A 62,411-nucleotide genomic window follows, 5' to 3' on the forward strand; every position below is an offset into this window, starting at 1 on the left:
AAAGCTTTCTAAAAGTATGAAATTATTGTTTTGACTTTTCAAAAGAAGGCTGCATTTTCATACTTAAGTTTAATATTTAATTCTTACTCATAGTCTAACTCCTCTTTCACCACTTAGAAAACTAAGAGTCAAGTGTCGTAAAAGATGAGTGAATTGACCACACTCATAATCAGCAAGTAGAAGAAATGATACAACTCTCTTAAACTTCTGACTTCTAGTGTTTGAAAGAAAAGCCATATCTCAAAGGCAAGTTATGTTTTTGAAATAGTGTGGAGGAAATGGTAGTATGGAATAGAATTTAACACCAATTATGTCTTAAACAATTTTGACTCGCTTTTCTCCTTCATAAATTTACCATTCTGCAAAGCTCTGTTGATTCTTTCCTGAAACATAGAATTCAAAAAAAAGCAAACATAGAACTGTGTCGTATGGTGATGGTGATGATAAAGCCAAACATATATTCAATGATCACAATGTAATTTATAAATTGTATCTTTATATATCATCTCACTGATTCTCACAAAATATATGTGGATTAGGACAATAAGATTGTACCTATATTACTGACAATATTGAAATTTAGGTAATCTGAAACACTTTCTACAAAAATACTTATGAATTCTAGATGCATTCTCTGAAATAAACAAATGACCTCATGGTATTTGAAGTAGTGGAAACCTTGGGAGAAGAAAGTTGATGGCAAGTGATTACAGGTCATGAAAATGATCGGAAGTGCTTGGCCATTGGGAAGTCTGAGCAAAAGTCTGAGGTAGAATTGGATCTCTTCGATCTGGGACCCTCAGTGAAGGTATGGACTAGAAGAGGGTACTTAGGAGCACAAGAAAAAGGCCAAAACATTTATCCTCACTGGCCTAGCCTATGCATGGAAAAATTGCTTCTTCTTGGAAACTAGAATCATGGGATTGCCTACATCTGGGTTTGGAGTTTGAATTTATACTCTCTGCATAGGCAAGAGAGCTTTAACCTGAAACAAATCAATGTAAGCTGTTGGGAACACACATATTGAAATTTTGCAGTCATTTGGAAAAGCAAAAACAAAAACTTTTCTGAATAGTCATGTCCTTAAAACTGGCCATGGGGCCGGCCCCATGGCCAAGTGGTTAAGTTTGTGTGCTCCTCTTTGGCAGCCCAGTGTTTCCCCAGTTTGGGTTTTGCTGGTTCCGATCCTGGGTGTGGACCTAACACCGTTCATCAGCCCGTGCTGAGGTGGTGTCCCACATAGCACAATTAGAAGGACCTGCAACTAGAATATATAACTATGTACTTGGAATGGGGGCTTTGGGGAGAAGAAGAAAAAACACAAAACAAAACAAAAAGAAAACTTGCCACAGAAGATTTAGACACATGAAGTTCTGCTGAACTTGATTTTACAATCAAATTCACAAAACACCTGAGGAGCCTATCCACAATGAATGAAAGTCAGTAGACAGAATAAATAGTAGGCTAAAGCCCCACTCCCCTCTTGAATCAGCAATAAATCTATTAGATAGATACTATGATGCAAATATCTTCAAAATGACTAAATACACAAAGCAAATAAAAAGGAGAAAACATTACTATCATAAAAGAAAAGCAGGTGATTTCTGCTCCTGGGAAGAGGAGTAGACATAATTTTCCATATTCCTCTTGCTAAATATAATTACAATCAGTAGAATATATATATATGTATATATATATATATATATGTGTGTGTGTGTGTGTGTGTGTGTCTATATATATATATATATATATATATTATAACACTCTGAGAGTTGGAGAGAAGAAGGTAGACTGGATGGGGTCCCAAGGAATGACGCAACATGACTGAACATGCCAACAACTCAGAAACACTAGTGAGAGCAGACAAGAAAAATCCCCAACAAAAGCCTATTCTCTCCAGCCAAAGGACCAGGAAAGGGGCAGCCTGGCAAGACAGAAAACTTTTAGACAACTTCTCTACTTCAGCCAAACACCACAAAAAAAAATCTTTGGTCCCACCTCACCCACACCAGCAAAGGCCAAGTGGGTAGCTGAGACTCCTATCCCTGGCGAAGGTGTAACAAGGCACTCCAATGCCTCCACACCCCTGAGTTGGTGTCAGAGAAGCCAAGTAGGGAGGCGGAAATTCCATCTTTTTTAGATCATAATCAGCACCTCCTCCCATGGTGTAAGTGGAGAGCAGTAACAAGGTTCTCCTATCCCTCCCAGTCAGGGAAGTATCACTGGAGGTCTAGTGAGGAGCCAGACCTCTCATTCCCACCCAAAAGTTCTAGAATCATCCTCACCTACCCTTTGTTGGGTGTTCATAGAGGCAGAATTGGGAAATTGGACTTCTTTCCTCACCTGGCAGTGAAAAGGCAGTGTTCCCTCTGTCTTTACCTGTCAGAGTAATGCAAGAAAAGCTCACTAAACAGAAAGGTTAAATATGGTTCAGAGTCTTAAAATAGGATACCTCTGTTAAACTATTGCTTATAGTAAGTAAATCAGGAAACCATGGATTTATGATGCATAGCTCTGTATACATGGGGTATAAAATAGAGATCTTTCAAAAACTAAACACACCTCTACTGTGTCAGGTAATTCTGCAAAACTTCATTTGATGACCTCATTTATTATTCTGGGCCAAAAGGGGCCTGTCAGATGTGGAAGTAAAGACCTAGGAATCTGTTTGTGATCAGACACACACGTCAGCATTGACACAAACCTTCCACATGAAGATGAGAATCCCATGACTGAAGTTTGTACTGAGGTCAATTCATGCCTCATCTGTTTATATTCTTGAGTAATTTAAGTTTCTGCATTTATTTTCTTAGGAAGATTAGCCCTGAGCTTATATCTGCTGCCAAACCTCCTTATTTTGCTGAGGAAGCCTGGACCTGAGCTAACATCCATGCCCATCTTCCTCTATTTTATATGAGGGACGCCTGCCACAGTATGACTTGACAAGCAGTGTGTAGGTCTGCACCTGGGATCCTAACTGGCGAACCCAGGGCCGCCAAAGTGGACCTTGCAAACTTAACCGCTGTGCCACTGGGCCAGCCTCACTCTGCATTCTTCTTAAGACTAGATATCCTAACTCAAAGGCAAAGATGAAGCCCTTTAAAGGTTAGGATTCTGTGCTTCAACAACCAGGTTGAAATTACATAATGAAAGCCTGTAATAGTTGACACACTTGTTTAATTGGTTAATTTACCGTTACGTGTACAATTTTGTTTTTAAGGTTCTCAATATTTATTATTTTAGTTATATCACCACTGAATAATACAAGGCGCAGAACTTCCATCAGGATAATGACAAATAAATACCTATTGTGTAAAGTTGGCTTCACAAGTTTAAAGCCAAAAATGTTTCTTAAATCACTGGAGGTATGTAGGGTATTTTCTGGGAACAAGTGGCCACTTGGTCTCTAATGTGTTAAGGAAAATGTCCAAAAACGTTCAAGAGAAGATTTACACATGACTGCATTTTTCTCTTTTGAAAAGCTTTTGGGTGTTCGAAATGCACCTTGTATAGTTATATAGACTATTTCTGAAAGGTTGGTTTCTGAAAGGCATTGCATATTTTGATAAATCCAAGTATGTCATAAATATTTAGGAAGAGAAAAAAGGCAGAATCAGAAGAGACTGAACACAGATTGGTGATTCATTTATAATAGGTCTTTATGCATCAGAAGTTGAACTCTGATTATCTTTTGTTAAAAAAATGAAAGAAACATTCTTGATCTTCACAGACACTTTCAGAATATTACCATTGCCTCTTCTTTCCATAATATGGCAGATGGCTTCTATTAAGCTTCTTAAACACTGTCAAGCACTTTATGATTCTCAGTTTCAATAACATTATTCTGGTCCACTTAGTCTTGCATTTAAGGCTAATGGCATCCACAATTTGCTCCTGATCTACCGTTCCCAACTTTATTTTTATTGTTACTTAGCACGCCCTCCTCCAGCCAGGCCACTCAACTCACGACTCTCTAATTATGTCTTTCATATTTTTACCTTTGCATCTTTATTCCTGCTATTCTCCCTGCCTGAAATAGCCTTTCCTTCAGTTTTGGCTATCAAATTCCAAACTTTTAAAAAAAAATTAGCTTAAATAACACCCATTCCATGGCACCTTACCTTAGCACTTTGGAATAATTTGTTTCATCTTGGTAACTTTTATATTAATGTATCATTTACATTTGCTTATTTCTGATTTTATGTTTTTATTTTTCAATATGTGCATCTTTTTTTCCTAATTATGATAAGATCAATATCTAACCCTCTCTTCTCATACTTCTCTCACTTTCCACAACAGTCATAGGTGCTAGATATTAATCAATGAATTATTTATATAGTTAAATTAAATTGCCTTTTAATTGAGAACTTATCATGTGTCTTTTGCATATATACTAGATATGATGTCAATCATTGTGATATTTTCCCAATGTCCTTTTACTTAGGTGACAGTAGATGGGATAGATGGCTCACACAAATGAATCGGTGGTGTCTGAGTTTGTGCTTCTGGGACTCTCTAATTCTTCGGAAATTGATCTTTTCTTTTTTGCCCACTTCTCTATAGTGTATGTGACATTAGTGCTGGACAACCTCATGATTACTGCTATCATTTCCTCTGACTCCCGTTTGAACTTTCCCATGTACTTCCTGCTCAGTAAACTTTCTTTAATTGATATCTGCCAAACTAACTTTGCCACCCACTGTGAACTTTTTCATTGAGCACATGACTATCTCCTTTGAGAGTTGCATGGCCCAAATATTTCTTCCTCCTAGTTTACTTGGGACTGAAATGATGTTTCTCATAGCTATGGCATATGAAGGATTTAGAGCCATCTATAAGCCCCTGAACTACAGCACAATTATGAATCTGTGTATAGTTTTGTGTTTACTTCCTGGGCTCTGTGTATTCTTCATTCTGTGAGCCACTAGGCTTTTACAATGGACCTGCCATTCTGTGGCCCCAATAAGGTAGATAGCTTCTTTTGCAACCTTCCCCTGGTGACAGAGCTGGCTCTCATGGATACTTACAAGACAGAAATTATGACCCTAACCAACAGTGGACCTAAACATTCAAAGGCAAAGTGACAAAAGTTATTTGAAACAGAGGACCAAATATGAAATCTAGGCTTTCACAATTTTTGGAAAACAGAAGAAGGAAGGTAAAATTCATGCAATCTAGTAGTAAAAATAAAAGATCAATAAATTATTCTTTCATTCGCTAGCCAAAATGAAAAAAATTCATCACTTAACAGAAAATAGAAAGCCTGCAACTTTCATCATGCTGGGTTCAGTATTTTACGTATACTATGAGACATAAGTTAGTGGCTATGTGCATAGATATTAATTCTGCAAGCTAAGTCCTAGTGCAAGCTGAGTTTTAGATATAGACACACGGTATTTTTGAACCAAGATACTATTTAGCTAAAGTTTGTTGAAACACCAGACTTTTGGTCAATTGATTTGTATTATGTCTAACATAACAATCTTTTAAACTTGACTACCTTTTATATATTTTATACAGTGCCAAAAACATTTTAAATATACAATAAACATTAATGTAGTCATGATATTACTCTTAGTACTTTTTTCCTTTTAACTCTGTCCTGCTGGTGAAAATGGAGAGGTGTCGATAGTGTCCTTGAAAAATCAAGTAATTTTCCTGCTTTGATCCTCAGTGGTCTCACATGGTGAGAGAAGAAGGATAGAGGGCAAAAGGGAGAGATGGAGGGAGATGGAGGGAGAGCATCACAAGAAGGAGGAGAGACATTAGAATTTATGGGTGGCTATTTGACTGGATCAGTTCTTTATATTGCCAGTGATACATCCTTCCACTTTTTAATTATTACTTCACCAGTGAGTGTACTTTGCTTTTAATGAATAAGCATGAACATAAACTGTCACATTAAGTTTGAAAAAAATCCAGAAAGGCTAGGGTGGGCCTGGTGGTGTAGTGGCTGAGTTTGCGTATTCCACTTCAGCAGCCTGGGGTTCGTGGGTTTGGATCCCAGGCACAAACCTACACATCGTTCATCAAGCTATTCTGTGGCAGTGTCCCACATACAAAATAAAGGAAGACTGGCAACACATGTCAACTCAGGGCCAAGCTTCCTCACCAAAAAATAAAAAAAATGTATTGTCTTATTCAATACAGTAAAAACCTCTGCTGGGCATTTATCCAAAGAATATGAAAACACAAATGTGTAAAGATATATGCACCCCTATATTCATTGCAGTATTATTCACAATAGCCAAAACTTGGAAGAAACCTAGGTGGCCATGAAGGGACAAAGGGATAAAGAAGATATGGTATATATACACCATGGAATACTACTTAGCCATAAAAGAGATGAAATCATGCCATTTGCGACAACGTGGATGGACCTTGAGGGTGTTATGCTAAGTGAAATAAGTCAGAGGGAGAAAGTCAAATACCGTATGACCACACCATACATAGATGACAAAGCAAGAACAAACAAACGCATACAGATAGACATTGGATAGGTGGTTGCCAGAGGTGCAGGGGAAGGGAGGAGAACGAAAGGAGTGATTCACACATGTGTATGGTGATGGATGATAATTAGTCTTTGGGTGGTGAACATCAAGTAGTCTACACAGAAATCAAAATATAATGATGTACATCTCCAGTTTATATAACGTAATAAACCAATGTTACCTCAACAGCAAAATAATATGCCAATCAAATAAAAGTACTTATTGCAAGTTTGTGGGGAAAAAATTATTGATAAATCTGACTACACAATCTTCCAGAGATTTTTTTCTTTAAAGCCTATCACAAATAAAGTGAAAAAGGCTAGATGAATAGCAGTGTTATTTGCAGGGGTAATATCTTTACTTTGTAAACAGCAAGAGTTAATAATGAAAAAAGGAATTGCTTGCATTAGGACTTAGAATGCAGAATTAATATCTATGCACATAGCTATTAACTTATGTCCTATAGTGTAATTAAAATACTGAATCTGGAGTGATGACAACTGTAAGCTTTCTATTTTCTGTTAAGAAATTCTTTTTTTAATTTAGTTTATAACAAGCAACAAACAATAAGTAAAGGCCCAACAAGCTGGTAAAAAATGAGCAAAGTATATGAATAGCTAGTTTATTATTAATGTTATGCAAGTGACTCTTGAACATACAAATAAATGCTAAAACTATCATATAAATAAATGCAAGTATAAGTAGAGTGAGATTCCTTTGTTCATCTACGTGATTGGTAATGATCCAAAAGTGTGGTAGTAAACTGGGTTGATGAGACTTTGATAAAACAGGAAAACTCAATCATTGTTAATAAATCTCTAAAATGGTAGAATATATGGAGGAAAATTTTCAATATCTATAAAAGTTTTAAAGCTTTGTATTAATAATTATGCTTCTAGTATTTTATCTTACAGATATACCCACACTCATATAAAACAAAATATGTACATAGTATTTATTGCAAGAATTAATTGGAAGAACAAAATATTGACAACAAATCTAAATATAAAAACTTAAACATCCATTAATGTAGACTCCTGAAATATATTATTGGTACACCCATAAAATACAATGTTGAACGGCTATTAAAAAATAATTAAGGGGGCCAGCCCCTTGGCTGAGTGGATAAGTTTGGATGCTCTGCTTCGGCAGCCCAGGGTTTGCTTGTTTGGGTCCTGGGTGCAGACCTAGCACTGCTCACCAAGCCATGCTGCATCAGCATCCCACATAGAGGAACTAGAATGACGTACAACTGGATGATGACTTCCGCTAGGGTTTGGGGGAGAAATAAAAAAATGAGGAAGATTGGCAACAGTTGTTATCTCAGGGCCAATCTTCAAAAAAATGAAAAAGTAGGGATCTTCCACTGCTTTTATCAATTTACAAGGAAAAGAAGTGCCTCAGGAGAAGGCTGGAATAGAGAACAATTTATCATAGACTTTGGGGATGGAAAGTGTTGTTAGAGATAATTTAACCCAGACTATTTACTTTTCACTGAGGAAATTCAAGCCTAGAGAATGTAAATAACCTGTCCAAACTCAATGAATTAATGACAAAGGCAAGACTCATTTATACATTGCATGCAGTCTTTCCTTCTACCAAATTGCAGGGCTGTAGAATTGTAGACGTGTGGATTGCTGTTTTAGTGGGCGTATCATGAATATAGATACTTTCATAGGAGTGTTCAACATACAATTGATGTTAGAACTAATGATTTTTCTAACTCTATGGTTAAGATTTCCTGGAGAATACATTTATTGCAGCTTAATGATAGATTACTCTAGATATGGATGCTTTGATGTTTGTGTAATTTTAAAGATTTTTTCCTCTGCAACACAACAAATTGTGTTTTGTTTTTATAGTTTGAGCAAATGCACTCTCATAAACTAACAGCTCTGATCCAGGTGGTGTTCCTTCCTTAAATACTCTTGGGGGAAGAATAAGAGTAAACCAGTGCAATTCATGATTTTTTTCTACTTCATGTGTAATCAGTCACATCCTCTATATTGATGAAACAATACTTTATTTATGATAAGAAACTTAGAATGGAGCTAAATTCATAATGACCACTTTTTGAATGTCTAATAAGTGCCAATGACATTCAGTGTCACATTTGATCATAGTGGCATTGTGTGGCAGGGAGTGTACCTTATCCTCATTTTATAGATGATGAAACTGAGCGGCTCAGTGGGAACCTGTACGTCTAACATCCATTTCCTATTCATTACAGCACCACAAGTGAAAACAGACTCACAAGTGGAAACCTTGCTCTCTTCTCTTAATTTGCTAAAGCCTTGCTCTGAGATCAATAAAACTAGCATCAATTAGAAATCCATAACACAGAAAGGACCTCTGAAAGTTAAAAATAAATATCATAAAATCTAGCCACAAAAATTCCTATTCTTGACTGTAAGAGGACATTGTGGGTTGTCACTCAAAGTCCGTTAATGACCAATTTTAAACATTTAAATTATTAAAGCCATTTTGTTAAAAATTCAAACAAGACAGAATATTATAAAGCAAAAGTGCTATCTCCACTCCCCACTCACTAGACCATTATCAGAAGTAATTGCCAAAAGTTTTACACGTATCCTTTGAGAGATTTGCTGTGAATTTTCGTATTAGTTCATACATGCAAGCATACAAAATCATTTTTCATGTGTTTAGTTTTTTTTCTTTTTACGTAAATGGAAGTTCATTTTCTTTTTATTTCCATAACAATGTGTTTTAGAAATCTTTCCATGGTCAGTCATCGGTCTGCCACATCTTTTTAATTCCTCCACAGTATTCTATCATTTATTTATCCATTCCTTTATTTACTGATATTTAGGTATTTCCCATTTTTTGCTTTTGGAAACACTGCTGCAGTGAATATCCTTATACATATTTCTTCACGTAGAATATGTGCAAAGATTTGTGCATTTTAAATCTTCTAACTACTATCAAATCACCCTCTAAGTGAGGTACACCAATTTATAGACCCAGCAATAGCATCTGAGGACACCCATTTCCTCCCATTCTTGCCAAAACTAAATATTGCAATTGTGGTAGCCAGTCTCCAATGATCCTAATCTGGCTTTCACACCTTTGTGTTGTCCGTCCCACACTAAATTAGAGCTGGCTTGAGTGTCCAGTAGAGTATGGTGACGGTAACCATGTGGTATATCTGAGGCTTGGTCATAAAAAGTTTCACTCTTTTGGACTCGTTGCTCTGGGGGATGTCAGTTGCTGTGCCATGAGGACACTCAAGCAAGTCTACAGAGAGGAACTGAGGCCTCCCTCCCACCTCCAGCACCAACAACTGGCTATAAAAGTACATTGTCCAGCCCCTGTCAAGCCTTCGATGTCTGTAGCTTCATGAGAATGATACATCCCAAGTTGGAACTGCACAGCCAACCACTACTGAATTCCTAATGTACAGAAACAGAGATAATAAACGATTTTTTAACACAAATAAAATAATAAAAGAACTAGATAATTCTTCATGCACTAATAGGAAGTATCTACTCAAACTATTCATACATGAGAAAACCAGCATGCACAATCATGTGCAAAACGTGCTAACATTTATGTTTAGTGATATATATTTTAAGGTACATTACGTATATGTGTTTACTTACATGTCCATAAATTGTCTCTGGAAATATTAAAGAATCTGGTGAAGGATGCTGCCTTTCAGGAGAGAAATTGGATGCCTGTGATGGGAGATACTTGTTAGATAGAATTGAAAAGATTCAGAGATATTTAAAGGTAAGTTCTATTGATTGGCTACATTTGAAGGTAAGGGACAATCAAGATTGGCTCTCAGCTTTCTTGCTTGAGGAACTAGCAAGAAGATATATACTCCAAGGGGAGTTCATTCATTAATTTGATTAAACATTCACTATGTGTCAAATATGTTGAAGATGAAGAGTTAAGTATTGTACATAACCGATTTGAAGTGGAGATGATCAGTAGGTAATTGGATATATAGTAGAGAGAAAAAACACTATTTAAACATATTACCTTTAGCACCTTCCTCTCAAGAGAGTGATGTAATTCCTCCTAAGACCAGAAGCCTTTTATTAAGCGAAATGTCTGGGCAGGCCACTTTTTTTTTTTTTTTAAGTTTTGAACAGGCAGTTAAAATGAGATAAATGGATGTGGTTTTGATTGAATTATGAAGTCCAAGATGAGATTAGAAAAAGTCAAGAAGTGTAGCAAAGGTCACAGAAGGAAACAGAAAGCACATTTGGCAGAGATTTTGAATATAAAGAGTACTATCTGTAAAAGTCTTGGAAGAATTAAATGAGGCATCCAGGCACCAGCAGCAGGAACCTTTACCACTCTTAGCCTGAAGGGACAGGAGAAGAGATGGAAACTGGAGAGCTGGAGCCATGAAGATACCACAAGGTACTGACTGAGTAGTCAAGTCAAGGATGTAATTGCTGCCAGAATTTTAGTGATGTGGCAGGGAGAAGAAGTGAAGAAATGTCCAGAGCTCTTTCTCCTTCTTCTCCCTAATATCCTGCCAGTTCCTTCCACTCTCCAATCTCAATAAAAGCCAGAGGCAAAAAGGTCCAGATAATGTAGTCCACAGAGATCAGCCCACAGGTGCACAGAACAGAAAAGGATATAAAATGGAGCAAATGGAGAAAAGAACAAAACAGAAAGAGAAGTGAATGGGGGATGAAGAAGTGGGGACAGTGGTGCAAGTATCTCTCTCAAGAATTTTGGGGATAAATTGGAAGAGAAAAGTTTATAGTTGGGAGAGGATACATTAAGAAAGTAAGGTACTGAAGACAGAGAAAACAGAAGGACTCCAGACTTGGGGTAATAGGATTGGCTTTAGATAGGAGAGAATGAATTTATCCAGTGCATACCATATCCTAAAAGCCAATATAAAGAAGAAAGTCCGAATGTCCTGTTTCAGATGGTGAGGATGATGATCAAGGCCATTTTCTGTGCTTTCTCCCTCCACCATTACATAGGCCCCCAATGGTTAAATATCTTCATTGCCCAACTGTACAAGAAGGAATCTAATTTTTGGAGGTCTGTTTTTGTTCATTTCCATGCAAGTTATCTGGTATAAAATTTTTTTTTTAATTTTTTCGAGGAAGATTAGCCCTGAGCTAACTACTGCCAGTCCTCCTCTTTTTTTGTTGAGGCAGCCTAGCCCTGAGCTAACATCCGTGCCCATCTTCCTCTACTTTATATGTGGGTTGCCTACCACAGCATGGCGTGCCAAGCGGTGCCATGTCTGCACCCGGGATCCGAACCGGCGAACCCCAGGCCGCAGAGAAGCGGAACGTGAGCACTTAACCACTGCGCCACCGGGCCGGCCCCTGGTATAAAAAATTTAACTAAAGAAAGTTACCTATTATTTTGCCTCCAGGTTTTAGATATATGGGCTGCTTTAAATTCTGTCTTGTTTTAAACGAAGGCAGAAAGAGTAAGATGTCTCTAAATCTTTGTATTTCAAATGTCTGATTTTAGTTTGTGGTTTTCAGCTCAACTCTGATAACTAAAGTTAACATATTTTATTACAGGAAAGTTGTGTGAAGCTTTTTGTACCTATGTGTTTCACAAAGTCGCAATAATCTATGATGGAGAAATGAAACTAGGAAATGTCAACTGGGATGGGAAACTAGTGTCAACAGCTAATTTATATTCCTGGTATTACAATCCATATTTTCTACTATCTTCAATGATTAATTCAACTTACACATAGCCTTAGTAGTGCACTAGAAAAATAAAAACCTAGCTACTTATCTCAATGAAAAGAAAATTTCACTGATTTTCTTGGTGTCTTGTAGAGTCAGTTTTTCAGAAACCGCTTACCATTTGTTTATACTATTCAAGATACTTTGGAGTGATCTGGAATGAAAAGTAGACAATTGCATCTAAGATTTTTCTGCATATCAGGCCACCCCATCACCCAAAATTTATTGATTTATAACAGTAGCCATTTTATATTTACTCACAAACCAGATAGGTTCTTTCTCTGGTCTGGGCCAGCATGTGTCATATCTGCTGGACTCTCTGATGTGTCTGGAAACTGGAAGATGAATAATGACCTCACTCACACATCTGGTGATTGGTAGGTTGGCAGCAGGAGCTAGCTGACTGCCAGCCAAGGCACCTCAGTTCTCTCCACAGGGTCTCTCATCTGTGTTTGGAACTGTCTTATACCAGCCCTTGAGAGCTGATTGTCAAGTTATCAGGGATTTTATAAGATGGCTGCTAACCTGTTGGTGCCTTGAATTCAACCATGGTAGCAGTATTGATTCCCCAGGAGACTAGCTGGGCTCTTTCACATGGTGGCCTCAGGATTTTACTAGTGGCAAGAAATCTTCAATGCAAAACACTTGAGTACTATTATCAAATTGGACAAAACAAGGCACATGGCCAAGTCCACAGTTGATACAGAATTCTACTCAGAAATAAAAAGGAACCAATTATTGATTTATGCAACCACTTGGACGAATCTCAAAGGCATTCTGTTGGGTAAAAAAGGCAGTATAAAGGAAAAACGGGGTCAGTCTTGGCAGCCTAGTGACTAAGTTTGGCGTCCTCTGCTTTGGCAGCCCAGGTTCTGTTCTTGGGTGTGGATGTAAACCGCTCATCTGTCAGTGGCCATGAAGTTTTGGTTGCTCACATAGAAAAAGAAAATTGGTGGCCAGCCTGGTGGTATAGTGGTTAAGTCCACATACTCCACTTTGACTGCCAGGGTTCAGATCCTGGCCATGGACCTACACACTGCTTGTCAAGCTGTGCTGTGGTGGCATTCCAGTTACAAATTAAAGGAAGTTTGGTACAGATGTTACCTAAGATCCAATCCTCCTCAAGCAAAAAGAGGAAGATTGGCAGTGGATGTAAGCTCAGGGCAAATCTTCCTCACCAAAAAATAATAAAAATAATAATATATATGTATTTATATGGTATAATCCCATTTATATGACATTCTCAAAAAGATAAAGTTCTCTGGCATTTCTTAAAAATAATAAGTAACCACCTCATGGTCACTTATACATTCAAATATTCACTGAATCAATGCTACTTTTTGAGCACCTACCAATTACTAGGTTCTGTGCCAGGTACTGGGAATACAGTAGTGATCCCCAGAGAGTCAGTTCTTTCACGCATGAAGCCAACAGTCTGGGGTGGGGAGGAGGAATGAAGAAACAAACACTAATATGTGAAGAAAAAATTTAAAAAATTAAAATTGTAGTAAGTGTTATGAAAGGAGCAAATAACGTCATGAGATGAAAAATATTAAAAATTAGGAGTAGAGGGAGAGGGAATGGTGCTCAGAAAAAGCTGCTCTTTGTAACGACCTTTCATCTGAAAGCTGAAATATAAGACGGATATAACATGTGAAGAGCCAGAGGAAAAAAAATTCAGATAGAGGAAAGAGAAAGCAAGACCCCCTGACGTGGAAAGGGGCGGTGTGTTCCAGATAATGAAAGCAGTTTAGTCACAGAGCACAGAGTGAGAAGAGATCAAGTTGAAGGTTAATATGTAAAATGTAAAATGAGAAGGACTCAGTAATGTGATTGAATTTTATCTCTGAGATCTGGGCTAATGCTTATGGGCATAGTCACTTTAAACAATGGGAAAGAAGGCACCTGGATGGAGATAGATTATTAAATGAGAGTAAATATAACTGTTGCAACCTTCCCAGTCACTACATTTCTCTCTTGTGGATATATGCCTCGCTTGCAATTATACAAGAATGACTTAAAAGTTCTTACCATCCTGTTTTTGGAAAAAGCAACCAAAATTATGTTAATCACTCCCACAGAAAGATGACTTCATTTACAAAGGAAGTTCTTTAATTGGCTATTGCAATTCATGAGATGAGTTATCTGAAATTTTTGGGCACTGGTTTCGTACTTAAATGTTTGTTTTATGCACTCTAGTGACTCATTCTTTAAAAAAAAAAAAAAAAAAAGATTTCGTGGGCTTCTCTTCCCAACCTGTTATTTCTTCCCTGGGATTTCTCTCAAAACTGGTATGTGGAATTTAACCGTGTCAAGTAACAAATTAAATATGAACTTTATCATTCAGAGAGTTAAAGGGATTCTGGGCTAAAGTTATTGCTAGAATTAAGATGCCTTGAGGTCATGAGCATGAGAACTTGGAGTTTGTTTATGAGATTCTAAAATCTGAAACAAAATGTCAAACTATGTCTAATTATTGTCATTTCTAACACACGTGATGGATTGAGGCACCCAGGTAAAAGTGAGAATATTGATATATAGATGTGAAAGAACAAAGATTACGATAGAGAATAGAATGGGGCACAAGATTGTCATTTAATAATCAGGTAGACTTCCTCAGATATAGATTCACAGTGATCAGGTCTTCAATTAAGTAATATATGGTGGCTAAAAATACGTCTTTTGACTATGCAAAACCCTGTTCACTAGCAGTGTGCCCCTGTCACACTAACTTTACTGCTAAGATTCAGCTTCTTCTACTGCTAATAATAGTACCCCCTTTATAGAATTGTAACGATAAATGAGTTAACAGTTGAAGTGTTTAGCACAATGCTTTGTATGAAGTTGACTAAGAAAATACTGGCTGTCAGAATTGTGATTAGCAGAAACTCTTTCCTCTCGACATGTTACAAATATAGAATGCTATAATTTGATCTTTTTTTAATTGACATTTTCTAGCTTCAATTCTTTTGCACTTTCTTGCATCAGAGTTACAAATATATTTATGTAATTATTTGTCACATATCAATATTAATGCAAGGCAAATAAATCAAAGTGTATCATATCCAAAAGCTTTTATTCAGTTTGATTAATTATGTACACCGGGACAAGAAGTCAATTTTCTCATATAAATATGGTTATCTTCATTGTCCAGCTACTGTCTTTCTCTTCCATGTCTTTGATTCTTTTCGTGTATCACATCTACACTACCATCATAGAAGTCTTTAAATTATTGTGTTTGTGAATCTGAGCTGAGCAATCTAGAGTTTGACCGAAAGGAGAAGCTTCTACAATTTGACCTCTCGCCTTGTAAACTTCACTTCTCTATTCTTGAATGGAATGCTTTCAGTTGACTCTCCTGGTTCAGAAAAATCAATTTCTGAGTCTGGAAAGTGCCACATAGAAATTTCACATTTCCTTTCAAACGGAAGGCTGATTTCACATTCACTTTATCTTTATTTTAGATAGAGACCTGCAATTTCTTGCTTTCCAAAGTCAGTGACCAAGGAAAGCTCATCTATAGGATACGCTGAAGTCCAAGACTGGGTACTATTCAACTCTGTGTTCTAAGTCTGAAGTAGATTTCATAATGGAACATCAAAGAATACACTCCTCTCTTTCACAATGATAACTATTGGGAACATAATTCTAGCTCTAGTTTACTCTACTTTCTTTCCCTTACAGGTTAGAGTTAAAGAACGCCAAAGACCGGCAGTAACTAACAGTGAATACAGAGAGAACTATAAAAACCCTATCTGACTTCTTTTCAGTATCTTCTTTCCTTTTTTTCAGATTTCCATCTCACTGTTTCAACAAATTATAAACATTATAGAAAAAGTTTTTTCATTCTAACATTTCATTTTAATTTTCTTTTTGGCCCTCTAAAGTTTCATGGACTATTAATTTGCTCAGAAATAGATATTTTCTCATTGAGATTGGCTTTACCTGAAAGGAGGTAAAACTTTACCATGTCAGTTTTAATTATAATGGAATGCTAACACAATTAACATTTATTTAACACTTTATATATCTTTTATAACTTTTACATCTTTCAAATGTAGGCTGCAATAAGTAAGGAATCAAAAGTTCAGAGAGATGTGATGAATTGCATGAGGACATGAATTGTATCTGATTTGATCACTGTTGTATGCCCAGGCCTACCGAATGCTGGGCACATAATCGTAGTAGATGCACAATAGGTTGGAATAAATGAACAAATGTTATCACAAAAATAAGTAGTGAAACCAGGAATGAAATCCAGATCTGATCCCAAATCGTGTATTCTTTATATGATGGCATCTTGTGGAAATTTTCACCCTCTGCCTTTCTATGAAGACTTGCTGAACACCCAACTGTGAATAAAGAATATGCTTATTTCTTAATATGGAAAAAACTTTTAAAGTAGTTTTAGAGAAATTCTGCCTGTACTTTTACAATGAAACTAAGTCAGTTTAATAAAACTCATTGTAGACAAAGTGGAATGGTTTATCATTAAAAACTTTGGTTTAATACACTTAGCACTGTGCAAATTCTTGTCAGGCTTTTCATATGCGTATCCACAGTATAGGAAGATGTTTTAAAGGACATAAGATTCTTTGAAGTAATACAAAAAAGTAATTAGCAATTTTTATGTTTTTAAATGGTCTCAATATGTGAAACTCTTGCCATGAATAAATAATACATCTTAACTCTCATCAAGTGTGATTACACTCAGGGAGCTCTCCCCAGCTTCTAAGATCTGGCCATGAGTTTCATTTCAAAGGATTCTTCCTAGAAATCACAGATGATTTCAATTTTATTTTGAATGATAAAATTAGCACCATACGTTATATTAAAACATATAAAATTGATTTTCAAATTCTGTATATTCAAGAATATATATATGGAAATATAGAATTTGGAAAGCAGTTTTATATCCATATTTCATTCTAGAAAATAAAAAGGCAAGTTTTTAATGTGAGTTCTTATTTCAAGACTGAATTTATAGTTGCCTAAAGTTGTAGATGTATTTAGGCCTGCGAGGTAGAATACTATTCAGAAATGCCAATTATGAATGTGTCAATTCCATAATAACATCAAAAGCTGATTTCCATTCAATTTCTAATAAACCTGCCCAAATTATACTGATAGTTCCCAAGGGAATTCTTATTTCACGTAAATAAGTTATTGTACATACTTGCTATTCCCTTTGTTTGAAGTAGATTTCCTCAAAGCTTGTTCCTAATTTCCCTCGGTCTTTACTGAAATGTAATCTGTATAGTGAAGTTTTTTCTGACCACCTCAGAAAAAATATTGGTCGGTACCCCTTTGCTCGGCTTTATTTTCTCCATAGCACTTATAATTAGCTGACAATGTATTTTATTTACGTATTTTTAATTGTCTCTGCCAGCCCCACCATCTCCTTAGGATGTAAGCTACATGAAGGTGGGACACTTTTTCCTTTTTTTTTTCCCCATAGCTTTTTCTGCAGAGTCCATAAAAGTACATAGTACATAGCAAGTAATCCATATATTTGTTGAATGAATTAATTACATCAAACATACTGTTCAATGGGCTTTGGAAAAACACTTGCTATTGTGATATTAATCTCATTAGAAAAAGAAGACATTATAAAAATCATCAGCAAAAACAGGTAGTATAAATACAAATTTAATTAGCAAATATATCATGCTAATTGAAATTGCATTCAGTCCTAACTTTGAAGAGAAGGTAGCTGGTCAGATTAAATAGTATCAGATTCAACTGCCTTGAAAGGTAAATCACATTGAGAGAGGTAAAGATTGCAACTATGACACTAGAAGTATCATTTTTGCTAAAAAGAATGTATGCTTCTGTCGTTCTAGAAGATGCTTCTTCCACTGCTACGTGGTGTAACACTGCTGTACAGCTTGATTGTTTTAATATAGAAAAGTGAATATAACCTGTTGTTCACACTAGTTTAACTTGTTGCAAATTCATTTCTCTCTTCTTATTACTGCAGATAACTACATGGTCACATCTCACTGCTTTCTCTGATGTCATTTACCAAAGCAACTGGGCCCATTTCCATCTCTTTACACTTGGCCTAAATTTTTTCTCTTTTCAAGATTCTATAAAAGGCATCAGGCTCATTTTCTGCTATTTGTAATCTGAATGTGTAAGTACGGTATATATAACTTCCAAAGTACTGTTGAGATTTTGCACACTTCTACACAAGCATGTTAGAATACAATGGCAAACACTCAACATCTTCCTTCTTTCCATATTGACTTCTCTGTTAGATAAATCTAGCTTTCTATTTATCTATTATCTACCATGTCAAGCCATAAATGCAAAAGTAAAGAACAATTTGTAATATGTAATTATGTAAATAACCACAAGGAAAATATTAATTGCTAATGACAATGTAAATAATCCGTGTCTTATAGCCTCACCATATTATTTTTCTGGTTATTGGAACTGAAGTATCCATTTGATTTGCAAAATAGTAAAGGGCTTTTCCTTATATATTTTCCTTATTTTTCTCCCCTCTAGATAACTTCATCAAGCCAGATTCAGTTAATGGATGGAGCAATAAGTCAGTGGTTACTGAATTCATTTTGTTGGGTCTCTCCAGCTCTAGAGAACAACAGCTCTTCCTTTTCTTTATCTTCTCTGTGTCTTATGGAGCTGCAATGTTGGGAAACATCCTTATCATTCTCCTGGTAATTACAGACTCTCACTTGCATTCCCCAATGTACTTTCTTCTCAGCAATCTCTCCTTCTTTGATATGTGTCAGGCTACGTTTGCCACTCCCAAGATGATTGCAGACTTCCTCAATGAACACAAGACCATCACCTTTCAGGGATGCATGTCACAAATCTTTTTCTTGCATGTTTTTGGGGGTAGTGAGATGGTGCTTCTTGTTGCCATGGCCTATGATAGATACATTGCTATATGCAAACCTCTGCACTACATGAGCATCATGAGCCGAAGAGTGTGCACTGTTCTGGTGGGGGTCTCCTGGACCATTGGCATCCTGCACTCAGCCAGCCACCTGGTGTTCACAGTCAATCTTCCTTTCTGTGGACCCAACAAGGTTGACAATTTCTTTTGTGACCTCCCCCTTGTGATCAAACTTGCCTGCTTAGACACATACGTTTTAGAGATCCTGGTACTCACCAACAGTGGTCTGCTCTCACTTATCTGTTTCCTCCTTTTGCTCATTTCTTACACTATCATCCTTGCTACTGTCCATCACCAAGCCTCTGGTGGGATGTCCAAGGCACTTTCCACCCTGTCTGCTCATGTCACTGTTGTGGTTCTTTTCTTTGGCCCATTAATCTTCATCTATATCTGGCCCTTTGAAAGCTTCCCAATTGACAAATTTATCTCTGTGTGTTTTACTGTCTTCACTCCTCTCCTTAACCCCATGATTTACACACTGAGGAATAAAGATGTTAAGGAAGCAATGAGGAAGCTAAGGAACCGACATGTGGGTTCCAAGCAGATCTTTTAGATAATTCGAGGAAGTAAAACAAATCCTTACTTCTTGTTCTTTGTAATGCAGATATATGATTGTTATTATTGTGTTTCTATCACAGTTAGTCTTTCACTATTAGAAGATCTGAATCTGGTGAAGTTGGTAAATGTAGTGCAGTATCTCATATTATGAGATCAGTTCCAATAGTCTGTGGCTTTCTTTGTTTTCCCTGAAAGAGCAACTACATGTGTCAAAATTCCTAAGTAGTTTTTTTCCCTTTACATAGGTGTGGTTAAAAAAAGTATCTTGTAGCATTTTAAAATCACCTCCACGTGAAAACAGGTTAGCTAACACATCTGATTTGATTGGAGTAGCATAGAGAACAATTTAGCATTCTTTGATTTAAAAACAGAATCCGCTTTGACATGACTGGATGTATGAAGACTCCTCCACTTTTATCAGTTACAGTTCATAATTATTCCAACTAATAACTTGGTTTCAATAAATAGGCTGCAAAAATTCCATGTTTACAAATAAGGCATTTGTGTTTATAAAATCTACTTTTATTATATTCATTATTTTTGCTAAGTTTTCAATACCTTGATTCTGCAGTATCGATGATAGGACTGATTTTTACTTCTTTGGCTTTGAAACAAATAATACATGAATAAACCACCAAATCCGTAGTTCAGATTACAAGAGTACTCTTCCACCTTCTGTGAGAAATCTTTTAGCACTTACATACAGATGCTCTTTATACTACTGATAATAAACCTACCGTCAGTTGAAAATGATTCAGAATCTCTGAATAGTCAGTGATTTTGTTTAGTTAATTTCATTTAAGAGTTTAAATTTCAAAGTAATCACAGAAAGCACATATATCTGTAAGTGGAAAATATGCTCCATACTTATTTTTCTCAAACTGTAAATGCAATTTCAGAAGCACTCCACCAAATCATGGAAAAAATAGAAGGAAGATTAACACAATTGATTCAGTCTCTTATCAGTCACATATCTGTCACTGTCATCGCTGCATTTCTGAATTCATGCCAGGAGGAATTTATTCTGTTTGTTCTGGCTTTCAATTCAAACTTGTGATCTTTCAACTAAAGACACAATTGCGATTTTGTTTTTATTACTTAGAATAGATTAAAAGTTTCTAAGATAATTAATGCTCTATTTCTTACCATATTTGTCAATGTACCAGAAATTTAACATGTAAGCACATGCAGTAAGTGCCACAAGGATGATATAAAACCCAAAGCATTGATTTCTGGGAAAGTGCTACTGTTGTTTCCCACGAACGAGTTATTTGAAGTGATGGAGCAGGAAGCCCGTGGAAAACTATATTGTCTATATTTGTCTTAGAATTTTGTATGAGTCATGGTACTCTGTGGCAATCTGATCTTGTTTTCACGTTTAGTTGTCCATGTGTGAGGTTACCTCACTGGATCTTACTTTAATAAACTGACATTGATTAAAAACAGGCTGAATGACTATTACTAAAATTAGCACTGGCAGGTATTACAAAAGAGGCAGAAGTCATAGTCTCACATTCAGTAAAAGCTTTGAAATCAAGATAGCTATAAAAAATTTACTAGCAATTAGTTAATAAAGGCAAGTAAAAATATGATAGTTGTTATAAACATATATTTCGAGTTAATAATCTCAGTGTGGTAATGCTCAGTTTTGTTCAATTCAAAGAAGCCTAATGCATTTCAGCAATTTTCTTTACTTAATTTATGCCAGATGCTGTGGACACATAAAGCGATTAAGGAAGTTCTCTGGCCTCAAGGAAATGACTGAATTGGGAAGCAGAGAATCATAGAGGTTTTGAATGATAAATGACTTCCTCTGCATAAGGCTTGCAAAATGGTACCACCAGGACAGGACATTTAGCTAACCAACCACCAGAAAACCTCATAATTCACACTAACTTAAAGAATTGCTCCAGTTCAAGTTTTGGCCCACATACTTACAGACCCAGAAATCTCAACTTCTTAATAATTACAAGAAACTTGGAGAAACTTATCAAATTATGCTGAAAATATAATTGTCAAATAAATCAAGTAGTCACAGTATTATGAATGAAATGGAAGCCACATATTAGTAAGTGATTTTGGTGAATCTGCGTTAAAATTTAAAGTTTTGGTTACTTGATTGACATATGTAAGATCATCAGACGCTGATTACCTGACAGGGAAACACTCACCTGAACAATGGTGGTATGGGCACTTTTATGATTTGTCTCAGTGACTCCCTCTCTTATCTATCCATATACCAGGGCTGCATATAATCTTTCTCTACGTGTGCTAACACCTATCACCAGGTTAAAATCAAGTCTCACTGGCCCAGGAATCATTCTAATTGAGAGCTGGCTTATGTTCTCCTATCCATTGTGGATGCTTATAGAACTTAACTCTAAAATGACAGCCTTATTTAATTATTTCTGAAGATTTATGGGCCAACTATCATAAGCAGAAAAATTTAAGAAAAAAGATATAACAATGGTTAACAAAAATAGAAAAACATATTGAATCTAACAGGTAATAAAAATGTAAATTAAAATGAGAGAAATCTTGTGTCCTCTGTTACACTGAGAAAGAATAAAACAAAAGAATAATACTAAGTGGGACTTAAAATTTGGAAATGTGGATGTTCTATTTGGTCAAAAATTATTGAAAAATTTTTAGAAAGCAATTTGGTATATCAAAATATGTCTGTATTCATGACTGAATAATTATATTTCTAGGAGTCTTCTATCTTGAGTATTCTATCTCCCAGTTCTGAAGCACAGAATTAAATGTGTATATATGCTAGACATGACAGTCTCTAGAAAATATAGCCCCCATGAAGAATTGGTTAAAGCAAATCATAAAAAAAAGAAAATTTATGATTCCTTCCATGCAAGAATGCCGTCTAAAAACAGAGACTGATATTTATTCCCTTTCCTGGGGTAATGTTCCTCCACTCAATAAAGCCAGAACAGCCCTGATTCCAAAATTTGACAAGCATTTTATAATAAAAGAAAATTTTAGGCCAGTCTTACTCAAAAACAGACACAAAATCCCTTTAAAGAAAACCCTACAATTTAATCGAGGATACATAAAAGCAGGGAAAAAAATAATGATCTAATTAAGATAAAGCAGAAGTGCAAGGTTGGTTCAACATTTAACAATCATTCAATATAATTTGTTGTATTAACAGAATAAAAAATATAAACATCATTGTCTCAATACGTACTGAAAAGTGTTTACTATTAATTAACAATCATTGTTAGACAATCATTTTCTGTCAAAGATTTTCACTATGATAGGTTATTTTTGTTTATATGCTTTTTGCTCAGTAAATAGCTATATATCATCTCTAGTCAACCTGAGGATATAACACTTGAAAATGTTTGTTTGTTTTTTCTTAAATTCTAAATCTGTCTAAGATGATAAAGCTTTCCCAGCTGGGTTAAAAGACCTCTATTCTGAGAACTAATTTTGATCTTCAGGTTAATTTTATCTTATGTATTGGAGTGGACATTAAGAAGTGAGAGAAGTCCGAGAAAATGTTTATAATTATAGAAAAATATCACATTTTGAAAAGTCTCTGGTGGCAGGACTCTAACCTACTCCAAGATGCGCTGTTACTCTGCCTAAGAATGAGTCTAGCCCTGAGTATTTTCCCTTTATTTCTTTCTTTTCCTTTGTATAGACCTCTTTATCATCAATTTCTTTTTGTGGCTATGTTGGATTTATGGAATGTGTATTCCTGTGAACCAATGTCTCTCTGTCTCTTCACCTTAAAAAATATATATATATATTTGTAATTATATAATTTTCTTGTCATTTATCTCTCCAATAGCCTTTTTTTCTCAGTTTTCTTGTTCTACATTTTAATCATTTTCTAACTTTCTCTGTACCTCTTTTTTCCTCTCATTTTTCTTTCCTCTCTTTTTCTGCTTCTCACACTGTGTCTTTGTGCTGAAAATAGATAAGAACAAATAAACATTTGATTACAAATTATATTTAATTTACAAGAATGTGTGTTCATTATTTCAATTCTAAAGCAACTCATAAATCTAGATTCCACTTTAAAGCAAAACAACAAAAAAAGAACTACCAGATATAAAAGAAATTAAGTTGCATTTAATTGCTCTGATCCTTAATTAATTTTTTATTTCAATAATCTTCAATGTAAAAACAAAAAGTTCTTTATCCTTGTTTTAGCTGAGCAGAGTAAAAGTGAGTAAACAACAAATTCTGAGATCATGGTACATCTTTTCATGTCCTATTTGGGTGGTTACTTTCCCTCGAGGAAATGGTTAATAGACAGTTCTTTACCAACCGTTTTAGACACAACAGTTTTTTTCTTAAGAAGAATCATACCTTGAAAATCCTTATGACCATTATTTATATTCTCTCTGCCTATGGCTTCATCACCAGCAATATGCTGACTCTTACATACTGACTACTGACATGGTCATGTGACTTGCTTTCAGAGCCAGAACAATGGTGAAACTAGAGAGGTGAGTAAGGCACTTGCTTTGAGTGCAAAATTTAAGGGAGTGACAAAAAATTTAGTCATAGAGATAAACAATACTTAACCAATATTTTAAAAAATCAAATTTAATTCAAAAATCCATGATGAACAAAATAAATACTAATTTTTAAATAAAAACAAGATTAGTAATAGTGTTATCCAGAGCCGTATTAGAACCTGAGGCAAAGAAAAAATCTGTACTATTCATGGATTTATTTTAAAAAATTAATATTCTGTTCATAATTTCACCTTAGCTTTGATCTTCAAAATATTGTTTATCTTGATGATTAAAATTTTGATTCCCTTGGTAAATTTTGTGACTGAAGCCAGTACCTCAGTTGCTTCAGCCTCATCCTGGCCTTGCTGGCTTTCTTTATAAACATACCAATAATCTCTCATCATTTATTTACATTTTTTCTCTTTTTAAATTTTGTTATAATATGTAAATTAACTTTTTGTTATAAATTTGTTCCTTATAAATTTATTTTCCATATAAAGTACAGATGAAAGGGAGGAAGATGAAGAAAAGGTAGGCTAAGGGCTCCAGAAAAAAACTTAACAGACTTTATGATTTTGCAGAAGTTTAGCCATGATCTCTTAATTTCCATACTCAACATATTTGAGAGTGTCTTCTATTGTGTATGGTTCTGTTATTCATCAACATTGGGCTTTGACAGAGAGAAAGTTATAAAACTAAGAAAAGCTTGTCATAAAACAACTGACAGCATTGGAAATTTTATGGGAAGGATTTACTGCATCTCCACAATTTTTTCTCTCTATTAGTCACTCAGATTTATGCACCTCCATCACCCTGGGTTTACCCTACAGACATTGACAAAGGATCTAGTGGCAATGTGTCCATCAATAGAGCTACTGCTTAACATCTAAATATTTTCAGGGTTAGCTTTGGTTTAAACACACTAGAATGAGTTACTTATTATTAGCATCATCGCTTCATTTTCGTATTTTTACCTTTGTATCTTCCTGCTATTCTCTCTGCCTGAAATAGTTTTTTCCTTCAGTTTTGCCTAGCAAATTCCAAAGTTCTAAAAAATTTTAGTTTAAATAATACCTTCTCCATGATGCCTTCCCTTACCACTTTGGCATAATTTCTTTCAACTTGATAATATTTATGATGTTAATGTATCACTTATATTTGCTTGTTTCTGACTTTATACCTTTAATTTTAATATGTTTTCCCTATATTCCTAATTATGGTTGAATCCATATCTAATTCTCTTTTTTCATACTTCCCCCACTTTTTACAATAATCATAGTTGTTAAATACTAGCCAACTGATGATTTACATAGTTCATTAAATTAAACTGTTTAAATTGAAAGATTATCATATTTCTTTTGTAAATATACTAGATACAGTGCCAAAAATTGTGATATTTTCCTGATTTTCTTTTACTCAGGTGACAGCAGATTGAATACATGGCTCACACAAATGAGTTGGTGATGTTTGAGTTTGTGCTTCTGGGACTCTCTAATTCTTGGCAACTTCAACTTTTCTTTTTTGCCCTCTTTTCTATAGTGTATGTGTCATAAGTGCTGGCAGCATCTTGATTATTGTTATCATTTCCTCTGACTCCCATTTGAACTCTCCCAAGTCCTTCCTACTCAGTAACTTCTCTCACTGAGATCTGCCAAACTAGCTTTGCCACCCCCAAGATGCTTGTGGACATTTTTGTTGAGTACAAGGCTATTTCCTTGGAGGGCTGCATGGCCCAGATATTTCTTCTTCTTAGTTTTGTTGGGAGTGAGACAATGGTGCTTGTAGCATGGCATATGATAGGTTTATAGCCATCTGTAATCCCCTGCACTACAGCACAATAATGAATTAAAGGCTGTGCATAATTTTGTGTTGATTTCCTGGGCTGTGGGTATTCTTCATTCTGTGAGTCACTTGGTTTTCACAGTGGACCTGCCAGTCTGTGGCCCCAATGAGGGAGACAGCTTCTTTTGCGACCTTCCTCTAGTGATAGAGTTGGCTAGCATGGATACTTATGAAATGGAAATTATGATGCTAACTAACAGTGGCCTGATAGCATTGAGCTGTTTTCTGGTTTTAATTATTTCCCATGCCATCATTCTGATTACTGTTTGACATCGGTCTTCCAGTGGGTCAGTCAAGGCACTTTCTACATTAACTGCCCACATCACAATGGTGATTCTTTGCTTCAGGCCTTGCACTTATTTCTGTATATGGCCTTTTAGCAGACTTTCTGTGGATAAGTTCATTTCTGTGTTTTACACTGTTTGTACACCCCTGTTGAATCCCAGCAATTAATCTCTGAGGAATGAAGATGTTAAATCATCAATGTGAAAGTTTAGAAACCACCACGTGAACTCCTGTAAAATCTAGGGATCACCATGAGGAAACATAATCCTGAATGAGAATGAAGAACCCTCACTGGATCACAGCGCCGTGTCAATTATTTTCGCTAATGATACAGTTTATTGAGTTATTGAATTGGATTTTTGTCCTAAGTGCAAGGGAATTGCATAAAATGATTTCCTGGTGTAATATTTAAATAAAATTTTAATCAATTTTTTATGTTTATAATTCTAAAGTACAAATTCTCTTGAAAATATTTAGTAATCCTTCCAAATATTTTAAAAATAATTTAGAGATTCTAATTTACAGAATACGTTACTCATGTTACTAAACTTGAGATTGTCTTCAATTGAAAGCATGATATTTTTATACCTTGAATTCTAAATGTACAAGCACATTAAGTTTCTGACAACTTCAGTGAGCTTATTCATAACATTTTTCCATATATTGACATAGTAGAAAAAATATTGTGTTTTACGATATGGATTTCACCTTATTAATGTACATTTGTTAGCTTATCTTTTCCTTGTGTGTTGAATATTTTGATTATAATTTAGTTGTTAGACATTTTGTTATTTATAATTTATCTACTTCTATGTGATAATATATTTCTGTTTTCTTTTAGATTATTTGATATACATTTCTACTCATTAAAAAACTTTTTCTAGCTATGTGGTGCTATCAGTAGCATATATATCTATATTCCAAGTCTATTTATTTTTAGTAAGATAAATTGTTACAATGAATTCTACCTTATTCATAAAAAACTGAAAATGTCTCTGAAGTTGTTTGCAAGTATTGCAGCTGATGAATATTTAAATTCACAGAAAAGTTAACTGCACGTACACCTAAAACAGAAATGCATAATGTGACAAAAATTATTTGCAGCTGAGGACCAAATCTGAAATGTAGTCTTTCATATTTTTTGGAAAACAGAAGAGGGAAAGTAAAATTCATGTAAATTCATAATAAAGATTAAAAACAATCTAGTATTGTTTCATTTGCTAGCCAAAAAAAAAAAAAGAATTGCTTAACAGAAAATAGAAAGTCTGCAATTGTCATCACTTTGAATTTAGTATTTTATTTATACTGTAAGTTGTAAGATAGAGGCTATGTGAATAGATATTAATTCCTCATGCTAAGTCCTAATGCAAGCTGAGTTTTGGATATAGACACAATATTTTTGAAGCATGATACTACTTTGGTAAGGTTTTGTGAAACTCAAACTTTTGGTCATTTGTACAATGTCAAACCTGATAATGATCTTTTAAATTTAACTAGGTTGTATATATTTTTACACTGTGCTTAAAACATTTTAAATACGCAATAAGCATTAATGCAGTCATGGTATTATTGGTAGTAATTTTTTTCCTTTTAACTGCCCTTCTGGTAAAAATAGAGTGGTGTTGATAGTACCCTTGAAAAATCAAGTCTTTTCACTGCTGGGATCCTCAGTAGTCTCATACTGAGAGAGAGCAGGGCTAAGGGGTGAGGGGAAAATGGAGGGAGGGGTAGGGAGAGCAGCAGAAGAAAGAGGAGGGAAATTAGAATTTAAGAGTGGCTGTTTGATATGATCAATTCTTTGCAGTGCCAGTGGTACATTTTTCCACTTTTTTAATTCTTACTTCACCATTGTATCTATTTGTATTTTAGTGACCCGGGCTGGCCATAACTTATCACATTAAGCTTTACAAAAACTCCAAAAGTCACAAAGTTAAGAAAAAAAGAGTGAAAAATCTGACTATATAATTTTCCACAGAGGTTTTTTTCTTTTATTTCAAGGCAATCACAAATAAAGGCAAGAGAAAAACCAGGTGAAAAGCAGTATTATTTGTAAGGATAATATCTCTAATTTGTAAAGAGCTCTTACAAGTCAGTAAGTAAATGAGCAACAAGCTAGTAGATAAATTAGCAAAGTATATGAATAGGTAGTTTATTATTAATGCAATGTAATTGACTCTTGAATGTATGAATAAATGTTAAAACTATCATATGAGACAATGCAGTTTTAAGTGAGATTGCTTTTTTCACCCACATGATTGGCAAAGATCCAAAAGTTTGACAGTAGATGTGTAAATAAGAGTTTGATAAAATAGAAAACCTCAAATATTGTTATTATATCTCTAATTTGGTAGAATATATGGAGGGGGATTTTTGATATCTATTAAAATTTTAAAATTTTGAATTGATAATTATACTTCTAGTTTTTTTTCTTACAAATATACCCACACACGTATAAAACAAAATATGTACATAATATTTATTGCTAGCATTGATTGGAAGAATAAAATATTGACAAAAAATGTAAATATATAAACCTAAGGGTCCATCAAGGTAGGCTCCTGAAATAGATTATTGGTACATCCATAAAAAGATGGCTATACAGCTATTAAAAGATAATTAGGTATCATTTGATGCTTTGATTAATTTATAAGGAAAAGAAGTGCCCCAGATAAAGGGAGGACTAGAGAACACTTTATTATGGACTTTTGGGGTGGGAAGATTGTTAGACTTCCAGACTCCTCACTTTTCACTGAGGTAATTCAATCCTAGAGAATAAAATAACCTGTCCAAATGACTCAATGAATTAGTGACAGAGGCGTGATTCATTATACATCTCAGTCTTTCCTTTTACCAAGTTGCTAGATTACAGAATTGTTGACCTATGTGTTGGTTGCTGTTTCAGTAGGTGTTTCATGAATATAGATATTTTGAAAGGAATGTGCAAGTTGAGGATGCATTACACTTGATGTTAGAGCCAACTTTTTTTAAAATTTTATAGTCAAAATTTTCTGGAGAATAAATTTATTATAATTTTATGATAGATTACTCTAGATATGGATGCTTTGTATTTATATAATGATTTTTAAAAGATGTATTTGCTTTGCAACACTATAAAATGTGTTTTTATTTTATAGTCTAAGCAAATGCCGTCTAATATGCTGATAGCTCTGATCCAGGTGGCGTTCCTTCCTTAAATATTCTTGGGGAAGAAAAAAAGTAAACCAAAATAAGTCATGATTGATTTTATTCCGGTTCACATGTAATCAGTCACATCCTCTATATTGACCAAAACGATGCTTTATTTCTGATATGAAATTTAGAATGGACCTAAACTAATAAGGATCACTGTTTCAATGTCTAATAATTGACAAAGACTTTCACTGTCACATTTGATCATAGTGGCATTGTGTGGCAAGAAGTGTACCTTATCCCCATTTTGTAAATGATGAAACTGAGAGGCTAAGTAGGAGCCTTTATATCTAACAGTCATTTCCTATTCATTACAAAACTACAAGCGAAAACAGATTCAGAAGTGGAGACCTTGTTTTCTTCTTTTAATTTTCTAAAGACTTGCTCTGAGATCAACAAAATTGTAGCAGCAATTAGAAATCCATAAGCCAGAAAGGGCCTCGGAAAGCTAAAAATAAGTACCATAAAGTCTAACCACAAGAAGTCATATTCTTTACCATAAGAGGGCATCTTGGGTTGTCACTGAAAGTCCATTAGTTAACTAATTTTACATGTTTAAATTATTAAAGCCATTTTGTTAAAAATTCGAGCAAGATAGAATATTATAAAACAAAAGTGCTGCCTCTACTCCACTGTCCATCATTTTCAGAAGTAACTGCCATAATATTTACATATATACTTCAAGAGACTTCCTTTGAATTTTCATATTAATTCATATATGCCCACATGGAAAATCACTTTTCATGTGTTTGGTCTTTTCTTTTTACGTAAATAGAAATGTATTTTCTTTCTCCTGGTTTTTTCATAACAATGCGTTTTAGAACTATCTCCATTGTCAGTCATAGATGTGCCACATTTTTTAAACTCCACCATATTATTCTATCATTTACTTATCCGTTTCCTTATTTACAGATATCTAGGTATTTCCCTTTTTTTGCTATTGCAAACAATGTTGCAATGAACATTCTTATACATATTTTTTCAAATATAATATATGCAAAGATATGCGTATTTTAAATCTTACTAACTACTGTCAAATCACTCTTTAAATGATGTACACAATTTACACAGCCAGCAACAGCACTTGAGGGCACCCATCTTCTCCGATTCTTGCTAAAGCTAAATATTGCAATTGCGGTAGCCAGCCTCCAATGATCCTAATCTTCTGACTTTTCTGCCTTTGTGTTGTCCCTCCCATACTAAATTAAATCTGATTTGCATGTTCAATAGAATATGGTGAAAGTGATCATGTGGTATTTCTGAGATTTGGTCATAAAAAGCTTTTCACTCTTGGACTGCGCTGCTTGCTCTGGGAGATATCTGTTGCTATGTCCTGAGGAGGGTCAAGCAAGTCTATAGAGTTGAACTGAGGCCTTCTTCCAAACACCAGAACCAATTGCCAGCCATAGAAGTGTATTTTCTAGCCCCGGGCAAGTCTTCAATGACTGTAGATTCATGAGAATGAGGTACCATAAGTTGGTACCGCCCAGCGAAACCACTACTGAAATCCTAATGTATAGAAGTCATGAGAGATAATCAAATATTTTTTAAGACATAAAAAGAAAATAAGAATTAGGGAGTTCTTTATGTGCTGATAGGAATTATCTCCACAGAGTGTTCCTATATGAGAAAATCAGCCTGCACAATCATGTGCAAAAGATGCTACCTTTTGTTTTAGTGATATAAACATATAAGATGCATTATATATACATACTTACTGTATTTACCTATATATCCATAAATTATCTCTGAAAGTATTAAAGAAACTGGTGAAGGATACTGCCTTTTAGGAGATAAATTGTATGCCTGCAATGGAAGATAAAGTTTGGACAGAGAGAATTGAGCAGATTCAGAGATATTTAAAGGTAAATCCTATTGATTGGCTGCATTTGAAGGTAAGGAACAAGCAAGATTGGTTCTCACATTTCTTGCTTAGGGAACTAGCAAGAAGATTCATACCCATAGGGGAGTTCATTCATTAATTTTTTACACATGATGTGTCAAATATAAGGAAGATGATGAATTAAGTATTGTACATAATGGATTTGAAGTAGAGATGATCAGTAGGTAACTGGATATATAGTAGAGAGAAAACACTCTATTTAAAATCATATTACCTTTAGCGCCTTCTTCTCTCAAGGGAATGATGTAATTTCTCCTAAGACCAGAAGCCTTTTGTTTAGCAAAATATCTTGGCAGGCCACTTTTTTGTAAGTTTTGAACAGGCTGCTAAACCAAGAGCTAAATGGATGTGGTTTTGATTAAATGATGAAGTCCTACAACAGATTAGAAAAGGTCAAGAAGTGTGTTAGAGAAGGTCACAGATGGAAATAGAAAGCACATTTGGCAGAGATTTTGAATATAAAGAGAAACTGTCTATAAAAATCTTAGCAGAATTAAATCAGGCATCCAGGGACCAACACCAGGAACTTTTACCACCCTTAGCCTGAAAGGACTAGAGAAGAGAATGGAAACTGGTGAGATCTGGAGCCAAGAAGGGACCACAAGATATTGGGTCGTCAAGTCAGTAATTACTGCTGGAATTTTAGTGATGTGACAGGGAGGAGAAGTCCAATAAATATCCAGACATCCCTCTTCTTCTCTCTATTCTCTTGACAGTTGTTCCACTCTCCAATCTCAATAAAAGCCACAGGCGAAAAAGCCTAGGATAGTGTAGTCCATGAAGGTCAGCCTACAGGTGCACAAAACAGAAAAGGTATAAAATGGAGCAAGTGGAGAAAAAACAAAACAACAAGAGAAGTGAATGGGGATAAAGAAGTGGGGATAGTGATGCAAGGATCTCTATCAAGAATTTTGTGTATAAAAAGGGAGAGAAAAATTTATAGTTGGGAGAGGATTCATTACACAAACAAGATGCTTAAATAGAGAAAATGGAAGAACTCTAGACTTAGGATAATAGGATTGACTTTAAATGGAGAGAATGAGTTTATCCAGTACATACCATATTCTAAAAGCCAACATAAAGAAGAAAATCCAAATGTTCTGGTTTAGAATGTGAGAATGATGATCAAAGCCACTTTCTGCATGTTCTCCCCCCACCATTACATAGGCCCACAATAGTTAAATATCTTCATTGCCCAACTGTACAAGAAGGAATATAATTTTGTGAGGTCTGTTTTTGTTCATTTTCATGTAAAGTATCTGCATAAAAATGTCAGTTAGGAGTACATCGGCATCATGTTGGAGTGAGCACTCCCTTTGACTCTCTCCTCTAATCAAAACCAGTTGGACCTCCAGTGACCAACAAGGGACTACCTACACAGCACAACAGACTTCTTAAGAGATCCATGCATCTATCTATCTGAAGGTGGGTGGACTGGACCTCCAAGAGGCAGTGGAGTTAGCAGAACTGTCCCCTCCCAATACCCTGGCAGCAGCAATCCAAAATGAGGATCCTCACACTGGCAAATATGCCTGAGAATGGCGGCTGCAGGGACAGACATGACACTTATGGCTTAGCCCCTGTCTTCCCTCAGTGGTGGCAGGTGGTGTACACGTCTAGAGGATTCAAGACATAGCGTGGAGCCAGTGATCCAGCACCCTCACTCCCCTAGCATCGGTGATCCAAAATGTGGATCTGGCATGCACACATGTAAACAGAGACTACAGAGGCAAACATAACCCTTGTGGCTTAACCCCTGCCCCCTCAGCAGCAGCAGGTGGCACAGACATCCTGAGGATTCAGGATGCCCCTAATCCCCTGGTAGTGGCTTAATCTTTTCAACAGTGGGGAGAGTATCCAAAATGTGGATTTTCCTGGCAAGGCTGGAGCATCCTGACATGAGTTTTCAAAAGACACCTGCTTGCGCCAGCATCCAAGGGTCTTCATAGATGAGAAGCAATGACACTTACTGGTTACTCACTACCCCCTCTAGTGGTGGCAGGTGGAACCTGTGACCTGAGACTTCAGGGAACAGCAGAACCCATGACCCAGCCCCCAAGTGGCAGCCCCCCTGACACTGGCTTTACCAGTAGTGGGGGCTGACAAACAAACACATAAATAAAGAGAATAGTTTGGTGGTTACCAGAGGAGAAGTGGGTAGGGGTAGAGTGAAAGGGATAAATGGGCACATACGTATGGTGACAGATGGAAACTAGACGTTTTGTGGTGAACAAGATACAGTCTATACAGAAGCTGAAATACAATAATGTACACCTGAAATTTACACAATATAATAAACCAATATGACCTCAGTAAAATAATTTTTAAAAAGACAACTCTAAAGAAAAAATTACATTAAAAAATTTAGCTCCTATTTTTTCACCAGGTTCTAGGTATATTGTCAGATTTAAATTCTGTCTTGCCTTAAAAGAAGGAGAAAGGCATCTCTACATCTTCATATTTCAAATATTTAGTTTTAGTTTGGGATTTTCAGCTCAACCCTGACCACTAAAGTTAACACAATGTTACAAGAAACTTGCATGAACCTTTTAGTACCTATGTGCTTCAAAAAGTTGCAATACAGTATGATGGAGAAATGAAACAAGGAAATGCCACCTGGGATGGGAAGTTAGTGTCAACAGCTAATTTATACTCCTGATATTGAAATCCATATTTTCTACTGTTTTAAATAAATAATTCAACTTCCACATGGACCTAGCAGTGCACTAGAAATATGACAACATAAACATCCATCTCAATGAAAAGAAAATTACACTGATTTTCTTGGTGTCTTGTAGACTCAGTTTTTCAGAAACTGCTTATTATTCATTTATACTATTGAAAACACCGCATAGTGATCTGGAATGAAAAATAGACAACTGAATCCATTATATTTTGTTACATATCCAGCCACCCAAGACCTTATTGATGTAAAACAGTAGCCATTTTATATTTACTCACAAAGCAAGTGGGTTCTTTCTCTGGTCTGGGCCAGCATATCTCATCTCTGCTGGACTGTCTGATGAGTTTGGAAACTATAAGATCAACAATGACCTCACTCACACATCTGGTGGTTGGCAGGTGGCAGCAGGATCTAGCTGACTGCCAGCCACGGCATCTCAATTCTCTCCACGTGTCCTCTCATCTGCGCTTGGCTAGAGCTGGCTTATAGCAGCCCTAAAGAGCAGATGGTTAAATTACCAGGGATTTTGTAAGATGGCTGCTAAACAGGTGGTGACTTGAAACCAACCATGGTAGGAGTATTTACACCACAGACATTGGGAAACACTACAAGTGAAGGCCTTCCCTGGGCCTCCCTACCGCAACCCAGAACCAGTTATTTAATATTTGCCAGCACACTATTGCTTCTTATCCCCAGCAGATTAGCTAGGCTGATTCACGTGGTGGCCTCAGGATTTCAATAGTGACAAGAAAGGGCATCTCCAATGCAAAACACTTTGTGCTATTATCCAATTGGACACAACAACACACATGGCTAAGTCCACAGTTGGTATAGAATTCTACTCAGAAATAGAAAGGAACCAACTATTGATTTATGCAACTTGAGATGAATTTCAAAATTATGTTGGGTAAAAAAAGACAGTATAAAGTGAAAACATATTGTATAGATCCCATTTACATGATATTCTCAAAAAAGACAAAGCTTTATAATATTTCTTAAAAACAAAATATAACCACCTCATGGTCACTTATGCAGTCAATTATCCACTGAATGGATACTAATATTTGAGTACCTACCATTTGCTGGGTTCTGTACCAGGTACTGAGGATACAATAGTGATCCCAAGAGACTCAATTCTTGTACACATGGAGCCTACATTCTTGAGGTGGAGAGAAGGAAAGAAGAAAGAAGCACCCATATGTACACAAACAAGTAAATAAAAAATTAAAATTGCAGTGAGTCTTATGAAGGGACCAAATAACGTCAGGGGATGAAAAAAAAATTAGGAGCGACGAGAAAGGGTAGGGTGCTCATAAAAAGCTGCTGTGTGTAATGATCTTTCATCCAAAACCTGATAAATGAGAAGGATATAGCATGTGAAGAACCAGAGAAAAAATACACAGATAGAGGAAAGAGAAAGCAAAACTTCCTGAAGTGGAAAGGGGCAGTGTGTTCCAGAAAATGAAAGCAGGAGTTTAGTCACTGAGCAAAGAGTGAGAAGAGATCAAATGAAGGTTAATATGTAAAATGACAAAGACTCAGTAACGTGATTAGATTTTATTTCTAGAGCAATGGAACATATTCACCATTTTAAAGTGGTTTGATTTATTGTGCTTTTATTTTATTTTTAAAGTATTTTTTAGTTTTTTTTTTTTTTTTCCTGAGGAAGATTAGCCCTGAGCTAACATCTGCCGCCAATGCTCCTCTTTTTTTGCTGAGGAAGACAGACCCTGAGCTAACATTCATGCCCATCTTCCTCTATTTTATATGTGGGACGCCTGCCACAGCATGGCTTGATGAGCAGTGCGTAGGTCTGCACCTGGGATCCAAACCAGCAAATCCCTGGCCACTGAAGCGGAACGCGTGAACTTAACCACTGTGCCACTGGGCCAGCCCTTTTATTTTATTTTTAAAGATCACTCTGTAGGAATAGCTTGGAAAAACTCAATGGTACAAGGTGGAGACCATTGGAAAGCTTTGAAACACTTCAGGAGAAAGATAATGAAAGTTTAGACAGGAGAGTTAAAATGGAAATAATTTGATAAATTGGGACTATTTTGGAGGAAGGCAAAGCAGGATTTGGAAAGGGAGTGAAGAAAGTAAGGAGCTAAGTTTCTGGCTGAAACAACAGGTTCAGTAGAAATGCCATTAGCTGGGATGACAGAGTAAAGGAGGAATATGTTTAGAAAAGGAAGAATTGAAATGTCTGTGAAATATTAAAGGGAAGATGTAAAGAAGGAACTTGGTCTCTCAGAAGAGAACTCAGAGAAGCCTGGCCTCTTAGATCAGGCTCACCAAATGTCCTGGGCACTCACTCTGTGTCTCAACATTAACTATTTTCTCTCTGTCGCCTGCTTTTCTCTGTAGACCTTCTTAGTCCTGCTACTGCTCTGAGATATCTTTTCACAACAACCAAAAGCAAGCTATGTGTATATCTAAGCAGTTTTATCCACTCCTGGCCGACTAAGCTTTCTTCCTGATTCTAATATATGATCAGGCACTGAGCACTGACAACTAAAATATTGCATTTTTTTGGTGGCATATTACGTGGTATGGGCTTTGAAAAACTTTATCATAATATTTTCATGAAAAGGAAGGGGTAATGTGGATAAGAGAAAACAAAATTCTGATTCTTTTAGGCCCACTGCCAGATTTAAGTTTCTTCTGATATGATTTCCTTCAGGCTCTGAGCGTATGGGCTGGTGTTTATGGGCATAGGCACTTTAAACAATGGAAAAGAAGGCATGTATGGAGACAAATTATTAAATGAAAGTAAATGTAGCTGTTGCAAGCTTCTGGGCCTACATTCCTCCCTTGTGATATATGCCTCACTTGCAATTATAGGCAAATGATTTAAAAGATCTTACCATCTTGTATTTTGGAAAGGCAACCAAAATTTTGTTAAGTAACTCCCTCAGCAGGATGACCTCACTTCACAAAGGAAGTTCTTTGATTGGCTATTGCAACCCATAGGATTGGTTATTTGAGATTTTGGGGCATGTGGTTTGATGTTTAAATATTTGTTTTATGGGATCTTGTGACTCACTCTTTTTTAAAACAATATGTATTTATTTTTAAATGTATTTAAAGTGTATTTTAGAGGTTTTTTTTCTTCAACTTCTTACTGCTCCACTGGGATTTCTCTCAAAACTGGTATGTGGAATTTAATCACATCAAGCAAAAAATTAAATATAGATGTTATCATTCGGAGACTTAAAGGATTCTGGCCTTAAAGTACTAGAATTCTGGGCTTAATTACTAGAATTAAGACGACTTGGGTTCTAGAGCACAAGAAGCTGCAGTTTGTTTATGAGAATCCAAAATCTGAAACAAAATATCAAACTATTTCTAAATGTCACTGCTACCAGAGATTATGGATGGAGAAAGCAAGGGAAAGTGATCATATTGATATATACTTCTGAAAGAACAGAGATGACCGTATAGAATAGAATGGGGCAAAATTGTCATTTTAATGACCAGATAGACTTCCTCAGATATAGGTTGTCAGTGGTCAAGTCTTTAATTAAGCAATATGTAGTTAGTAAATATGTGTTTTTTGAATATACAAAACCCTGTTGACCTGCAGTGTGCCTTTGTGACACGAACTTTACTGCTAAGATTTAGCTTTTTCTACCATAAAGTTAGGATAGTAATAGTACTCCCTTTGTAGCATTGTTGTAACAATAAATGAGTCAACAGATGAAGTATTTAGTACAATGATTTGTATGAAGTTGGCTGAAAAAATACTGGCTGTTATAATTATGATTAGCAGAGGCTCTTTCCTCTCAACATTTTACAAGTATAGAATGGTGTAATTCAAGCTTTTAATTGAGGACATTTTCTGACCTCTATTCTTTTGCACTCTCTTACATCAGAGTTACAAATATGTTTATGTAATTATTTGTCACATATCAATGCAAGGCAATTAAATTAATTCTATCACATCCAAAAGCTTTTATTCAGTTTGATTAGTTATGTACACAAGGACAAGAAGCCAATTATCTCATATAAATATGGTTATGTTCCTTGCCAAGCTATCTTCTTACTCTTCCATGTCTTTGATTGATTCTTTTCATGTCTCAATCACATCTCCACTACTATCACAAACACCTTTAAATTATTATGTTTGTGGATCTGAGCTGAGCAACCTAGAGTTTGACCCAAAGGAGAAGCTTTGGCAATTTGATCTCTTGCCTCGTAAACTTCACTTCTTTCCTTCTACTTGACTGGAATGCTTTTAGTTGATCCTCCTAGCTCACAAAAATCAATTTCTGAGTCCAGAAAGTACCACACATGAATCTCAAATTTCCTTTTAAATGGAAGGCTGGTTTCACATTCAGTTTATCTTTATCTTAGATAGAGCCCTGCAATTGCTTGCTTTCCAAAGTCAGTGACCAAACAAAGACAATCCCCAGGATACTCTGAAGTCCAAGACAGGGCATTATTTAACTCTGTATTCTAAATTTGAAGTAGATTTAATAGTGAAAGATCAAAGAATGCTCTCCTGTCTTTCACAGTGATAACCATTGGGAACATAATTCTAGCTCTGGTTTGCCCTACTATTTTTTTCTTTTTTAAGATTAGAGCTAAAGAACTCCAAACACTGAAAGTAACTACAGGTGAATACAGAGGGAACTGTAAAGAAGCTTATCTTGCTTCTTTTCATTATCTACTTTCTTTTTTGTCAGATTTCCATTTCATTGTTTCAACAGAATATAGGCTTATTATAGAAAAAATATTATTTCCTTTTAATATTTAATTTTAATTTTATTTTTGTTCCTTTAAAGTTTAGTAGATTGTTAATTTGTTTAGAAGTGTGTATTTTTCCATTCAGATTGGCTTTGCCTGAATGGAGGTAAAACTCTATTAAATAATTTTTAATTATAATCATATGTTAACACAAATGATATTTATTTAGCACTTTATAGTTTACACAGCTCTTTCAAATGTATATTACAACAAATGAAGAATTAAAACTTCATAGAGTTGTGATGAATTGCATGAGGACATGAATGTTACCTGTTTTAATCATCATTATTTCCCCAGACCTACAGAATGCTGGGCATATAATCATAGCATATGCTCAATAAATTGGAATAAAAGAACAAACATTATCACAGAGTAAGTAAGGAAGCCAAGAATGAAAACCAGATCTGATTTCAAATGGTGTGCTCCTTATATGATGGCATCTTGTGGAAACTTTTATCCTTTGCCTTTCTATGAAGACTTGCTGTTCACACAACTGTGAATAAGGATTATAATTACATCTTAATTTGAAAAAAAATATTTTTAAGATGGTTTTAGAAAAATTCTGCCCATAGTTGTAGAATGAAATTAAGCCAATTAAAAAAAAATGTAGACAAAGTGGAATGGTTTAAGGTCAGAAAACTTTGGTTTAATACATTTATCACCATGCAAATTCTTGTCAGGCCTTATATATGCATAGCTATGGTATAGGAAGATGTTTTAAAAAGCATAAGATTCTTTGAAGTAATGCAAAAAAAGTAATTAGCAATTTTTATATTTTTAAATGATATCAAATGCAAAAGTCTTGTCATGAATAAATAATAAATAATATATCTCAACTGTCATCAAATGTGACTACAGACACACAGGGAGCTCTTCCAGCTTCTGAGATCTTGCCATGAGCTTCATTTCAAAGGGTTTTCCTGGAAATCACAGATCATTTAAACTTTATTTTGAATGATAAAATTAGCAGCATGCATTTACACGAAAATATGTAAAATTGCTTTTCAAATTCTGTATATAGAAAGATATGTACGGAAATAAAGAATTTGGAAAGTAATTTTATATCCATATTTCAGTCTAGAAAAAGAGGAACATTTTTAATATGTTTTGTGACTGTAATATATTTTAAGATAATAAATTCAGTCTTAAAATAAGTTTTAATATGTTTTAAGACATTTTCTGATCACCTGGTTAGTCCGTTTCCCTTTGCACTGCTTTATTTTCTCCATAGCAATTATAACTGGGTGACATATATGTTATTTTTTGTATTTTTAATTGCCTTTGCTAACTCTACCACCTACTTAGAACGTAAGATACGTGAAGGTGGGACATTTTTTCCTATTTTTTTCATTGCTTAGTCTGCAGAGTCCATAAAAGTTCATGGTGCAGAGCAAGCAATCCATATTATTTATTAAAAAAATAAATTACGTCAAATATGCTATTCAATGGGCTTTGGAAAAACTCTTCTGTTATTGTGATGTTAACCTTATTAGAGACAGAGGGATTATAAAATCATCAGCAAAGATAAGTAGTACAAATATAAATTTAATTACAAAATATATCACGCTAATTGAAATCACATTCAGTCCCATCTTTGAAGAGCAGATAGCTGGTGAGATTAAATAGTCTCAAATTCAACAGTATAAAAGTTAAAACATGGTGAGAACAGTAGAGTGCAACTGTGATACTAAAAGAATCATTTTGACTAAAAAGAGCGGATGCTTCTGAGGTTCTAGAAAATAATTCTTCCACCACTACATCGTGTAACTCACTGCTGTGAAACTGGCTTTACTATAGAAAAGTGAATGTGATCTGTTGTTCACACAGTTTAACTTGGTACAACTTAATTTCTCTCTCTTCTTATTACTACAGATTATCTCAAATACATGGCCACATCTTACTCCTTTTTCTGATGTCATTTGTCAGAATAACGAGGCTGATTTCTATCTTTTTATGCTTGGCCTATATTTCTTCTCCCTTCAAGATTCTGTAACAGGCACCAGGCTCATTTTCTGCTATTTGTAATCTGAATGCGTAAGTACAGTACATATGACTTTCAAAGTACTATTGAGATCTTGAACACTTCTACACAAACATGTTACAATACAGTATTAAACTCTCAACTTCTTCCTCCCTTCCATATTGATTTACCTGTTAGTTAGATAAATCTACCTACCTAATTATCTCTCTCTCTCTCTCACTATCTATCATGCCAATCCATAAATGCCAAAGTAAAGAACAGTTTATGTAACTATGTAAGTAATTACAAGGAAAATATCAATTTCTAATAACAATCAGTATCTTATAGCCTCACTGTATTATTTTTATAGGTATTGCAACTTAAGGATCTATTTGATACCATATGATCTCACTCATAAGTAGAAGATAAAAACGACAAAAAAAAAAACACACATAGCATTGGAGATTGGAATGGTGTTTACCATTGGGGAAGTGGGGAGGGGGGAGGACAAAAGGGGTGATTAGGGTCACATGTGAGAGGATGCACTATATTTAGTGTTCGGGTGTTGAACATGATGTAATGTATACAGAATTGGAAATATGATGTACAGTGGAAAAAAATAAAAATTAAAAAAAAAGAGTGTTTATAGCTGTTTTACTCAGAGTAGCCCTAAACTGGATCTCAAGTGTCTACCAGTAGATGAATAGATAAACAATCCATATTTGGATATATCTATATACTGGAATACTACGCAGCAATAAAAAGGAACAAACTACATGCAATAACATAAATGAATCTCAAAAACATTATGCTGAACAAAATAAGCCAGATACAAAAGAGTACACATTAAATGATTCTATTTGTATGAAATTCTATTAAAAATCTGATTTATTTTGACAGAAAGCAGATAGTGGTTGTCTGAGGTTTAGAGTCTGGGGTGGGAGGACAGATTGGCTAGAAAATGGCACAAGGAAACTTTTTTTAATCTACTCACCTACTGATGGATATTTGGGGTCCAGTTTGGGGCTACTATGACAAAGCTGTTATAAATATTTTTGTACGATTCTTTTTTGATGATGGAAATGTTCTATATCTTGATTGTTGTGTTGGCTATATGAGTGTAGACATTTGCCAAAACTCATTAAACTGTACACTTAAAATGGAAAAAAAAATAACAGTACCAAATAATTATAATTTGCCAAATGAAATAACTGTGTTATAAGACCCAGTTTTACTGAATAGAGGGCTACAGAGTACTTGATACTGACCAATGCAGTCACTGTAAGATTAAAGATAGTTCATTTTATATCAGCTCATGATGGTCCATAATTGCTCTTTCACAGATCAATAAAGTTTCTTAATTAGTATCTAGTGTGAGATAGTTTTGTGTGATGTAAATATCAGATTAGAAGGAATTAGACTTTTAAATATCCCGTATTATAAGGATATTTCTGGAGATGTAATATCTTTAAGTGTTCTAACTGTAAAATGATAACATGGAGTTAAAGCTCAAAATATAGTAAAGAAAATGACACTAAAAAAAAAAGGATCTATTTGATTTGCAAAATGGTGAAGGCCTATTCCTTATCTTAAATTATTTTTCACCCCTCTAGATAACTTCAGGAACCCAGATTCAGCTAATGGATGGAGCAATAAGTCAGTGGTTACTGAATTCATTTTATTGGGTCTCTCTAGCTCTAGAGAACTACAGCTCTTCCTTTTCTTTATCTTCTCTGTGTCTTATGGAGCTGCAATGTTGGGAAACATCCTTATCATACTCCTGGTAATTACAGACTCTCACTTGCATTCTCCGATGTACTTTCTCCTTCTCAATCTCTCCTTCATTGACATGTGTCAGGCTACATTTGCCACTCCCAAGATGATTGCAGACTTCCTCAATGAACACAAGACCATCACCTTTCAGGGATGCATGTCACAAATCTTTTTCTTGCATGTTTTTGGGGGTAGTGAGATGGTGCTTCTTGTTGCCATGGCCTATGATAGATACATTGCTATATGCAAACCTCTGCACTACATGAGCATCATGAGCCGAAGAGTGTGCACTGTTCTGGTGGGGGTCTCCTGGACCATTGGCATCCTGCACTCAGCCAGCCACCTGGTGTTCACAGTCAATCTTCCTTTCTGTGGACCCAACAATGTTGACAATTTCTTTTGTGATCTGCCCCTCGTGATCAAGCTTGCCTGCTTAGACACATATGTTTTAGAGATCCTGGTGCTCACCAACAGTGGCCTGCTTTCACTTATCTGCTTTCTCCTTTTGCTCATTTCTTACACTATTATGCTTGCTACTGTCCATCACCAAACCTCTGGTGGGACGTCCAAGGCACTTTCTACCCTATCTGCTCATGTCACTGTTGTGGTTCTTTTCTTTGGCCCAATAATCTTCATCTATATCTGGCCCTTTGAAAGCTTCCCAATTGATAAATTTATCTCTGTGTGTTTTACCGTCTTCACTCCTCTTCTTAATCCCATAATTTACACACTGAGGAATAAAGATGTAAAGGAAGCCATGAGGAAGCTGAGGAACCGACACACAGTTTCCAAGCAGGTGTTTTAGACAAGGTGGGGAAGTAACATAAATGATTACTTCTTGTTCTTTGTAATGCAGATATATGATTGTTATTAGTGTGTTTTTATCACAAATGGTCTTTCACTATTAGAAGACCTGAATTTGATGATCTAGAGTTGGTAAACACAGTGCAGAATCTCATATTGTGATACCAGTTCCAGCAATCTGTGGTTCCCCTCATTATCCCTGAAACAACAACTATGTGTATTAAAATTCCTAAGTAGTTTTTCCTCTTATATAGGTATTGTTAAAAAAAATCTTGTAGAATTTTAAAATTTGCTCCATATTAAAGCAGATTAGCTAACACATCTAATTTGATTGGGGTAGTGTAGAAATCAACTTAGCATTCTTTGAGTTAAAAAGAAAATCTGCTCAGACATGACAGGCTGTATGAAGAACCTTCTACTTTTATTAGTTATTATTCATAATTATTTCAAATAATAAGTTGATTTCCATAAATTGGCTGCAAAAATTCCACATTTACAAACAAGGCATTTGTGTTTATAAAATCTATTTTTATTATACTCATTATTTATGCTAAATTTTGAATATCTGAATTCTGTAGTATCAATTATTGGACTGAGTTTTGCTACTGTGACTTTGAAACAAATAACACATCAAAAAATGTCACCAAGTCCATAATTCAAATTACGAGAATATTCTTCCACCCTCTGGGAGAAATGTCATAGCATTTACATACAGATGCTGTTTACATCACTGATAATAAACCTACCATCAGTTGAAAATTATGTAGAATCTGTGAATAGTAACTGGTTTTGTTCAATTAATTTTATTTGAATGTTTAAATTTGAAATTAGTCACAGAAAGCACAGATATTTGTAATTGGAAAATACACTCCATACTTATTTTTCTCAAACTGCAAGTGAAATCTCAGAAGCATTCTACCAAATCATGAAACAAATAGGAGAAGGAAGGTAGGAAGGTGAACACAATTGATTCAGTCCCTTATCAGTCACAGGTCTGTCATTGTCATCACTGCATCTCTGAGTTCTTGCCAGAAGAAGTTTATCCTGTGTGTTCAGGATTTCAATTTAAACTTGTGTTCTTTGAACTGAAGATTTAATTGTGTTCTTGTTTTTATTACTTTGAATAGACTGCAAGTCCCTAAGGTAATTATTGTTCTATCTCTTACCATGTTTGTTGATGTACCAAAAGTTTAGCTTGTAAGCACGTGCAGTAAATGCCATAAGGATGATATAATACCCCAAGCATTGATTTCCAGGAAAGTTCTACTGTTGTTTCATACAAATGAAACATTTGGAGAGATGGAGTAGGAAGTCAGTTAAGATTGTCCATATGGATTTTTTGTGTGTGTGAGGAAGATTTGCCCTGAGCTAACATTTGCTGCAAATCCTCCTCTTTTTTCTATTGTTTTTTTTTTTTTTTGCTTGAAGAAGATTAGCCCTGAGCTAACATTTACTTTAATCTTCTACTTTGTATGTGGGATGCCTCCATACATGGCTGATGAGTGGAGTAGGTCTGTAGCCGGGTTCCAAAGCCATGAACCCGGGCAACCGACACGGAGTGCAAGGAACTTTAACCATTCAGCCATGGGGCTGGCCTCTAGATTGCCCATATTTAAGTCTTATGATTCTATGTTAGTCATTGTACTCTGTAGCAATCTTATCTTGTTTTCATATTTAGTTGTTCATGTGGGAGGTTGCTTCACTGGATGTTACTTTAACAAACTGACATCGATTCAAAACAGGCTGCATCGTTATTATTAAAATCACCACTGACAGATATTATAAAAGGGCAAAAGTCATAGTCTCATGTTCAATAAGAGCTTTCAGAGCAATAAAGACAGCTATAAAAAAGTTTACTAGCAATTAGGTAATAAGGGCAAGCAAAAATATAATAAATATCATAACATACATATGTTGAGTTAATAATCTCAATGTGGTAATCATCAGTTTTGTTCAATTCAGAGCAGCCCAATGTATTTCAGCAATTTATTTACTTAATTTATGTCAGATATTGTGGAACAATAAAGGAGAAAAAGAAATGTCTCTTGCCACAAGGAAATGACTGAATTGGGAAGCAGAGAATCATAGAGGTTTTGAATCAAAAATGGCTTAATGGTCTAGATAAGAGTTGCAGACTGGTATCCCCAGGAGAGGACATTTAGCTGACTAGCCACCAGAAAGACCTCATAATTGAAATTAACTAAATGTATTTCCCCGCTTCAAGTTTGGCCCACAGACTTACAGACCCCGAGATCTCAATTTGTCAATAATTGCAAGAAACTTGGAGAAATTTTTCAAACTACATTGAAAATATAATTGTCAAACAAATCAAATAGTCATGGCACTATGATTAAAATAGAAGCCAAATTATTAGGAAGTGGTTTCGTTGAATCTATATTAAAATTTAAAGTTTTGGTTACTTGATTGACATATCTGAGATCCTCAGAGTTTTATTGCCTGACAGGGAAACACCCACATGAACAATTTTGGGATAGACCCTATTATAATTTGTCGCAGTGACTCACTCTGTTATTTATCCATACACTCAGGGCTGCATACAATCTTTTTCAAGGTGTGTTAATACCTCTCATCAGTTTAAAGTCAAGACTCCCTGGCCCAGGAATCATTTTAATTGAGAGTTGGCATATGTTCTCCTATCCATTATGTATGCTTATAAAACTTAACTCTCAAATGACAACCTTATTTTATTATTTTTAAAGGTTTATGGGTCAAAGATCATAAACAGCAAATTTAAAGAAAATATCTATAACTGGTAAACAGAAATAGAAAAAAAATTCAATATAACAAGTCATAAAAATGTAAATTAAAACAAGAGAGAAGTCTTGTGTCCCCTATTAGTATGACAAAGAATAAAACAAAAAAGTAATACTAACTAGGACTGAAAATTTGGAGATGTGGAAGTTTTATTTAGTCAAATACTACTGAAAAATTTCCAGAAAACAATTTGGTGTATTTATGAAAATATGTCTTTATTCATGGCCCAATCATTATATTTCTATGAGTCTTCTAACTTGAGTGATGTATCTTCTAATTCTGAAGCATGAAAGTAAATGTGTATGTATGTTGGACATCAAGGCCTCTAGTAAATGCTAATATTTCTTCCATTTTCTGGGAGAATGTTCTTGCATTTACTTAACAAGAACAGAATAACCTCGATTCCAAAATTTGAAAAGCATCATATAATAAAGGAGACTTTTCTGCCAATCTCACTTGAAAACAAAAATACAAAATTCCTTTAAAAAAACTGCAATATGAATCCAGGAATACATAAAAACAGGAGAAAAAAATAATGATTTATTTAAGATAACCCAGAAATGCAATGTTGGCTTAACTTTTGACAATCATTCAATATATTTCACTGTTTTCACAGAATAAATGAAAATAAACATACAATTATCTAATATATGCAAGCAAGTATTTTATAATAATCAACAAACATTGTTGAAAAAAACTTTCCTAAACTAGAACTAGAAAAAAATGTCTGTGCATGAAAACTTCAATATCAAGCACAAAGCATATAATAGTACCTAGAAATAACACTGCTATCTACTCTACTGATCTGAAATGTAGTCCGGAAGGCAAAAACAAGGTTAGCAAAAATTCTAAAAAATGTGATCATCGAGTAGAAAGATGTTGGATTCACAGCATATCTAATTCAGAAGAATTTTGGAGGTCAACTGAGTGGTTAGCAAAAAATACTAAATTATTTAAAAACAAATCTTGAAATAATGAACCTTATCCACAAGTAACTTCACTCACTGACTGAACATGGACCACTACTTGTAAAGAAAGAAAGAAAAAATCCTGCTGTCAGAAATGCAAAATTTATAGTGTCTATCATTCAATCAAAGATTACTAGATATATTAAGAAGAACAAAAATATGAATTATAACCAGAAGAAATTAAATTCATATAAATAGACTCAGAAATTACCTAGATAATGGGATTAAAAGAAAATAACTTTAAAAGAACGAGTAAAAATATGCTCAAAGATATAAAGAAAAATACTAACATAACAAAGACAGAAATGGAATTTATTTAAAACAAAAAAATGGAATTTCTAGTGACTAAAAATATAACATTAGACAGAATATTAGTGGAGATTATTTGTGCAATATTAGTGCAGATTAGACCCTATAAAAGAAATGATCAGTAAACTAGAAGGCATAGCAAGAGAAAAATCTCTAATCAGAAGTACCAAGACAAAAATACAAAATGGAAAGCTGACTAGAGTCACAATGATATGTAGGATAATATCAGTTGGTCTAACACATATGTAATTGGAGTCCCAGAAGGAAAGGAGAAAAAGAAGGTGTACAAAAAATATATGTTAAGAAATAGTGACCAAAATTTTCCACATTTGATGAAAAATATTAAAATAGTCAAGAAGCTCTACAAACCCCAAGCGAAGTAAATTAATAGAAAATCACAAGACACCACAATTAATACTGAAAATTTGTCATAAAAACATCTTACCGCAGCCATAGATAAAGATCATAAACAGAGGAACTGGGGTAAAAAAACCGAAGACTTTTTATCAGTAGACAAAAGAATAGAATTGTTAAAGGCTTAAAAGGAAACAACAAACTTTCAATGTGATCATTGATGTAGGAAAAACATCCTTCAAAAGTTACAGTGAAATGAAGACTTTTTTAAGATAAACGTAAGCTGAGAAAATTCACGGTTGGTAGACATCCACTAAAAAACCAGAAGATTGGGGGTCAGCCTGGTGATGCAGTCGTTAAGTTTGCACGTTGTGCTTCGGTGGCCTGGGGTTTGCCCGTTCAGATCTCAGGTGCAGACCTACATGCCGCTTGTCAAGCCATGCTTGTCGCAGGCATCCCACATATAAAGTAGAGGAAGACGGGCACGGATGTTAGCTCAGGGCCAGTTTTCCTCAGCAAAAAGAGGAGGATTAGTGGCAGATGTTAACTCAGGGCTAATTTTCCTCACAAAAAAAAAAAAAAACAAAAACAGAAAGTTAACAGAAGCCCTTAAATGAAGGAAGAAATACTAGATGGGAACTCAGTTGTATAAAAAAAAAAACCCTAAAGAATACTGAAAAGGGCAAACTTGAAGAAATTAAAATATTTTTTCTAATTCTTAAATTTATGTAAAATATAATTAGATTACCACTATCAGATCTAATTTCCTACCTGAAATAAACAAAAAACGAACAGAATATATGAAATAACAATTTCTAGGCAAGGCAGGAATGTGATTCCTGTGAGAGTAAAGCAAATACATCGGGGCCCTATGTTATCCTAACCTTCCACCTAAAGATATTTTCCAGGCAACACACCACGGAAGAGAAATACATGCAAAGCCCAGCAATTTCTGTGAGTTTGAGAGAACAAGATGAAATCAGAGTCTTAAAGACATATCTACACTCCCATGTTCATTGCAGCTTTATGCCCAATAGCCAAGACATGAACCTAAATGTCCATCAATGAATGAATGTATAAAGAAAGTGTGCACACACATACAATGGAATAATGTTCAGCCTTAAAAAAGAAGGAAATCCTGCCATTTGCAACAACATGTATAAACCTAGAGGACATTATGTTACTTGAAATAAGCCAGACACAGAAGGACATATGCTATATGATACCACTTATATGAGGAATCTAGAATAGGAAAAATCACACAAGCAGGGAATAGAATGGTGGTTTGTCAGGTACTAGGGAAGGGGGTAGGCAACAGGGAAGTATTAGTCTAGTCTAAGGTTACAAAGTTTCAGTTATAAGATCAATAAATTCTGGAGTTCTAATGTACGTCCTGTTGACTGTAGTTAACAATACTGCATTGTACACATGAAATTTACTTAGAGAGCAAATCTCAAATTTTCTCACCATTGACACAAAAAATAGTAACTTTGTGAGGTGATGGATGTTAACTAACTTTATTGTGGCAATCATTTTATAATATCTATATCTATGTCTATAAAATCATCACATTGCACAACTTAAAATAATTATAAATTATACTTCAATAAAGCTAAAAAATAGTGAAACAAGAATAAAAAAACTAGCATTTCAGTTATACAAGATAAGTCCTAGAGATCTATTGTACAGTATAACGCCTATAGCTAACAATACTGTGCTGCATGCTTAAAATTTTTCTAAGAGAATAGATCTTATGTAAAGTGATATCACAAAAAAATAATAATCAAGAGGGCAGGAAGAAACTTTTGGAGGTAATGGATATGTTTATGGCATGAATTATGGTGACAGTTTCATGACTGTATAATTATCTTCAAACACATCAAGCTATATAAACTAAATATGTACAGCTTTTGCATGTCAATCATAACTCAATAAAATCTTTTCTTTAAAAAAACAGATTAAAGAACCACATCTAACAAAAATTTAAAGCATGTCAAAGTAAATTCGATTAGGAAAATTTATTGTAATTGCTATCTCAAAAGTAACATAACATTTAATAAATATTTTGAATAAAAACATTAAATGTAAAAAAGAAGTATGTTTGATGGTAAAATGTTACAATATAGTTTAATAAAGTGGAAAATAAATGTTATAGAGCAATTAAACATTAAATACACCTAATAATGGAAATGAAATGAGAAACTAAAAACCAAAACAATCCAATAGAGGTCAGGAAAAGTGGGAAAAGGAGAAAATATAGGTAAAATAAATATAAAAAATTAGCAAGATGGTAGATATAGAGCCATTTAAATAAATACATGGTATGTAAATGATCTAAGGACTCCACTAAAAGGCCGATATTTCCAGAATGAAACACAAGCAAGACCCAATTATTCACTGTCCACAAGGAAGCCACTTTAAATATAAAGACACAGATTGCTTAAAAGTAAAAGGATGGAAAAAAGATATACAACGTAAAGAGTAATTATAAGGGAACTGAAATAGGCATATCAATATCTGTCTCTGAAGACTTCAGAGCAAGGAATGTTGCCAAGGATAAAGACAGAGCTATCATAATGGTAAAGAGCTTAACCGTCAAGAAAATATAACAACCCTAGTCTTGTTTGCACCTAATTTCTGAGCTTTAAAACACATGCAGCCAAACGTTTCTTCTTATCAAATTAGATTTCCAAACTAATTTGAAAAATTACATACACGCAAAAACCTGCACATGAATGTTCATGGAAGCTTTATTCATTATCACCAAAAAAAGAAAAAAGGAAGCAACTGGGATGTCTTTCAATAGATAAACGGAAAAATGAGCTGAGGTTCATACTGCAAAAAGTAAAAAGCACAAACCTCATTTAAAATGGAATCAGGAGGCCAGAATGAGGAGCTCTCACCCCTGTTGGATAAGAGTCCAACAGGAAGAAGAAAGACTTCCTGTTTTTGACCAGCAAGAAGCTCAGCCAAAGAGAGATTGTCACAATTCAGCCAATGAAAAGCCACTACGTTTTGAACTCCCAATTTCCTCCAGAACTTTTTGTCTACAACAGCCCTCGCAACTTCCTCTTTCCCCGTATAAAAGACTTTCTCCTCCCCTTGCTGCTGGGGACTTTCAAGTGGATTGCCGTGCTTGCAGACCCCAAATTACAATTCTTTGTTGATCTTGAATAAAAGCAATTTTTGCTGAAGAAATAACTGGCTATTTGTTTAAGGTCTACAATATATAATAGAATAACATATACTATGATAAAAAAATGAATGAGCTATTAACCTGCGCAAGAACATAGATCTTAAATGCATATTGCTAAATGAAAGAAGGCAATTGAAAAGGTACATGTTGTATACACTGTATACACTGAACATATAATGTTCTGGAAAAGGCAAATCCGTAAACACAGAAAACACAATAGTCATTGCTAGAGGTTTGTGGATGGGCAAGTGGTCAATTACAAAGGAAACTTTTGTGGTGATGGATGGTACTAGAGTCTGGGGTTTTGTGTTATGAATCCAGAGACTCATAAACGTTTAAATTCTTTTTTGTTTTTTTTTTTTGAGGAAGATTAGCCCTGGGCTAACTGCTGCCAATCCTCCTCTTTTTGCTGAGGAAGACTGGCCCTGAGCTAACATTGTGCCCATCTCCCTCTACTTTCTATGTGGGACACCTCCCATAGTATGGCTTGCCAAGTGGTTCCATGTCCGCACCTGAGATCTGAACAGGTGAACCCTGGGCCACCAAAGCGGAACGTGTGCACTTAACTCCTGTGCCACTGGGCCGGCCCAAATCTCAAATTCTTGATTCTGGTAACTTTACATTCCAGAACTTATCCTCAGACAGCAATTAGAAATTTAAAGATGATTTTTATACAAATTACTTTTAAAAATGCATATTCTCAATTAAGAAAAAATACATTTTCTACAATGTGGGAATAATTATTTGATTATGTTTATAAATTGGAACATAAGGCGACTAGAAAAAACAAGTTTACAAGTTATATGTAACAACAAGGGGAAATGTTCATGATTCATGTTTAGAGAAAATAGCATTTTAAAAAGCTTCATAGACAGCCTGATCCCATTCACTAAGATAGGTTTGGGAAGTAAATACAGGGATATCAGAGAAGTAAACCTCACCTATCATTGATAATTTGAAACTGGATGTTTCAGAGGATGATAATGATAATATTAGCAGAGTTGCTACTTACTGTAAAGGAAAATTTAGGGAAAATATATTAATTTTGGTGGTACTCAATTTGTGGTGCAGTGGTGTCATAAGATATTTATTGTAATCTTAAAATTAGAGCTATACACTTAGGGCAGTGTCTAATAAAGATATAAAGTCATTTGACTGTATTGAATCACTAGCAGGAGATCTTAAGGAGGAAATAAATTCCAAATAACAGATTTTTAGAGATTATCTACATGAAAAAGTTAATAGAAAGAACAGATATCATGGAAGGGTGCTAGAAAGTATTGGCCAAAAAGTGCTCTAAACTCATATATCTGGTAAGAGATGAAGAATCAGCTTGGCACCAATCATAAATTCAAAATGTTCCAACCTGTGGACAAGGCATCATGGTAGACTGGGAAGGACATTAGACAAGGGATTAAAAAATGTGTCTCTAAACTGAACAGTACAAGTTGAGTCAAGCAACTAATTCCTCAAGAGCTCTTTCATCCTATCTATACATTTAGAATGTTGAACTAGTTGATTTCTAGTATCAATACTAGCACAAAATTCTATGTGATAATAAGAAGAAAATTCTTTCTTTATCCTTTTACATTCTGTCCTTGAATGTAGGAAAACCTCAGAAGAGGAGCAAATCAGAGCTTCACTCAACAGTATTTGTGCCTAAAAATTTGAACTAAAACTTCAAACTTTTGCAAAATTACTTCAAGTCCTTTCAACAGAATCTACTTTGTAGGATGCAGTGTTTCTATTATAAAACAGCTGTCACTGCCCTACCCTAGAGTCCTTGCCTTGGAAACCAAGCATGTGGCTCCTCTAGAACTATTAAAATACCAACATGTTTGTACGGCTGTGTAGTATGCAAAGGCACAAAATGGCTCCTCATTAATTTTTGACATTCCCAGTGGCCCTCTTCTAAAGCTCTCCTGAAGCAGATAGGACTAGCCAACAAAATTACTAATTGCTTTTCTTTCTACCATGTTACATTTTCTGCAACAGCCCAAAACATTTCCATTAGTCCTGCTGCTTTGTCCATTTGTGAAATCCTCAAAGTGATCTCCTGTAATTCTTGTGAGCAAACAACTTTTCTCTCAGTTAGCCCTAATGAAGGTGATTTCTGCTATCATAACTCTCCTCTGGGTCTCTTGGTCACTACAATCTAGTGATGTCAAATCACTAATTAGCTTCTAACTATTGTGACAGCTTTTCTTATATCCATGTGCTGAGGATAACAATGCTTCAAAGAATGAATGGTGAAGACTGAAGCCTGAAAAGACATGGGTTCCCTATATTTGCCCCATCTGATGGATCCTGAAGAATATTATTTCTCCTGGTAGGTGCAGACACCAAAGGCTGGGGATAGGAAGAATGCTGTTTTTCCTCAGCTTCCTAATTCAGTCAGAACAGAGAACACAGAGAGGCAATTATCCTCCACATTTTCAATTAATCTTTAAATATTGTGCCCATTTTGCCTATTAATTATTGTCAAAATATCTAGCTCTGAGAAGTGATTAATGGCCATATTCCTTCACTAAAACCAGAATAGGTTTACTCTTTTGATTGAATATAATTTTATTTCAATATATCATAATGTAATTACCTTTGTCATTGAACCAACTTCCTTTTTGGGGGTCATGTTTTAAAAGCCAGAGAATTATAGAATATTAAAGTTTAGGAGGGACAATTTTTCCCTTTTTTAAAAGAGAAGTGGACAACTTGAACGGTATGTAATTTGCCTAAAATTGCAAAGTTATTTAGTGAGAGGTAGCATTAGAATAGATATATTCTATAACTCAAGCTAATACCTCTGTTGTGGTCCATGATGTCTTTGGATATCATCCGTCGATTTGGACTTCAGGCTATTTTAAAGCTTATAATTTAGAATCATCTTGGTTAATACATGACAAGAAAGTATTAATATGACTAACATAGGAAAATCAAAAATCCTGCTGGATGTATCTCTTACTTGTGAAAAAAAGAGAATGCTCTACATATGATTACTATCTTTCAGAATCTTCTCACTAGTATGACAAATCTATTATTGCGTGAAATGTTCGACTCAGTTATTTCAGGATCACAGAGCACACATCTCTGAGATGTGAGGGAAAACTTCTACACTTTGAATCAAGGGAAAGTGAGATGAAGGAAAGAGAAGCCTAAATATTCGCTAAATATTGTTTTAATAAAATGATACATTATTCTTGATGCCTCAATGTCTTTACAGACCCCAAATCATATAACAATCACTGTAAGTGGCAATACTTCCTAAAAAATATTCTTGCTAATTTTTAAAAGAAAACTTGTATGAAATTCTTGTAGGTTAAGTTGCTGAGGCTTCCCCTTGAGAACATGTTTAAACCCCTGAAGAATTGCATCCAGACTTCTGAACCTGTCTGGTGAGGGTAGAGTTGCAAGGAAACATTTTCCTAGTATATGTAGGTAAATATTCAATACTTGAAGCTGCAATGGACACTAGGAAATAATCCAGTTATCCTTAGTGACATATGATTGGTTTTAATTTCTGGCTGTCTCAAAGTTTTTTGTGATCATTTAGTTTACTGCTACTGAAAACAGAAGCAATATGGCTATAGTTAGGCTAAATTCTCTGCAAAATTGTGAAACAGAAGATTTTGTTTTGGGCATTTCTTACTTTTTACCTATTCTTTACCTCTTAGATTCTTGACTGTTTCAAGGGCTCCCTCAGCTACCTAGGACCTACATTAGGATACAGCATCCTGCCCTATCTCATCTCTTTGAAGACAATCCATCTTGCCTACGGACACCCTGAGTCTATTTCCTTCTTATTTAAAAGTAAACTTCTTTATGATTCATCTCTTCAGAACCAGGTCTATTTTCTTAGGAGATGTAGAAGCAACAACTAAATTTTTTCCAAACTCTTTCCATTTTATCTTAGGAAAGTGACAACATTTTTGTCAGTATTCTTCTGAAGACCACGTTACAGCATTTGTCTTCACAGTGAGTGTCATATCTCTGATCTGGGTTATGGTAGGAGGGTGAAGGGAGTGGCGATGCTAGAAAGCTTGTGAAAGATGTATCTTTGAACTGGTAGAGTTTTCTGGTGCCCGTATCTCTGGTCTCTATACTCTTACTTTCTCGCTTCATCTACTAATCATAATATCTGAGATAGAAGTACTGGGGAAAGATTTATTTGATAGAAGTTCAAATAGCAGGGACCTGAGGGTCACCTAGAACAATCCTGTATGCATGCATTAATTTTCCTTCAAATATTATATGTCAGATCACATCATCTTTGGGCATATAAAATTATCAGAGAATAATTACTTATTCTGATTAGAAATAATGCTTTATTAAGAACATTTACATATATGTAGTCATTACAATTGATTGAAGATTTCTCATCTACATAATTTTTTAAGAAAAATTTTCAACGTCTCTTTGAGTATAATATTATTCTCAGTATTTAATGCTTGAGGATCATGAGCCCTGAAAGACTCAATGACCTATTCAGTGTCATAGAGCTGCCCAATGACACAACTGTGATTTTAACAGAAATATTTTATTCTAATAGCTTTCTGTTTTCTCTACAGTATAGTAATTTTATTTGGTGTGAAAAGACAGACCGTTTCATCTAAAAAGGAGTGTGCTAAGGGGTAAAGGGAAATGAGGCTCATCAATTTCTCTAAATAAACAAGAGATTATGAATGTTAGCAAGTGATCCTCAGAAAGGCAAGTTATAAACCTAACTACTGTGTCTCTACTGCATAGCACAGTGCCCTGGGAAAAGCAGCCATTTACTTATTTAAAGAGTAAATGAACAAAAAATTAATGCATTTACATTATAAGTAAAGGATTTATATTTAGAGGATATTTATTTAGAGTTTCTATTGCTCATCACTTTGATTAAATCAATTTGTCAAGTGTTTTCCTCCTTGGAAAACAGGGTCCTTTCTTTTTCTGGGCACAAGAACAATGACAGTGGAAAATTACAGCTTTGCAGAAGACTCATTGGGAGGATGATTCTTGTGATGATTTTCTCACACAATTAGATTGGGTTTTTTATTTCTAAAATTTCAGAAAGTCTTCTCTGCCTGCAAATGCCTCCTGCTGCCCCATTCTGCTGTAGCTCCAGTTGTCCCTGGCAGACTCATTCCTTGTGCTTCAGGCTTTACTCTTTCTGTTAGGGCACATGTGAACCCATATTAGTTGGTTCAGTGGGATATTATTTCCTTTCTTTTATATAGGGATTTGATGCAATATTTATGTCAAGGGGTCAAAGAGTAAGGGTGTTCCCCAGGGAAAGAGAGGCCAGGATGGGTGTCTGGAGTTAACCTGGTAACAAAAGTATCTTGAAAAATGATAAGGAGGGGAGAAACTCGCTGAAGAGAATGTGATGGCTCCTCAAAGACAAACTTTTCCCACTGTATAATTTTACCTGTATCCTGCTGTGGCTTCAAACTCTACTTGCTAACCTCTTCTGAAAATCTTGGAGTCATAGTTTTGATATAATCTGTGATAATATGTAAGTTAATTTTTGGTGGGTTTTCTAAAGAATTGGAGAATTAATATGTAGGGGTGAGTCCCTAAATTTGGTTCCTGGGACTTAAAATTATTCATCACATGCCCTGTTGTTATGCATAAATTCCTCAGTGAAACTCAAGGAGACACCAGGCAATTTGAATTATGATCTAAGAAGACATTAACATCAAAAATGGCAGGTGATTAGAAATAAAAGATAAATAAAAGTAAAGTAAAAGACACTCTCTCCCAAGATCTGTAAAGAAAGATTCTCAAAAGTAGATACTTCTTTACATTTTACCATTTATTTTCTTATTCACCACACAACTTTTCTAAGTTCTAGCTAGCTTATAAAAGTAAAAATAAAAGGGAGAAAGTTCTGATAAAATAGATTGTAGAATAACTGAGTAGAAAAGAAAAAAACATTTTTCTCATGGTCTGAATTTCTTAGTCTGAATACTCGTGCAATATGACTATGATTTTTAAGAGCCCCATCAAATCAAGTAAAGTATCAATCATAATTCAATAATATGTCCATGGTTATTAACAACAATGGCTGAGTTTAAAGAAGCTTAGTATCTTCAAGGAATACTTGAAAGAAACAAATACCCTAGATTCCTTCATGTAATAGAATTCCATGACAAGATGAATCCAGCTCTAGGAAGAGTTCCAGTACACTCTGGACCTTTCAGCTTTGCTATGGTTTTGTATTTCAGTTTATATAATTTGTAACTAGCTAGAGAAGTAGGTAAGACCTAATCGCTTAAAGCAAGGATTCTTCCTATGAGCACTCTCACACAATGTGATGCTGTCTCTTTCGCTCCTATTTTAATTTTTAAAATATGTGACATACACACAAAAATGCACAAAGCAGAATTGCACATCTTGACAAGTTTTCACAAAGTGAACGCTCCCATGCAACTATCAACCACATCAACAAACAGAGAACTACCAGCACTTCAGAGCTCCTTTCTGACCCCTTACTGTCCTTATTCCCCTTAAAGGATAAACAGTCTTGGAGCTTTTTTAACACCAAAGATTAGTTTTGCCTATTTTAGAACATTATTTAAAAAGGTTCATACAGTACACACTCTTTTGAATCAAACTTTTGGTGTCAACATTAAGTTTGTGAAATTATCTTCCTCTGTGTTAGATATTCAAAAGAATTTACATCATTTACTGTGGAAAAAAGGATTTAAATTTTGTCTCTGTAGATTCTTAAACTGAATTTCTGTAATGTCAAAAAAGCTTTTCAGATATTCAGTTTCACTTGTAAATTAATTGATTACATTCCTTAAACTCATGTAATTGGATATATCAATTGGTTGAACACCCTGGCAACTCTCCCCTCCACCCTTCAGTAATTTTGTTGGCTGTCTATATAATTTTTAATGATGCATGAAAACTTAGACACCTAAATATATGTAGAAATTAGAATCCCTAAAAACTTAATGGAATTGGGAAATCAAAACCATGCTCAGTTCATTAATTGACATCTGTTTCTTTTCTATTCAGGTAACTGAAGATAAGTGACTACCAAAGTCAATGAATGAAACAAATCATTCTCGAGTGACCGAATTTGTGTTGCTGGGACTCTCTAATTCTCAGGAGCTCCAGCCTTTCTTATTTTTCATATTTTCACTCCTTTACCTAACAATACTGCTGGGCAACGTTCTCATCATTCTCACTGTGACCTCAGATTCCCGCCTTCATACTCCTATGTACTTTCTACTTGCCAACCTCTCTTTTATAGATATAGGTGTTGCCTCTTTTGCCACCCCTAAAATGATTTCAGACCTCCTGGTTGGGCGCAAGACTATTTCTTTTGATGCCTGCCTGGCCCAGATTTTCTTTGTTCACCTTTTCACTGGCAGTGAAATGGTGCTCCTTGTTTCCATGGCTTATGACCGTTATGTTGCAATATGCAAACCACTCCACTACATGACAATCATGAGCCGCCGTGTATGTATTATTCTTGTCTTCATCTCCTGGTTGGTGGGATTTATTCATACTACTAGCCAGTTGGCATTTACTGTTAACTTGCCGTTTTGTGGTCCAAATCAGGTAGACAGTTTTTTCTGTGACCTGCCTCTAGTGACCAAGCTGGCCTGCACAGACACTTATGTTGTCAGCCTCCTAATAGTTGCAGACAGTGGCTTTCTTTCTATGAGTTCCTTCCTCCTCTTGGTTGTCTCCTACACTGTGATACTTATCACAGTTAGGAATCGCTCGTCTGCTAGCATGGCAAAGGCCCGCTCCACATTGACTGCTCACATCACAGTGGTCACACTATTCTTTGGACCATGCATCTTCATCTATGTGTGGCCCTTCAGCAGTTATTCAATTGACAAAGTCCTTGCTGTGTTCTACACCATCTTTACTCCCATTTTAAACCCAGTTATCTACACCCTAAGGAACAAGGAAGTGAAGGCTGCTATGTCAAAACTGAAGAGTTGGTATCTGAAGCCCGGCCAGGTTTCTGCTGTCATAAGAAATGTTCTTTTCCTGGAAACAAAGTAAACTTATAGGGTTGTTAGCACCACAGCTTTGTTTCTAGATATTTACATGTGGAATCTCTGTGATGTTAAAGCAAATCATTTTAACCAGTGATAAAGATTGAGTAACTTGAATTAAAGGTTAATGGTGATAATAAAAAGCACAATGAAGTTTAGCAATTTTAATCTTTTCCTTCCATTGTGTTTTAGTTGTCCTTTGATTCCCTTTCCTCCTTAATTCTTAAAATTTAAGCTCATTTTAAGATAAAGTGTTATTGGTTTTGAAGTCAAGGGCATAATGTTATTTACTTGTAAAGTGTAAATACATTGGGCCTTCTGCCAACCAAAGGAATGAGTTTTACTGTATGTGAAAAAGACAATACAATTTTTTGGGGGGATCAGGAAGATTGGCCCTTGAGCTAACATCCACTGCTAATGTTCCTCTTTTTGCTTGAGGAAGATTGTCCCTGAGCCAACATCTGTGCCAATCTTCCTCTATTTTGTATGTGAGATGATGCCACAGCATGGCTTGATGAGCGGTATGTAGGTTCGTGCCTGAGATCGGAACCCACGAACCCTGGGCCACTGAAGTTGAGTGTGCAAACTTAACCACTACACTGAGTCAGTCCAAAGAAAATATATTTTTTAAAACAATTTTTTAAATTGGAAGAATAGTGATGCGTATTTACAGTTTTGGCCAGTTTTATGTCTACTCTCCTGCTATCACAAGAGAATATTATGGATTCTGTTCTGACTAGTTGTTCAGTGACTCACAGGATTGCTAGTTTTCATGCACCAAGTTCATTCTTCAGTGAAAAATCCCCTGCCACTTGGGTTTGGTGAACAAGGAAATCCACTTAAGTGGAAGTTTTCATGAAAAGTAAGTGCATTGTGTGGATTCATTAGCAAGGCCAAATATATGAGTGTAATGCTAACTTTTAGGGCTCTGCAGAAAAGCTCTGCATTCTTCAGCAGAGCACTACCCACTGTCTGAAAAGCAGATCATAGCACGCTACTGGGCCTTTCAAAACTGAGTCCCTGACCATGGATTAACAAGTGACTTTGTGACTAAGACTTCTCGTAATTTAACAAATCACAATTTCTATCAGTCAGGGCACCAAACTAGTATAAATCATAACTGGTGCACCTGGGATTAGGCTGAAGCAGGTCCAAAGGCACCAGAAATAAGTAGAAACAGTTACTCCCAGCCCCCCATGTCATGTACTTCTGTCACATCAACACTTTTCCTTTAGCTCAAATATATGGGCTCATAGGAGCTTTTCTATGACCAGTTGACAGAATAAGAAAAACTCAATTTTGGTACACAGATTGTACCTTACTACATTTTAGCTCATGCCAACAAATGGGCTACTGCTACATTATCTGCTCATTCAAGGAAACCAGATATTACACTGGTGAGGGAACATCCTTTTAGAGGGAATAGCCTGGAAGTGCTCTTAAATCTTTACCTGGGAGCAGAAGAAGTTGATGTTGAAAACTTGTCATTCAGTAGCAAGTCAATTATACCAGGTCAATTCCTCAACAGAGGTAGTAGTGATTTGTCTTTATTGGAATTGACTTCTAATCCAGATAATGAGTTTTTCTTCTCTGCTTGCAATCTTTCTCCCAGGATCAGTATCCTAGGATATAGAGAGTGCCCAATTTATGGATATGGAATTCCATAAAGATTGCCTCTGGCATAGGACACATTATACAGTGAAAAGATTGTGGCAATAGGCATGGGATGATGAGATCCAACTTTCCTGAATGATCCCAGACTCAAGGAACAATTGAATGCCCAATTAAAGGCTCAGAAAAGAGGCTGGCATTGTCATTACACATTACTTGGAGACAATGAAGTCCAAGTCATGATATATGCATTTTACAGGTAATATGTGATACTGTATTATCAATAGCTAAAATGTACATTCTAGGAAATAAGAAGTAGAATTAAGATCGTCCTTTCTTTCCATCATTCTTGGTGATCCATTTGAGACTTTTTTGCTTCCTGTCGCTGCAATTCCAAGCTTTTCTGGATTGAAGATCTTGATTGCCAGAGGAACAACACTTCCATTAGAGAATTGAGTATGATATCTACTGAATAAAATATTTAACTACCACCTGGTCACATTGGTATCTTTATGTTGATGGACCAGAAGCCAAAAGAAAGAGTCACTTTACTGACAAGATTGCTGACATGGCTAACTTGAAAAGCTAAAGTTGATGGTATATAATGCAGACTGCTAAGAATATAACTGAAATTTAAGGGAGTCACTGGGGTGTCTCTTGGTGCTTCCCTATGCAGTGAAACAGTAAACAATCAGTTGTAAGAAGCTTACTGACCATGCCTCAATAACAAAGACTTAAATAATCCAATCAGGCATTTAACCACGACCAGCTGAAGTAATGATCAAGGGTGAAAGTAATCTAGCATGGATGGTAAAGGAAGGAAGGGATAGATTTGAATTATGGCCTAATCAGTTACAGTATTGTACTCTAATTTATTCCAGCAACCAACCTGTGGCCTTTTTTTCTTAATATGTGATGAATCATCACCTTGAAGAGCCAGTGAGGCACAAGCAAGTCTTAGCAATGCAAGGAGTAGCAAAGATTTTTGATGTACACAACCACAACTTTTTGCTCTTTTTTTGAACTTTGTTTCCCAGGAAAAATTCCCACTTGATGATGGTATATGACTATTTAATGTGCTGTTGAAAGGTGTTTGCTAGTATTTTGTTGAAGATATTGCATCTATGTTCACCTAGGATATTGGCCTATACTTTTCTTTTTTTGTGATGTCCTTGTCTGACTTTGGTATCAGAGTAATACTGATCTTATCAAATAAGTTTTGAGATATTACTTCCTCTTCAGTCTTTCAAAGAGTTTGAGAAGTATTGATGTTAATTCCTCTTTAAATGTCTGGCAGAATTCACCAGTCTTGAGATTTTATTTCTTTGGAGATATTTGTTTAATGATTAATGATTCAATCTTTGTTAGTTATAGGTATATTCAGATTTTCTATTTATTCAATATTTTGTGTTGGTAGGTTGTAATTTCTTGGAACTTATCCATTTCTTCTAGGATATTTTGTTGGTGTAAAATTGTTCATAATAGTCTCTGATGATACTTTGTATTTCTGTGGCATCCATTGTAATCTCTCTTCTTTCATGTCTAATTTTACTTGAGTTTCCTTTCCTTTCTTTTTTAGTTTGTCTCACTAAAGGTTTACCAATTTTATCTTTTCAAAAGAAACAGCCTTCAGTTTTGTTGATCTTTTTTATTGTTTCTGTTGTCTCTATTTCACTTATTTCTGCTCTGATCTTGGTTATTTCCTTCCTTCTAACTTTGGGCTTAGTTTGTTCCTTTTTCTAGTTTTGAGGAGTTTTTTCTTACTTGAGATGTTTCTTTTTCTTTAATGTAGGCATTTATCACTATAAACGTTCCTCTAAAACTATTTTTGCTACACCCCA

At 35.2% G+C, this 62,411-nt stretch overlaps 1 protein-coding gene and 4 pseudogenes across 1 annotated transcript; all 5 read left to right on the forward strand.

The window, feature by feature from the left end:
- Positions 4,464-5,072, forward strand: OR4BF1P (olfactory receptor family 4 subfamily BF member 1, pseudogene; annotated as a pseudogene).
- Positions 18,742-19,671, forward strand: OR4K16CP (olfactory receptor family 4 subfamily K member 16C, pseudogene; annotated as a pseudogene).
- Positions 25,603-26,533, forward strand: OR4K74P (olfactory receptor family 4 subfamily K member 74, pseudogene; annotated as a pseudogene).
- OR4K16BP (olfactory receptor family 4 subfamily K member 16B, pseudogene) lies at positions 42,423-43,352 on the forward strand (annotated as a pseudogene).
- On the forward strand, positions 57,920-58,966 carry OR4K15 (olfactory receptor family 4 subfamily K member 15). Its single transcript, XM_005603367.4, has one exon. The coding sequence runs from the start codon at positions 57,992-57,994 to the stop codon at positions 58,964-58,966; it is 975 nt and encodes a 324-aa protein (XP_005603424.3). The 5' UTR covers positions 57,920-57,991.
- Positions 58,967-62,411: the final 3,445 nt, after the last annotated feature.

This window comes from Equus caballus, chromosome 1 (genome assembly GCF_041296265.1).
Source record: "Equus caballus isolate H_3958 breed thoroughbred chromosome 1, TB-T2T, whole genome shotgun sequence".
Classification (NCBI taxonomy): Eukaryota; Metazoa; Chordata; class Mammalia; order Perissodactyla; family Equidae; genus Equus; species Equus caballus.

Bases quoted from the DNA above. Each gene is read 5' to 3' on its own strand.
- OR4K15 (XM_005603367.4), top strand. From the start codon at position 57,992: ATGAATGAAACAAATCATTCTCGAGTGACCGAATTTGTGTTGCTGGGA.